Consider the following 71,419-nt stretch of genomic DNA (forward strand, 5'->3'; position numbering starts at 1 on the left):
GGACCTAAATTCACACGTTACGAAATACCGTTCCTTAGACCAATAATGCCAATTCCGAGACCGAGCTACCGCCCGGAGAATGAGGAGCTAGAAGGATACTACGGACCAATAGACGGGGTGGTGCCCACGGACCACCCCGACGCATACGAGAGCCTTCTGAGTCTCTACTGCGTGGTAGTATCACTCCAGCCACCCTCGTACGTGTACCACCCCCATCGACTGTGCCAGGCGTGCTATGACCGCCTGACACACGAAGAGCAGTGGCATTATAAACAGGGAGGCTAGCACGTTGTGTGCCGCTTAGACGTCGCCAGGCCATTGGCGAAGTGCCGAGACTGTGGCCTCCAACTTGGAACAATCCAACCAGCACATGAGTGCACAGAGTGCATCGAGGAATATTTTGAACTGTCGGCGGAGGGATAGTGGATGGTCCGCGCTGGCTATGTTGTAGAAGTCTTCACCCGGTGGTGACGAACCCCACCATCGCCACATATACATATACAGGGTGAGTCACCTAACGTTTGCACCTCGAATATCTTTGTTGTTTCTAAAGATACGTAAAATATCGTAAGGTCAAAGTTGAATGGTATAATGGGACTGACACGATGCCATAAAAAAATTTTGTTTTTATGTCATTTTTTAAGAGATATCAAGGTCACCTTGACTTTTTTTTAATGGAACCACCCTTTTTTAAACACCTACAATGATAGTCCCTTTCATTAGGAATGCAGTGACTATATTATTCCAAGGTCATTCAAGGTCAAGGACAGAAAAAACGTATGAAACTAAAATATGGGAGCAGAATACCTGTATTTTATAAATGTATAATTGGACCATCATTAGTGAATGTTGCTTCGTCCGTAAACAAGACATCAGAAAAAAATGAATTCTTGAAATTCCCGTGCAATTCTTGATGGAGCGATATGTGGAACGGATTAAATTTATGTCGGGCCAGAATTCGTATTACGCTACTTTGACTTATGCCTGCTTTCCGGGAAATTTTTCTCGTACTCACGTGAGGATCGACAGCTATAGCTGCTAAAATATTAATTTCATTGTCTCCATTAGTCGTGGGATTCTTCCGTTTGTGCCGACTTGCATGTACACTTCCAGTACTTCGAAACAACCTGAACGTATTAATGAAAGTCTGTCTAGAAGGAGTGTGTTACGAGCCAGGGCTGCGAGCAACGCGAGAGGCCGGCGAGGGGTTGTTACCCCAGGAATATGGTTTCAATTTGTTAGTTAGGTACGCGGACGCACCCAATGCGAAATCGGGGAGCCGCTAGGATAGTTGACGTCGAGGACGCACCTGATGCGAAATCAGGAAACCTCTGGGAGGTTGGAGTCAAACACAGACGCACCCGATGCGAAACCGAGGAGCTACTAGGAGGATGAAACTTCGCGAACGCACCCAATGTGAAATCGGGGAGTCACTAGGTTGGACACGCGGCGAACCCGATTTAAAAGGAAGGTGGATAACTCACAGACGCACCTGATGCGAGACCAGGGAGCTGCTAGGATACGGAAGAACCCAATGCGAAATCAGGGATCCGCTAGGATGGTATAGTTTTCGTGGACGCACCCAATTCGAGACCGGGGAGCCACTAGGTTGGAGAAATCTTCGTTGAATTGAATCTAAGATTAGTAAGCCTCGTAACTTATATATAATTTAATTGATACAATCCGAGCGGTAAGATTGTATCATGTGGGAACGTTCAATTATTAGATTAGGATATCAGGCAATAATTAAAGGTTGTAGATTCCGCGAGTTAACAAACAAGACAAATATATTCTGATTTGGAATAGTTACAAGTGTAATTGTTTGTGTCGCGAGTGGATGTAGTAAGTGTACAATTAGAGAAATTGTTACCTAATGATGCACGGTGTTGACGCACTGGCAATGCGGGGTTAGATAGCGATTGTTGAATGCCAAATAGAATATATACCGAACTAACGGAATCTATAAGGTTACGTTTGATTCGAAAGGGACTTTAACCCGATCTCACTAGACTTGACGCGACGTGACTGCACGAGTACTGAACCGCGTCTGAATCTTGACTGAACCGCTTATCGACTAACCAAAGAGGATGAAAATGCATGGGTTTATATACCCTAAAAATGAGAGGGGAATGTATCTGTTTTATTTTACGGTCGCATATTCGTATTTGTCGTTTCTAGTGAGTTTAAGGTTTGCAGCTGGATCTTTTGTTTATTGGGGTAAAACGAAGGGTTAGCCAGGATGTTTCCTATCAAAGACTATCTTGACAAAACATTCCAGAAGGGGATGTTTTTAAGATTTCCAATTTAGGAAATCGTACGGTCCTGTTACTGAATCATGCTTCGTGCCAGTTGCGTCCAGCCGGAGTACAATCATTAAACAAGGGGCCTGTTGGGACGCTTTTCGTTCTCAGAAAAGAGATTAGAACTTCTAATCGAAATGAACGTGGAGAAACGTCTCCCTACGTAACAATCAAATGGTCCGAGGCCCCCGAATCGAGCAGGAACGTTAATTCTTCCGATCCTTGGTTTTTCATGTTCCCTGCCATAAATGCGAACCCTGCAGCTTCCACCTGCGATTCGCTCGGTTCTGCAACTTGAGTTGCTTGTACCGTCCTTTTCTTTTCCTCATGGTACTGCTGATTCTTTTTGTAATGGAAACAGTCCCGAATTTTGTGTCCTCTTCTCCCACAGTGATGACATTTCACTTTTTCGATCCGATTAATATTAGGGAATTGATTCGGCGTATTTATTTTATTGATTCTTTTTTTGTTTCGAGAAACTCCTTTTGTTCCTGTACTATTTCTTTTAAAATAGTTCATACTTTTTGCTTGAAGAACTTTCGTGCTGGGGGGAATAGTTTCTGCTTTTAACTTAATTTCTTGGTCTAGCAAGCGCGTCTTAACAAAAGCTAACGTTAAATTATCCTCTGATAACGTCTCAATTGCGGTTATTACACCGTCATATGTGGAGGGTAAAGACAATAGTAAATGTGACACTTTGTCAGCCTCTTCCAATTTCGCACCCGCGGCTAATAGTTCAGTAATCAAATCATCGAATACGGTGAAATGATTCAGCAGCGGTGTATCACCTTCTAGTTTTAAGTTTAAAAGTTTCTTTCGCAACGCTAATCGCGTCGCGAGGCTTTTTCGCTCGTAAATAGCATCTAAGCTTTTAATTATTTCTTTCGCCGTGCTCTCAGCTTGTGCAAAGCCCAAAAAGGAATCGGATATGTTTAGTCGTGCACCGTTTGAGTGGTGCAGCTGGTGCAAGGAACACTCTTGTGCGTGTCGGTTTGCACTTTCGACTCTGACATTAACAGAACCGAAGAAATAAAAAGAAATACGCGGATTTGGTGGTGGACTACGACTCTACGGTTGCTCGGAGGAGTACTGGTTTATTCGAGGCTAGTTGGTTGACTGGTCTTGTCGTCTCTTGTCTCCTTGCAGCTAGTCTCGGTGTGGGTGGGGTCTAAGAATCTCTGTCTTCTAATTTGTTCGTGATTGGTCAATCATTGTCATTGCTCTTCGTTGACGCCTACCATTGCCAGAGGGAGGGTGACCTTGTGCCGAAGTGGCCGCGTGGTACCCTCACTTGATGGGTCCGGAAAGGCGTTATAAACCTGGGCCCGGTAAGGTGTTGTAAATTTTGTCCCGGGCCGCTACCATAAATGCTAGTGCATTACAAACGTGGTAGACTGGAGGTAGGCCGAAGTCTGCCACCCAGATGTTTGTTTCGTCTTGTGACGGAACAGGATAAGTACTCTATTATTGCATTTTTCGCAATTCTTTCCGCCTTAACCCACTCGGCAGTCAACTTTTCCGGTATGTTTTGGTCTATTACTTTTATAACGTCCAGTTCGTTCAGTAGTGCCCGAATTCTTAATTTCCAAATGCTGTATCGGTCACCATCAAAAGGTTTGATGTTCCTTTTCATTCTCAAGTTTTCCATTTTTCAAATGCACTCAACACAATATGTATTTACACGAAGAATTTTAAATTGTTAATTAAACGTCACTAAAATTAACGTCACTAAGTTAAACGTCACTGATTAAATATCACTTAGTTAAACGTCACTAGTCCTATATATGCTTATACGTATTAATTAAAAAAATAACTTAGGTATAATTTATAAACACAGTTCACTAAATTAAAATATTTAAATGTTAACTGGGCCCATAACCTATTGGGATATGGGTGTTTATAATGAAATCACACTCTTTATCTGTATACGAAATAGAATATATATTTCAATCGATTCTCTAAAAGCACGTCGTCAGACACGTCTTCACGGTTTGATGGAAACGTCGAGAATGAAACAAGGAAATGAAACAGAGAAGCAACAGTCCAATATGAACAACTGAGGATCGAGGGTCCCATGCCGGGGACAACATACAATGTATATTAACTGCAGATACAATGTATATCAAAAGCCGATTCAAACGATCCTTGCTTCTAAAGAAATAACAGATTCATTTTGTTCTATTTATGAAATAAAATCCAACACCTTGAAATAATTATTGTCACTGAATTCCTAATGAAAGGGACTATCATTGTAAGTGTTTGAAAAAGGGTGGTTCCATTTAAAAAAAGTGATGGTCACCTTGATATCTCTAAAAAAATGACATAAAAACAAAATTTTTTATGGCATCGTGTCAGCCCCATTGTGCCATTCAACTTTGTCCTTACCATATTTTACGTACCTTTAGAAAGAACAAAGATATTTGAGGTGCAAACGTTAGGTGACTCACCCAGTATATTTAGGATCGGCAAAGTTTAATAAAGATTTAGATCCTATATCTTCGACGATCGAATATGGTTGTAGATCCACAGTTATGAAATTTGAAATTAGTTCATCAATCTTTTTCTTTCTAACATCATTTTCTGAAAAATGAACAAATAATGACTGTTGTATCTCTATTGTGATGTTATCGGTATTTAGACGATAAGAAAGAGTGCAAATTATTACCTGCGTAAGGAGAATATTCTTCTGTAGTATTTTTTGCAACGAATTCTTCAGATATACTACGAGTCTGTAACGGGAGCGTTTTACGCGAGCGTTAATCGCGCAGGAAGGTTGGTTTGTGCTGCCCTCTCCTGGATGCTCGAGCACGCCAGCATCGTTGGAGAGGACAGCGGTTTGAAATAATCCGACAAGGTTTACGAAAAATAAACAAACTTTATTCTGTACTGGAGTCCTCCGTTGTTCCGGAGCGGGGCGGGGGTCCCCTGCTGGAAGTCTCCGACAGGACCGTTGGCTATAACGGCGGGAACGCGGGTGACGTTACGTCGCGAACGGCGGAAACGCGGAGCGACGCGAAGTCGCGAACGGTGGAAGCGCGTATTGACGCGAAGTCGCGACCGGTGGAGAACGCGGAGCAATCAGGATTCGCTTGTAACGGCGGAGAAGGTCTGGGATTCCGGGCCTGTAGATGGAAAGGCAGGAACCACCGCGGCTCAGCGAGATTCTTTAGTGAATGGTGTTCCTACGTTTATGCTGACCTCGCGGGGTCGCGATTCGGCCTCGTATCCGGACCGGCGGGACGCCTAGCTCGTCGCCCTCGGCCAGATCGCGGTGTGGTTCGTCCGCTGACGGACGTAACCCGTAGAGCGTGTTCCCCGACACCAGCGTCGTTGCTCGTTCGCCGACGGACCTACAGGACGAGCTCCGAACGCGGCTGTGTCTGGACGAAGACTAAACGTGCGTAGCGCGAGGCACGGTAGCGGGTCGGTGAGCGGAGATCGCAGGAATTTCGGGAATCGGAGTCGGATCGCGGGTAGAGGGGGAGGGCCGGAAGCGCGGTGCGTAGTAGTTCTCGGAAGCACTGCTCTCGCCCGACTAGCCACCTGGAGACTCGCTCGCGGGACTGGCTTCGCTCGCACACGGACGTAACCCGTAGTACGCGTTACACCAAAACCAGCGTGCTCGCCCGCAATCACGGACGTAACCCGTAGAGAACGCATTTGCACGCGGCTGCGAGTGGTCTGAAGCTCGGAGAAGGACCTCCGAGAGCTGCTTCAAGCCAACTCCGGTTCTGGCTCGATTCGGCCCGGTATTTATTGGTGACCGCGGACCACAAAGAGTGCCTCGCTTCGCGAAACGTTCGCGAGGTGTCGGCGCTCGCGGATTGGTTCGCGTAAGGGTCTGGTCGCGGATTGACTCGCGCTTGGGTCACATTCGCGAGCTCGCGACGGAACGCAAAACTTGTCGTTTCGTCGCAAGTCTGCGTGTTCAGAGACATTATTTTTTGAATTTTGAAAAGTGTATGTGAATTGGTCGAGTTCTCACAGAATACTACGGTATCGCAATTTGATGGTTGCTGGAGGAATGAATGTAAATACATTTTGCAAGTACTATTTACAAACATTCAAGACGACAGAAAAACGACGAAATTCTTAAGCAAACGTGCTTTGATACGTAATTTAAGATGTACATGTATAAGTGACAGCGAAAGAAAGACAGAAAAAACAAAAACATTTTGCTGCCATCTTGGAAACTGTGACAGAAGTGTATATACAGAATCACTGCTATATACAGAATTGTGAATGTATCGATACAAATTCCATCCAAGACGTACTTACAAAGGATTGACATTTCTGAGTAAGTATCATTTAGGTATCGATACCTTTTGATACCTACGTATTTATACGTACTTATGATACCATGATACTTTGAAACTAAGTATCGATATCGCAAAGCATAGGAGAAACGATATCAGAGCGAGGCAGAGGTTCAGATGCGCGCGAGCCGAAGACGTCAGGATCCGGGAAAATAATGCGAAAAACCTATAAAAAGGAAAATAAGTTAAATTAACTAAATAATTAAGGTAAAAGTTAGTAATAACATAAAAAATAGGTAATAGAAACGTGAGGTGACGAAAATAACCAAGGAAAATTAAATCAAACGGTAGATTGAAGCCAGAGAAGAAAACCAAAAATCACAACGAAAAGTTAAAAAGATATACAAATTAGAGTAATTGCCAGATTTCAGAAAGAAAACTACCCTTGGTAATTTTCGTTTAAATGCGTAGTTTTTAAGAAATAACTAAAATTAACAAATTAAGCGGCCAAGTACAAGAATAAAGAAAGGGCTAAGGCCATGCAAGTAACATAATAGCTAACGAAATTAAAAGCTCAATACTATACTAGACTAAACAAAAACCCATTCTGGAAAATTGTTGATTAAACGAGTAGTGTCCGAATAAAAAGAAAAAGAAATAGGAAATAGAAGTAAAATCAAAAACCTATGGAGAAAGCTAAAACAAAACGAAAGGAACTCAAGAGAATAAAAACACAAATATACTTGTAAATGATGGAATAAACGCTTAATTTGATAATTATAGATATATATAGGTATAAAATAACGAGAGCGGACGAAACATGAGCAGACCGACGTAACGGTATAAAGGCGAGTTAGGCGTAAAACGGGAAAGCGAGCGAGCGATAGGCATTTATTAGAAAACGCAATTATAATTAATGAAAGACGATTAATTAGTTAATTAATCAATTCATTAAAAACTATAAACTAGATAGTTCAATCCGGACAAGAGTAAGAAAGAAAGGGTGACTATTGGTAAAAGAAACATTCAAGGATAAAAAGCGTAAAAGCAAAACAAGGCAACGGAATAGAGTCCGAAAAATAGGAGATTAGAGTAACGACAAATTTCGAAAATATAACAAGGAGTAACCAAGGCCAAATCGAAATAGAACTATGGGGAGAGGTCGAAAAACAGAACTAAAGTCGCGGGGAGGGGGGTAACCCCACAGGTCGTATGTTCCTCAACGTACGAAATTGAAACCAGAGCAAAGTGAGCCTCCGAGGTGAACAGAGCTAGTCGGATTTTTTGCAAACAGAGTTAAATACATAGTAAAGTTCTTAACGGTTTCGGAAGTCTAATCTTAGAACAGTATAGCGCATTAGTGAACCGGGATTAAATAATTAATTAATAAATTAGTTAGTTAAAACCAAAACCAACTCGGTACACGTGCTATACCATTGTGAAGGACGGAAAGCGAGAAAGTGTTCGCATAAGACAATTAAAACGCGATATTAATTGACCAAAAAATTAATTAGTAGTCGCGGGATAAACAGTTGTGCGAACAGGTGAACAGTTTTTGTGCGAAGTACATGCAGTAAGAGGCGGAAAACTCCTACTTCCCGAAGAATAAAAGAGGCCACGCCGCAAAGGGGTCGGTCAAACTCGAGGGGTACAAGGTAGGAGAGATACCCTAGACTGTAGAAATCGCGAAATAACCCGATTATATAAGGAAAAAGGAAATTTGACCTTGAACACAAGAGGTAACTAAGGGTTTTAGTATAGTAAACCACCATTTATTTTTCGCGGAGTGTATAGCGGCTGACCTACCCAGCACTTGTCCTGTGGAACATTTTATCGAGAAACGTACCTATGTATGTGTAGGTGCCTCTATGTCGGTTGTGGCTGGGGGGCGCGAAAAATTTTTAGCCTCCGAAGCCCTGCTTCGGAGACCATCCACCTTAAACCCTCCCCCCCCCGAACCCCCCCCCACGGGCTCAGAAAAAATTTTTTCGCGGAAACGTTTTGGGACACCCGGTATAAGGGAAAACTTAAAGTTCATCCGATTGAGGCGTGCGACGGCTCGTTGGAAAGGGCTAGCCGAGCACATTACGACTACCGGGTTAGTTTTCGAAAATTAGCATAATTGAAAGAAATTTTGCTCAGATCTCGGAAACGGAGGGGCGAATCGAAAAACGGATCACAGGGGGGAGAATACGTCTCCATCCAGACCCCAAAAGACTCGCCATCCCTCAAAATAGACGCCCACCAAATTTCGTCAGGATAGGCCGAAATTGGCACACTGCCATAACCGCGAACTAGCATTGAAAAACGCCGGGTCCTTAAAAATCGAGTGACGGCTCGTTGGAAAGCCCGAGCGGAGCAAAAGCGATTCGCCAAAGTAGATTTTAGGTATTTACGCGTATAAGGGAATTAGGGTTATATTTAAGCTATAAGATAGAAAATAAGTAGCGTAGGATCGAGTTAGGCACAAATCTATACATTAAGATAGAACATAAGTAAGTTAAGCGTTAATAAAATAGAAATTAGAATATAAATGTATATAGGGTGACTTATTAATAGAGAGCACGTAGGAAGATAGAATATTTTCGAGGCTTTTCAAGAAATTGTAAGCAACGCTAGTTTTAAGAGTATTTTGTAGTCAAATGGCATGATGATTTATTTAATATAGAGACAAATACCAGTAAAAAAAAAGTATCGATATCGCTTGAATAGTATCATAAGATCATAACCCATCACTATGCTATGCAGATGACACGCTGGTGGTCACCGAGGGGGAGGCATGGGGTAGGACCTTGGGTCTGGCGCAGGCAGTGGTGGGATGCGTCGTCGGTGACATCCGGAGGCTGGGCATGAATATATCCGCCGGCAAAACGGGGGCGATGTGGCTTACGCATTGCCTCGAGACCGACGGACGTCCCGCATTTGAATACGGGTAGGTGATCCACTGTCGCTGACGCTTCGAGAGACATTTTGACTGTACGGCCCCCCGAGCCGAGAAGGTGGCGGTCACCCTTGAGGAACTACTGCCTAATATCAGGGGGCCCGATGTACGGATATGTCGCTTTTACGCGGGGGTGGTGCACTCCAAGATCCTATATGGGGCCCCGTGTGGTCCGAACAATTAATGGCACTTTTTTTTTAACAAAGCGTTTATTGTGCCAAAAATAACAAACAAAGAGAAACATATATACATATTTACAATGCGGAACAATAAACTTAAACGCTAAAAAAAAAGTATAACATTAAGGATAACTTTATATACTAAACTAAAGGACCGGCAGTCCGGTCACGCGCTGTTTATGGGGTTTGACATTTCTTTTGTTGCACTTATTGCACGTGTGATGCTTATTCCTTAGGTCCAAATTTTCTTACAGACTAGCGGCGTTGATTATGTACAGCAGGGCACAAGAACTGTACATAGGTCTTTGGTTTGTGGTTTGTGTGTATACGGGTTATTAAGGTACTGGATTGCACTTTTCTGTGTAGTTACTGAATTAATTAATACACTAGTTGTTGAACCTGAGCCAGGTCTGATCTTAAACTTAACTTAACTTAACTTATTCTTAGGGTTAATGCTATTAGGTACACGGTTGCTTATTCTACGGGGCTTTGGCTTAACTATTGCACTTAATTAATTATGTTGGGTCGTCCAGCCACCAGTATTTGTCTGTGTTTTTTCTGTGATCGTCTTCTGTATCGTATTGTGTAAGTTTGTGTCTGAATCGCATGTCTGGGTCGTCGACACTGCAGTTATTGTTGTATGTTATTGTTTTGTTCTAGTTTTTTCGGTTGTGGTGATATAATATTGGGTGGCCGAGTGTGTTTTGTATTAGTCCTGCTTTATCTAAGTGTATGAATGCTTCTGGCGGTATGTATCCTGTGTGTCTCGTGATTTCGTGGTATAGGGGGTTGGGATATGTTGAACTGAATATTAGACTGTTGTTTTGTATTCTGCGTGTATTCGCCCAATGGTTCCTGGCTAGTTTTATCATGTGTATGTCAATTCTTGGTATTTGAGCTCTGTGCAAAAGGTTGTGGTTGCTAATATATTTTGTATAATTAGATTCGGGTGTTCTGTAGGCATTAAGGCAGGCTCTCAAACATTTTCTCTCTAGGAGACGGATTTTCTCCATGGTACTGGCGCTTATATTAAACCAAATGGGGAAACCGTAAAAAATTATTGGTTTAATTAGCATTTTATAACAGAGAATTTTGACTGATGAATCGAGGTCTTTTGAGTGAAAAATCCTTTTGTTCGCCGCGAAGGCTTTTTGCGCTTTGCTAATTTGTATATTTACATGCTCGTTATAATTTAGCTTAAAATCTAGGTGTACGCCTAAATAACGCACAACCTTTTTGTGGGGGATTATGATATTGGCGTCCCTGTTGTCTCGTATGTGGAAGTGTCTGGCGTTTTTTCGTACGTCTCTGTTTGCGTCTGAGATTTGTGAAATATATGGTCTGAAAAGGATTGTCTCGCATTTGTGTGTGTTTATTTTTAGTTTCCAAGAGTCGAAGTAGTCCTGTATTTTGTCAAATAGGTTTTGTAGTTTAGTTTGTAGTTTGGAGGGTTTGTTGTCGCTAATATATATCAGTAGGTCGTCTGCGTATGCTATTGCTCCCCTTTGGTTGTCGTTATTTAGGTCGTACATATTTAGTAGGTCGCTCATGTATAGGCTAAACAGGATGGGGGAGTTGACCGCCCCTTGTTGAAGTCCGTTGCTGACCTCGAATTTCCTTGGGGAAGTGTTTGGGCCCTCTACTACCTGAAATTTCTTTCCGTGCACCATGTTCCATAAAATTTTTATTAGGTGTTTCGGGAAATGTTTCTTTAGAAGCTTGTAAAAGAGACCATCCAGCCATACCGTGTCAAACGCTTTCTCGAGGTCAATGAACACTGCTCCTACGCAATCGCCCGCGTTTCTCGCCCAGCAGATGTCAGATGTGAATTTTGTTACAGCATGCACCGTTGAGTGATTTCTTCTAAAACCGAATTGAGTTTCTGGGATCAGCTTTCTTTCTGCACAGACTGATTCTATTGCGTTGTTGATTGTGATTTCGAATATCTTGCTTATGTTCGGCAGGAGACTTATTGGGCGGTAGCTGGCGGGGATGCTTTCGTTTTTGTCTTTTTTTTTTAGGCAGATTGTTTTTGCAGTTTTCCAGGCTGCCGGGAAATGTGCTGTATTGAGGCAGTTGTTGAAGATTATGGTATAGTTGTATATGAACCGTGGGGGTAGATGTTTCAGAATAATGTTTGGAATGTTGTCGAAGCTTGAGGATTTTTTATTGTTAAGTTTTCTTAATATTATGTTGAGTTCGTATGTGAAGGTGAAGAAGTCTGTCGGAGTTTCGTCTGTGTTTGGGTTGTCTGCTTTGTTTGTGTCAGAGAAGTTGCACACCGTTATGTTGTTTCGTCTGTCCTCGTCCATTTCTGCTCTTAAGGTGTTTATTTTTTGCGTAATTATGTCTGATAGTTGTGGTTTACCCATGCTGTTGTTCTGTGTGTGTGTATTCTCGAAATGTGCCCCTAGTACGTTCAGTTTGTCTTTTATGTCCGTGATTAGTAAGTTGCCATCGTCGTCAGTTTGTGTGTTTACGCTGTCTATATTTGCTTTTGCTAATAAGTCTGAGTTGCTGTTGTGTATTTTTAGGGTGTTTATGGTGCTTTGTCTTTTTGCGCGGAATATCGTGTTTATTGATGGGAATAAATCATTTGTGTTGTGTTTCGAGATGTTTTCTATTTTTTTTCTCCAGTAATCACTTACAGATCTCTGGAATGCTTTTTTTATTTCTTTTCTGATTATTTTTAGAGTGTATTTGGTTAGTGCTATTCGTGTGTCGTTCACTGCTGTGTAATTGGTGATTGCTGTCATTCTGTTCAGTCTCGTGATTAGCGTACATTTTAGTTTTTTTAGGTTTTTTATGGTCGGTGTGATATATCTGTCTGTCGAGTTGTAGTCGTTTGAGATGCGCGGTATTGTGTTGTCTATGGCGGAGTTGATGCTTGTGTTTAGTTTGTCTATGTAGTTGTCAATTTCTTCTCTTGTTAGGTTTCTTGTGTTTGGTATTATTGTGTTGTCGATAGTTAATAGGTCTGTTTGGAAGTCGAGCCAGTTGACTTTGTTGAAGTTGTATTTCTTGGTATGGGTTGGTTCGTCTATTATTAATGGTTCGTCAGCGTCTAGAGTGATTGTCATTTCTGTAGCTCTGTGGTCACTGTCATAGTCACGTGTGTGAAGTCTTCCGGGTGCGGGGAGTCTGTGGAATTTGATTCTATTGTCTGTCAAGCAAATGTCTATGAATGATCCACTGGTTGGGAAGGATGGTAAAAGTGTGTTCAGAAGAGTTACTCTGTACTGAATTATGTTATGGTGCAGCCATTTGTTTAGGGTGGTGCCTCTGTTGTTGTTTGTGGTGTTGTGCCAGTCGGTGTGTTTTGCATTTAAGTCTCCTGCCAGTAGGTAACAGTTGTTTAATTTGTGTAGCTCTAATTTATCGAATATAGTATTAAGGTCTGATGTAAATTCTTTTTTATTGCTGCTGGGGGCGTATGCTGCTATTAGGAACAGGTTTTTCTGCTGGACTTTGATTTTTATTATTGTTGACTCGAGCGTTGTGTTGAGGTTAGTATCTGACTGGATGGTTTTGAATTTAATTTTGCGCTTGATCAGGATTGCGGTTCCCCCACCCTGTTTCGAGTTTGGCCTATCGTTTCTTATCATTACGTAGTCCTTAAAGCTAACGCGATGTCTGTCGTTCAATTTGGTTTCGCACAGAAGGACCGCATCCGGTTCGTGTGCGTTAAGATAGTCAGTGAGGGCTGCCCTTTTTTCATTGGAGATGAGTGAGTTTACGTTTATTTCTGTTATTTTTAGTGCTTGGAATGTGGTGGTGTTTGGGGTGGTTGTTGCGTCTGTAGAGTTAGATACCGTATTGTTAGCCATTTAGGACTCTAGGTCTAGAGCTTGCGCTATTATGTTGATTTTGTTGCTGTTATCCTGTATTAGTGATCGTAAACGTGCTGTTTGTGTGTTGACTGCTGCATCGATTATTGTTTTTATTGGTTCTAGTAATCTGTTTTGGGTTTGTTGGGTGAGAGCGGTGTCTGTGCTGTGTGTTTGCGCTTTGTGTGCTTGTGTGTGTGGTTTTTTCGGGGTGGTCTTCGCTGCTATAGCGCTGAATGAGATACCAGCTTCTACGAAATTTGATTTTATGATTTGCTTTTTTTCATTTGCTATTTTTGACGCCTCTTTTTTTGCCGCGATAGATTCTCTTATCCCTTTTAGCTTGGGGCAGCCTCTGTATGAGGCGGGGTGTCCGTGATTTTTGCAGTTAACGCAGTAAGGGGGTGTCTCTGCTTTTTCGGTGGGGGAAGCGGATGATCTCTGGCACTCGCCCGGGATGTGCGTTTTGTCGCATTTTACGCACCTGTAGTTGAGGTTGCAGTTTGATGCTGCATGCCCTATATGCTGGCATCTTTTGCATTGGATGCGGTCCTTCTTTACTAATTTCTCCCATTTTACACACGTGTGTAAAATGGTTTTAAGCTGGCTCAGGTTCGATAATATGCTATTCGCTGCTAGTTGTACTATGAAAATAGGAAGGGATCTGCCTTCGTCTGATGCTCTTTTGGTCGTGAATCTTTTTACTGAGAGGAATGTGACCTCCGGTATATTTCTATTAACTAAATCATCTAATATTTCGGCGGGCTCGAAATTGCCTTCAATGTTTTTTAATAGGATTGTGATGTTTTTGTTTGATTTGGGAGTGTAAGTGAAAAGCTGTATTTGTAGCTGTTTTAATGAATCGCATGCGATTTTGTGGTTGTCTAGAGTGTGAGTTTGTAGTGTATGTTTGTTGTTATTTATTCTTTTTACTGTGAAGTTTGTTATTTTTTGTGTTAGGGATGCTATTATGGGTTTTACTGTGTCTGTGAAAATTGTGATTGGGGGAGGTTTATGGCTACGCTCGCTGTCGTTTTTTGATGTGTTTACGGGTGTTGGCGGCGATTGTGTTTCGGTACCTGTGTTTGGTGCCGGTTGGGGTGGCCTGGGGTCGTGTTTGCCTGCTGTGTGCTGTTTCAGCCCTTGGTTCAGTTGTTGGGATGTTTGTTGATGCGCCTGTTTTTTATCGTTGGTGGTCCCTGCCGTCGTTGCCGTTTCCGCTGACCTTGGGACATCTGGAGGTTGCTTTCGCTCCTGGTTTTGTTCCTTCGTCGTGTGTTGTGTTTCCTTTTCTGATTTCTTTATGGTTTTATGCGCATCCGTGCTTGGGCAGGGTCTTTTATGTCCTGCGACGGTGCCGTCCTTTTGTCTCTTGGAGACGCTTGGCTCAGGTAAAGCCGGGTATGGGTTGGGTTCAATGTCGGTTTCTAATGCTGCAAATTTGTTCGCATCTGCGAATCTGCTGTGTGTTGCGGCATTGTTCTTGTTGCGCTCTTCCTCTAGCTGTTTCGTGAGGTTTGCGATTGTCGCATTTAGGTTTTCTATTAATTTTAGTAAGTGGTCCATTTGGCTGCTTTGGTGGTTTGATGCTGGTACTTCTGTTTTTTGTGTTTGCGTGGTGGTGAGCGACTTTTTTATTTTGCCCATTTCTGAGCTGACGAGTGTTGTCTTTAGCTGTGTTGTTTTTCTTTTTGGTATATTTGGAGCTGGGTTGAGGCGTCTCTGCGATCTGATGTTTTTATTGAGCTGTTTTAATAGTAATGTTGTTTGCGGGTCTTCTATTATGCTGTCTGGGAAGCAGCATTTTGATTTGCGTGTGTCTGCTCTGTCCTGGTGGGCTATCTTGATTGTGTCTAGTACAATTAATGGCACTAGGTTATACAGGGTGTCCCGGATTTTAATTGACAAACTTGGAGAGCATATCTTACAAGTGGAAATAAGAAAAAAATGTTATTTGAAGTTTGCTCAGGAACGCTTTATTACAAAGTTATAAACAAATAAAGTTAGAATTGATGACGGTGGATTTTACTTTACTGAACATTGAAAGGTCGAACGTGTTTCAACACAAATTTTTATGCATTTATTGTGTTTTATATATGACAATACGATATACCTTCAAACTAGTGTGTTATCAAATCATTTCAACGAAAAAATGATTTCATTAGTTTTTGTCACAAAAATCTATTTTTTGCAAAATCCTGAGGTTGTAGACAAATTTTAAGACCAGATTTGAAATCAGCGTGAAAAAATCTATGGGAAATGATGTATAGCATGTTAAAAAAAAATTTTTTCCACGCGTGGTATTGGAAAAACCACAATTTTCTTGAAATTGTGCAAGTTGTAACGGTAGAGCCCCGCTGGCGTGAAGCGCGAGCTTTGCTCGCGGATGCCCTCTCCTGGATTTGCTCAGCGCGCCAGGGTCTTTGGAGAGGGCAACGGGTTTCGGAATGAATCGACTACGGTTTATGAGAAAATAATACTGTCTTTATTTATTCCGGCGGTCCGGGTTGCCGGTGGTCCTGGCGCTGGTCGGTGCGGTCTCCCGGTCGGGAGCTCTTCCGCTCTGCGGACAGACGAGGGTGGACGACCCGATAATACAAAACTTATGTTCTAACTTAAATAACTAGCACGCACTTAATACTACCTAGTCTACGCGACGCGAACGGCGCGAATACGGAGCGAGTACGATGCACGGTAACGGCGGGAACGCGGAGCGTCGTTCGGCGGAGACGGGATCGGATTCTCGGGCTGCAGGTGGACTGCAGGAACCACCGCGGCTCAGCTACCTTATTAGTGAACTGTGTTTCCTATGTACTGCTGAGCTCGCGGGATCGGGATTCGTCGCCAACCGGACCGGCGGGACGCCGGGCTTGCCGTCCTCGCCCAGACCGAGGTGTGGGTCCGTATGTATAGGACGTATACCCTTTTTTTGGTATCAAAATTTCCACTTATATTTCGGTATTCAGATTTCAGAGTTTTCTGGTACTCTTGTATTTACACTTCGAAAATAAATAAAAAAATTTTTATTCTAATTCGCTTAACTCTTATCCTACTTACTCGCTCGCGTTTTAGACTTAACCTATATTCCCTTATATTTACGTTTTTTCCGCCTCAGTTTACTCTTATCTGAAGGAACTCGACCTAATCCGCTTGAAACTATCTCTATTTTGCTCGCACGCCTAATTTGTCCTTGAACAGCCCTTTTTTGGGGTTCGGAGCAGGAGGGAAGTGGGGGTTTTTTAATAGTAAAGCCCCACTTTTCTCTGCTGAATTGGTTACTCCTAGGGCTACCTAAAAAACGGCCTATCTTGAGTTTTTCTCTCAGTCGCTCGGTTCACCTAGTATATGTCGATATCTCGTGAACGGGGGGGGGGGGGGTAGAGGAGTGATTTTTTACGACGGGGAACCTCCTGGTTCCCCACCCCGAGCTGCCTGCCCAAAATACCCCACCTAACTCACCCACGCCCTCAGAATTCTTTTTCTCAAAAGCTACTTTTTTGACACCCGTTATATGGCTATCCTAAAAGTGCTCCGAATTACACGTGTGACGGCTCGTTGGAAAGCCCTTGCCGAACTCTATGAATTTCACTAGTCACTTTCTCGGATTCTATCAATCACAGCCTTCCTATCGTCAATATCTCGCAAGAGGGTGGGTATTTTCAAAATTTTCCACAGGGGGGAGAAGCATTCTCCCAATTCCCCCCTATTTGTTCCTCACCCTCGGAAATAGCCTAATCTAAATTTTTATCTCGATCGGAGAACTTTTCGCTTTTCTATGTCCTACCTTATTAAGTAATTATTCTACTTGTTAACGACAAATCGAGTTTGCCTCGTAGCTGAGGCAAATACTGTCTGAGTCGTAATATGAATAACTGGGAAAACGGAAAGGACGAAATCGACGGACAAACGGTGGATCGCAAGAAAGAAAACTCGATGCTCAACGTGTGTGGTCGTGATCGAACCGAGATCGATCAACCGTCGCGCGGCGCACGCGCCACACCCGCCCGCTCCCCTTGCACGCCGCGAGCTGCTCGATCCACCCTTGGCGCACGCGGGGGTTGAGGAGAGGTGCGACGAGGCAGGCCGCGCGCACGCGTTGTCGATCAGCCTTTGTCGTGCGTTTATTACCATTATGTACATAGGTCGATTTAACAATAAAATATAATGCCTTGCATGAAGTGGGTTTTTTATGCTATTCCCGAACATACCGCCCGCCTTGACGTCACCACGGGTGCGTCGAAATGGGACTCGCCTGATACACGCGGTCGTGTCCGCGTGGCGTATGGTGGGACGCTGGGAGGGGGAACGGTTGTCCATTCTGGAATGCGGCGTAGTACTGCGTAGAACACAGCCGTTGTCCGTCCGCCACGTGCTGTCTCCGCAGATACGTCGGACATTATCGGCTCGTGGTTAGTGTTCGCCAGTCGTCCCGTCTCGCGGCCCCGCTTCCTCACGGATAGGAAGCTCGACGAGCTTCGCGATCGTTCTGGAGAACGTGCGGGATCCGGAACGTAACGTGACGACCCGTACGAGTCCATCCTTGCCGGGCTGCGTGGATTCGACACGTGCGAGCGGCCAGCGGGTCGGCGGCGTGGAATCCTCTTTGACGAGTACCAGTGTACCCGGACGAAGATCCTCCCGCCGGTCTTGCCATTTGGTGCGCTGCTGCATTTGGTGCAAGTGCTCCTGCATCCACCTGTGCCAAAAATTATGGTGCATAGCGTGAATAAGTCGCCACCGTGATCCGAGTGACAGTGTGGAATATTCGGTGGGTGGTTCGGGAGGTGTACGAAGAGGCTCGCCCACCAGAAAATGTCCCGGCGTGAGCGGAGTCAGATCGGTCGGAACGTCGGAGAGGGGGCTTAGGGGGCGGGAGTTCAGGCAGGCTTCTACGCGGCACAGCAGTGTCGTCATCTCCTCGTAGGTAAGCGTAGTGTCGCCTATCACCCGTCGGAGATGAGCTTTCATTGACTTCACCGCTGCTTCCCAGAGGCCCCCCATGTGCGGTGAATAAGGTGGGATAAATTCCCACTGGGTTCCGTCCGTAGCGAGTGCCTCGGCGACGTGAGCGTAGAAGGCCGACGCTGCCCTGAACATGCGCTGCAGCTCCGCATCGGCTCCTCGGAAGGTGGTGCCATTATCACTATACAGGTGACTGCAACGTCCCCGTCGTGCCGTGAACCGTTGGAACGCTGCGATGAAGGCCGCCGCTGACAGGTCTGTAACTGCATCTAAATGCACGGCTTTGGTTACCATGCACACGAACACCGCCACGTACCCTTTCTGACTTTTATGTCCTCTCCCTTTACTGGTGCGCAGGTGCAGGGGTCCCGCGTAGTCCACACCGGTCCGCAGGAACGGTTTGGCTGGAAGCACCCTCGATGCCGGTAGACTGCCCATCCGCTGTTGTCCGGTCGAGGCTCGGAACCGTGTGCACATGACACAGTTGCGCAGGACCTGCTTCACCCGGGATCGTCCGCGTGGGATCCAGAAGGCCCTTAGGATCCAGGTCAGCGTGGCGTTGAGTCCTCCGTGGAGAGTCTGCCTATGTGCATCGCGTATCACCAGCAGCGCCAAGTGAGAGGTACGGTTGATTATTGCTGGGTGTCGTTGGGACTCCGACAGCGTGGTGTTCTGAAGACGACCTCCGACCCTTAGGATTCCGTCCTCACCTAAAAAGGGTGTCAGAGATTTGAGTGGAGATCCGGATGGCACTGCGTTACCTCGACTGAGTGCGTGCAGTTCCTGTGGGAAGTCACTACGCTGGCACGTGCGTATGACCGTGTGGAGAGCCTCCTGCAGCTCGGAAGACGTCAGCGGTCCTCGTCTGCCACGGACTTTCCGGCAGTTATCTGTAAACCGACGAAGGTAAGCAGTGACCCGCATCAGTCTCGTCAGGGAGGAGAACCTGGTAACGAACTGCTCCTTTTCAGGCTCCTCTTGCACCAGTGCGACAGACACGGTCCTCTGCTCCGGAAGGTCTCGAGGCAGATCGGCAGTCGAGGTGGCCGGCCAGCCTGCGTGTGGATCCGTCAGCCAGGCCGGGCCCTTCCACCAGAGTTTCGAGTCTCGTAACTCGTTCGCTGGGATGCCTCTGGTAGCCAGGTCGGCGGGGTTATCAGTCGTTCCCACGTGTCGCCACGTCACTCCGGGAAGGAGATTCTGGATTTCGGACACTCGGTGGGCGACGAAGGGCTTCCATTTTGACGGATGGGAGCGAAGCCACGCCAGCGCTACCGTCGAGTCGGTCCAGGCGCTGATCGGGCAGGAATCCAGGCTCAGCTCCCTCCTCATCGACGCCAGCAGCTGTGCCAGGAGGACTGCTCCGCAGAGTTCCAGCCGAGGGATGCTCAGGGTCTTGACCGGAGCTACCCTGGACTTCGCCACCAGGAGGTTCGTGTGATGCTGATCTCGGCGGACCACCAGGTATACGGCAGCTGCGTATGCGCGTTCCGAGGCGTCGCAGAAGCCATGCAGCTCGACCTCGAGGCTTCCCGATGAATGATGTATCCACCTTGGTACGTGGACTTCACTCAGTGCACTGAGGTCTCCTCGGAAGCTCCGCCAACGGCAGGTAAGGCCCTCGTCCAAGGGTTGGTCCCACGTGACCCCTGCCAACCACAGATCCTGTAATAAGATTTTGGCCCTTACTATTACAGGTGCCAGCCACCCTAGTGGGTCGAAGAGTCGTGCGATCTCGGATAGGATCGATCGCTTTGTCCACGTTGATTCCGACAGTCCGTCGTCGAATCTCGGGCCCCGCACCGCCAGAGTGTCGCGCTTGGTGTCCCAGAGCAGGCCCAAGGCTCCGTGCACTTCGCTCTCCTGGATCACCTTGGTCTGCGGCGTCGACGAGCGGAGTTCGGGAACGTTGCTTGCCCACTTGTCCAGGGGGAAGCCCCCGGACTCGAGTAGGCTCGTCAGTTGCTGGGCAGTATCCAAGGCCGCACCTAAGTCGTCGGCGCCCGACAGGATGTCGTCGACGTAAGCATGACGTCGGAGTGCCTCCGCTCCTAATGGATAGCGGGTCCCCTCGTCGACGGCTAGCTGTTGCAGGACCCGGTGCGCCAGGTAGGGAGCAGACGCTGTACCGTAGGTGACGGTGGTCATCCTGAAATCGATTAACTGATCAGTCGGGTGCTTTCTCCACAGAACTCGCAGCCAGTCTTGATCGTCCGGGTGTATTAATATCTGGCGAAACATCTTGACGATGTCCGCCGAAAACGCCACCCTGAAGAGACGCCATCGAGTCACGACGGCCCAAAGCTCTGACTGAAGCTTTGGTCCCGGCAGTAGCGCATCGTTGAGTGAGGAGTCCTTGGCTGAAGCGAAGGACGCGTTGAAGACAACCCGAATTTTCTGGAGTGTGCCACACTCCTTCCAGACCGCGTGGTGGGGTAGGTAATGGCCTGGTTCCTGATCCTTCAGGGGTCTGCTCACCGGGCTCATGTGTCCGAGTCGATGGTACTCCTCCATGAAGTCGACGTACTGACCACGCAAACTATGATCTCTCGACCAGGTTCGTTCGGCCTTGAGCAGCATGCGGATTGCCGCCGATCTCGACGAGCCCACCTGTGGATGTCTTCCCCCCTTAAACGGTAGACGAACTACATACCGCCCCGACGGGTCGCGACGTGTGGTGCTCCGGAACAGCTCCTCACAGCTTAGTTCGTCTGGTGACATGGGAGTTTCGTGTGAGAGCTCCTCCAATTCCCAAAACCGCTGGAGGTCGGGTAAGGGTTCTTGTCGCCTTACGCAATGGATCCTGGTGGACCGTGGCGGCCCCGACACCTCGATGGGTCCCAGTAGTGTCCATCCGAAAGGAGTTCGGATAGCTGCCGGGGTACCAGGAGGGCCCACCCGCTTCTCCAGCAGCAACATCCCGCAGACGTCGGCACCCAGTAGCACGTCCACCTGCGCAGGGTCCGAGAAGTGCGGATCGGCCAGCGGCAAGCCCTTCACGTGCGGCCAGTCTCCCAAGGTCACCGGTTGCGACGGGGTAGGAGAGACGAGGCTCTTGGTGACGAGTGCTTCTAAGGTAACCTGAAACTCATCATCCACCGGTGATCGGAGCGATACCTTTACCTCCGTCCGTGCAGTTCCCACGCTGGTTCCCTGATATCCGGTCAGCTCTACCCATACGGTCCGTCTCCTCAACCTTAACGACTGGGCGGCCCACTCGGAGAGGAAGGATGCCTCGGAGCCTGAGTCCAGTAAGGCTCGAACCGTCAGAGACCGACCATTGGGTGCCTCCAGAGTGACTCTAGCGGTGGCGAGGAGGGTGGCCTTGTTGCAGCCCACGGCGTAGTTGACAGCCGAAGATGACGTGGTGGATTCGGCCCTCGCGTCCTTCAGGAAGGCGTCATGGAGGGTGGTGTTGTGCTGCTTGTCGCAAACCCAGCATCGAAACGACGAGGAGCACTGCGGAAGCTGGTGGCTGCTCGCTAGGCACGAGAGGCAGAGACCCTTCTCGATCACGAACTGACGCCGTTTCGCTGCAGGTAACGCCTTATACTGCTTGCACGCATTGAGCGCATGATTCCCGGCACAGAGTGGGCACTGACGACCACCCTTCGTCGTTCCTTTAGGTTCAACCTTGACCGCCAGCGTGTTGCGGGAGACCACGGGAGTGTTTCGCACGACGGCGCCTCCACCCTTCGACGTCCCAGCTTGTTCCGGGATCCGTGCCGAGCCGAGTGCGTGGACCCTGTTCTCCAGGAACGACTCCAGCTCATCAAAGGTAGGAGTGGCGGTCGGATCCTTCAGGGAGACTTCCCAAGCCAGTCTCGTGGGTTGATCCAATTTCTCCGACGCCAGGAAAACGAACCACTCGTCCCACTCCTTGACGGGTTTCTTCAGGGCCTGGAAGGCCCGCTGCGTCTGTCTGAAGTCGTCCACTAAGCGCTTGATCTCATTCGGCTGCATCTTGGGTAGGGCCGGACGGGTTATCAGGCGCCGCATATGTGCCGCCGAGAGGATCCGCTGATTTCCGGACCGGCGCTCCAGCGCGGACCAGGCTCCTTCGTAGTTGGCGTCGGTGATGGGCGTGAGATCCAGCATGTTCGCCGCATCTCCGGTGAGGCAGGATTTTAAATACTGCATCTTTCTGACGTTCGCGATGCGGGTTGAGTGATGCACCAAGGAGCAGAATTGATCTTTGAAGCTCTCCCACTCGTACAGATCTCCGGAGAACGTCGGCAGCTTCATCGGCGGCAGGACGGGTTCCGGATCGGAAGACGGCGTGATCATCGTGGTCTCTGCCTTGTGGGGAGTCTGCATCGCTATCAGCTCCTCGACTGCGGCTCCGTTTATCACGAAGGCGTCCTCGACCGCAGCGAAGAAGTCGTCGATCAAGTACGGTAGATCGGCGGATGCCAGCCGGGTCAGCTCGACGTGGCGTTGATTGAATTGGCGCCAGTACGACACCAGCAGTTCTCGCCGTTTTCGGAGTACGGGTAGCGTCAGGTTATCTGCTCCGCTCTTTTTCAGGTTAATCAGGAACCGAGAAATTCGACCTCCGAGGTCCTTCTGTGCTGCGACGAGGTCGTCGACCGTAGAAGTCATCTTGATCGGAGATCAGCAACCCGCGATGAGCACGACGACCGTTGCGGTAGGTTGACACTTCCAAGTTCAAACGCGCGAACAACAAGCGGAGCGCGGAATGTTTGTTTGTCAAGCGGACGACCGCTGCGAGGAACGGGTCGCCGAAAAAAAAAGGCCGTTACCACGTTCAAAAGTCGAACTGGTTCAACGCCTCGATTTTCTCGTACGGATCGAGTTATTAACTCAAAAAGCACTGTGTTTATGCACGCACTACAATGATGTGAATGTTTCAGATGGGGAGAAACACCACTGAGATCCGAAATCGGAGTCGCGGGTCAGAGAAGCGCGAAAGCCGAAGTCGCGTGCTGCGTGCAGGACTGGATCGCGATCGATGCACAGAGAACTCCCGCAGAACTAAAAATCCGGCTCGAAGGACCAATGTTAACGACAAATCGAGTTTGCCTCGTAGCTGAGGCAAATACTGTCTGAGTCGTAATATGAATAACTGGGAAAACGGAAAGGACGAAATCGACGGACAAACGGTGGATCGCAAGAAAGAAAACTCGATACTCAACGTGTGTGGTCGTGATCGAACCGAGATCGATCAACCGTCGCGCGGCGCACGCGCCACACCCGCCCGCTCCCCTTGCACGCCGCGAGCTGCTCGATCCACCCTTGGCGCACGCGGGGGTTGAGGAGAGGTGCGACGAGGCAGGCCGCGCGCACGCGTTGATCAGCCTTTGTCGTGCGTTTATTACCATTATGTACATAGGTCGATTTAACAATAAAATATAATGCCTTGCATGAAGTGGGTTTTTTATGCTATTCCCGAACACTACTATTTAAAGCTTATTCTAACTTTTCTTAACTATTTTATTTGCTACTCTAATTTAATTTAATTTAATTTAATTGTCCTATTTTTCCTGTATTTAATTGCTTTATTTCTTATTTTTGCTAATTAATATGTAAACTACCCTAATTGGATATTCTAATTTTATTTATTTATTTATAACTGTTTTAACCTAGATTAATTGTCCTATACTACTGTAGCTAATTAGTTGTTTTATTTCCTATTTAATAGTATTTAACTAACCTATTTAATTAATTAATTTACTTAATTATTCTAATTTTATTTATTTATTTATGACTATATTATCCTAAATTACTTTCCTATCCTATTTTACTGATTTAAGGAGTCAAGGTGCTGTATACCCTTAACTAGAGTATTTTCCCCTTTATTTTAACCACTTCACTGTTCTATTAGTTTTTTCACTAATTAATTAATTAATTGTTCTACTAGTTTTTCACTTAGTTAATTAATTAATTGTTCTTGTATTTGTATTCTGCACTATCACCGTAGTCGTTTTAACTCTTCACTCTTACAAAAGACTGATAATAGCTACTTTTATAGAAAATCAGAAAATCACCACCGTATACCCTGAGGTTTCGAGTCGCTCTGATTTGAAATTTGTCGTTCCGCGGTACTCTGACCTTCCTTCTATTCCCCCTCCTACTTCTGCTCCCGTTACTCGTTTACCGTTGCGAGTTTTTACATGACCTCGTATGTACGAACTGGAGTAACCCCGGGGATTGTTATCCGCCACTGTTTTTGTATGCGACTTCCTCCTCTATGTGGTCGTAGGTCGCCTGCTCTTATTGTATTTCTGCTAGATAATTTCTTATGTGTTTTCACCTTCACCTTATCCCTGTCTTGAGGAATACCGTTACTTTTATACTGTGACCTACGCGTTCGTTTTTTCCTGTTTGGCCTCCACTTTTTCGTTGTTTAAATTTTTAGCCTCTGCTTCTTATATCTTTTGCCTTGAGCAAACGGTCGTGGCTGTTTCCTTGCCCGTCTTGTTTTTCTCCGCGTGACTTTAATAATTGAGTTTTTTGAAATCTGCTTTCGGATTTACATTATTTATTGCTACTATTAGCATTCTCACTTTTTGATTTTTAATTTTTTTCGGAGCCAGAAAAATATTCTAATCCCGGGCTTATTTCTGCGAAATTTTTATATAAGAATGTTTGCCAAACCGAAAAAACGCTACGTTTACATTTTGGTTCACAGATGTTGTCTAATTGTTGAATAATTAATGATAATGTGTGTTGCCACGTGCTCGTTTCCGCGCCGCCATCTTGTCGGTGTTCGCTCGCGTTATCGCCGTGCCCGGCGCACTGTGCCCCTTTTTACTCTAGGTTTTCGTCCCGTTGCGCCTGCTGGACCGCAGCCGGGTGAACATCTCGCTCTCGCTTTTCTTATTAGTAATTTATCTAACGGTATAACGGCCGTTGAGTGTAATCTACTCCTTGCTACTTGTTAGATTAAGCATTATTATACTATATTAGTCAGTAACTAACCTACTTGTGCGATTTATATATATTATTTTATCCGAACCGGTCTATCTTTTGTAGGTTGGTTCTACGTGTTAAATTATTCCTTTTACTTTCCTACACTGACTTCTATAGGGATTATTTTGAAGCCAGGATCTACACCCTCGCCTTCTCAGCCGAGCTTAAATCTGTTATCTTTGCTTTTCGATTGAATGATTGTTTGTTTGATTAGCTAATATTTATTTGATATTCACTTATTTATTTATTTTATAGGGGATGGAGGGGATTCAACAGTCAGGATTATCTCCAACTCCTACTAACTATATTTATTCGTTTTTAACATAAATTCAGGCGCGTGTGCGGATGCCGTGTTGATGGGTCGCCGGTTCGCTGGTAACTAACTACCACGATTCGCTTCTTAACACAACTAAAACAATTCACCTGGCAACGACAAAACACAACTAAAACAATTCTCTGGCAACGACAAAACACAACTTAAACAATTCACCCGGCAACGACAAAACACAACTTAAACAATTCACCTGGCAACGACAAAACACACGAGTCCTCTCGGTGTACTTTTGTCACCGAGCTGTTACAATCTTTGCCACGACGCGCGAGCACACACATACGCACATACATCTGAATGCTAACGCGCCCGCAGTCATTCCGAACAATCCTATTACCAATAATTTCCTATAGTTCGGCCATCCTGACCTGTTAGCCGTCCCGGCTAACCCGAATACAATATTTCGCTTCCTTAATTGCTACTTACTATGTACATATTTTTGATAAATACATTATAATATGAAATATAATATAAAATATACATTCTTATCGCTGTCCACATAACAAATTCTTAACGATCATATCGCTTTATAACGTCGCATATTGTCTGGGGACAAAACTCCATGGTACGGCATTTGCGTTACCTGGAATCCATCAATGTCGCTGATTACATAACGATCATGATATAAAACCTTTTTAACTACATAAGGTCCCTTGAATTTGGGTATCAATTTTTTATTAACCCCTGCTGATGTGTCAGTGTTTTTAATCATGACATAGTCCCCGACATTATAAACCAGTGCATCCTTATGCTTATCATTGTAATTCTTTTCGTTAGCCGCCTGTATTTTATTAATATTTTCCGCCGCTTTTTCCCGAATTATTGCTAAATTTCTGTCGTCGCACGAACGTGACTCTAACAATAAACGTAGGGAATCATTCCGTTTCTGTAATTGTTCGACTCCAAAAAGCAAACGACTAGGGGTTTCTTTTGTCGCTCGGCAAATTGTATTATTTAAAGTAAATTCTACCTGCTCTAAAACTCTGTCCCATTTACTCGGTTCTTCACACAGTTTGGCCATCATTGGTGTTATAACACGATTAAATCGTTCAATTTGACCGTTGGCTCTAGGGGTGCCAACTGCAATTAAAATGTGTTGGACATTTTCATTATCCAGAAATTCTTTAAAATTATTTGATGTGAAAGCAGTACCACGGTCTGTTATTATCCGTTTTGGCCTGCTATATACCCTAAAATATTCTTTTAAAAACTTTATCACTTCCTGAGAACTCGTTGATTTACAAGGGTATAGTCTGATGAATTTTGTAAAACCGTCTACCACCACCACACACCACCACCACACACACCACACCACACACCACCACACCACATCGCTAATAAATGTCTGTATCCCTTTCCTGTTTTTTCGAGCGGACCAAGGTGGTCTAAGTGCAAACTATTGTAACAGACCTGGCTGCGCCAGGCCTGTTCCTGACCGTACGCGCCCGAATCCGAGCCCCCGAACACGACCGACGGATACCGAGATCCGCCGGTACCCGCGAGCGCCCCCGCGAGCCCCGCAACACCGAACCGATCTTGGCGGGAACCGGAACCCGCCATGATGCGACACCGGCGCGCCGGATGCGGGACGACACCGGAAAAGCCGGCCGCGAACCGTACCGCACCGCACCCCCTCGCCCGGCAAGACGAGCGAGACGAACCGGAAAAAGCTCTCTTCGGTTTTCCGCCGTCATCGCGACCAGACGTACTCTCGAACCGTATTTTCCTGCCGCCGATACCGACCGCACGGATACGCTCGAACCCGCGCTGTTCAGACGCCGAGAAACCGCCCGCCGATTTTCGGAGAGTATTGTTCTACCCGCGGATCCTATAACCGCGAGTGTGACGAGCTGCCTCGCGACCCGCGAACACCGATCTACGCCGCTGCGTACCAGACCACCTGGAGAGCCGCCCCGAACGCCGAGCGATCGAGGACCGGACCCAGGGTAAGTACCTTTCTTTCCCGTTAACCCGATACCTCCGCATCCGCCCACGCACCCACGGAGAGCGAACCACCCGCGACCGGCCCCACGCCGGCCGTCCTGGGGCACGGGCTCTCCGCCCGCCGAAATTACCCTGGTCCGGATACGCCGCCGCGTACGGCCCCGACCCCGCCGTAACCCGAGTCACGAACCGCGACCGCCGACCGCCGAAACGCGAAGCCGGGACAGTGACGAACATTTTGACTACTCGTGTCGTTAATCACCCGTGCCCGACCGTCCGCGTCCCGCCGAACCCCTCGCGTTATCCTGCGCGAACCCTGGCACGGCGAGCCAAATGCGGCCGCGAGGAATCCGTTGTGACGAGATCCGCCGGGTAACGGACTCGTTACACTATGAAACGGTACTTTTCCCTTCTCGATGCTATGCAGGTATCCTTCTTGTTTTCCACTAAGCGGTGAAAATTCGATGCATCGTAAACAATTGGAAATATTGTAGGAGGCAGACGCGGAAAGGAGAGTTCGCGACCGCGGAGGAACACCTAAACAGGCATAAAAACGCCCAAACGAGGCCGTCGAACTCTCCTGCGATCGAAGGACGCGCGCGAGCATGTGTGTGCGCGTCTGCGTGAGCGTCGACGATGTTGTGACCGCGGCGTAACACAACAAACGGTAGCGACCGCGGGAACGAGCGGCGGGCGTTAGGCCGTTACCCTAACGTCCAAATCATATAAGAAAAGATCGCGAATGTTCGATGAAGGCGCGGATAAAAGGACGCGTCCGCGCCGGGACGGGGGATTCGCGAAAGAACGATTATACGGTAAAGGCGAACGTCACGATACGATACGATCCGATACGATAATTACGATTACGACAAACGGCTACGAACACGGATTACGAACACGGATTACGAATACGGCTTTGTTTCGCCGTCGACCGACGGTCGGAGCAGCCTGCTGCCGGGACCACTCAGATTTGAGCGCGCAAATGAATCCACAGGATGGGTCAATGAGAGGTTGAGACAGAGAGAGAGAGAGAGAGAGAGAGCGAGGATTAAAGGTGTAACTGCACTTTTAATAGAGTACTCGCACGTACAATGCGCCGTGAGAGGCGCGAGCCGGCGGACGAGCGGAGATCTTGAGCGAGCCAACTTCTGCCGTCGGATCGCGAAGCGGAGATCTTGAACGACACGAAACACGTGCCGTCGCGAGGCGGAAATCTTCGACGCGAACGACGGAGATCTTGGCGCGAAGCAGAAGGCTCGTAACGCGGCGCGAAAGAGCGCGAGAAAAATACAAACGAGTATTTTGAAAGCGCGAGAGATCAGCGAACGGGCGCGAGAACTATTACCGTACGATTAGAATACACCGTGACGACTGACGAAAGTTACAAGAGCGATGCGAGAGGCGAACATGAAGAGAGCGAGAAGGCACACGCAGGTGCCTTAAATAACAAGGACCATCGAATGTGGAGCACCGTGATTGGTGCTCCCGAATCGGATAATCCTTGTTTGTCTCGATTTGAAGGATTCAAGCGTTGAAATCCGGTCAATGAGAGCGACACGCGTTCTTGCCGCGTGTTGACATACGAGACAAAAACCGTATGAAACAGCGGTCGCCCGCCAAGACAATAGCCGCCGAATTCCAACGCTTGAATCCTGAACATACCGCCCGCCTCGAAATATTAATTTCGAAATGCAGTGGAGGCGCACGGAAGCGCGTTAGAGCGAAAGAGCGGTCAAGTTTGGCCTAGCGAACTTAAACGATAAAGAGACAGCGTTGTACAATGCCCGAGCGCCTGTCCCCATGAGCGAGTGACGGACCGCCCGCCGTGCGAGTACCGGCTAAGAACTAAACGCGAACGTTTTCCAATACGGAACAGAGACATGAAAGTTACGAAAGGGCCGCCCGCCTTGTCGGCTCGGGGGCGCGAGTTGTACACACGTTGAGCGGTGTGACGGAAAATAGCGAGAGACGCTTAAAACACAAAAAGAGAGATACATTATAAAGTAGAGTAGAGATAATCGCAATGGTACATGAGTCACGAATAACATTGAGTTTGACACGTAGAGCACGGTGCGTGTACTGAACACTTTCGGAATCGACGCACTTATGAATTAGAGTCGGGACCGCACGCAACGGGTAGAGGACACACTTTTACGAGCGGACGTTTGAACGTGGACGTAGCAGTGCGTACAGTCACGACGCGAATGTGGCCGTCGTCGCCGGGATGCAGCTCGATGACGCGACCGAGATCCCACTTGCACGGGGGGATGGTAGGATTCCGAATTAAGACTAACTGCCCTATTGCTATAGCGGGGCGCGCTGTACGCCACTTCCCGCGTTGCTGGAGAGAGTTGACGTAGTCATCCTGCCACAGCTTCCAGAAGCGTTGAGCAGCGTGACGAATGAGCTGCCAGCGTGAGAGGCGATTTTCTCCGAGATCCAGAAATGAAGGTTGAGGAGGGACGGTTAGCACGGAACCTACCAGGAAGTGCCCCGGAGTAAGGGGTTCGTAGTCGTCGAGAGTGTCCGATAGCGCGGAGAGCGGTCGCGAGTTGAGACACGCTTCTATCGCACAGAGGAGTGTGCTGAACTCCTCGAACGTGAGCGTGCGGTCACCGAGGACGCGGCGGAGGTGATATTTCACGCTTTTCACCCCAGCTTCCCACAGGCCACCGAAGTGTGGCGCGGAAGGGGGGATGAAGTGCCACGCGGTGCCGTCGCCAGCCGTTTTGTTCTGGAACTCAGGGTTTCGGAGCGCCGAGCGATAGGCGGTTGTCAATTCGCGATCCCCACCGACGAACGTGGTGCCGTTATCAGAGTAAACGGCTTCAGGAAGGCCACGGCGAGAGCAGAATCGCAAGTATGCGTTGAGGAAAGCCGGGGTGGAATAGTCCACAACCAGCTCCAGATGAATGGCCTTGGTGGCCATGCAGACGAACAGCGCTATGTATGACTTACGCGAGGTGATCCCGCGACCGGCGGAGGCGCGGACATTGAAGGGACCGGCGTAGTCGACACCGCAATGAGCGAAACAGCGGGTCGGAGGGGAGACTCGCGAGGCGGGTAAATTTCCCATTAACTGCTCGGGAACAGCGGCTTTTTCCCGAACACAGGTGATGCAACGATAGATCACCTGTTTTACGAGGCTCCGTGCGCGAAGGAGCCAATAGTCCTGGCGAAGGGTTAGGAGAGTGAGTTGCACTCCGCCGTGCAATGTTCGAACGTGAGCTTGTTCCGCCAGAAGTCCCACCAAGCGATGAGGAGCGAGCACGATGGGATGTTTTGTCCTTTGAGGGAGAGGTGAGTGATGTAAGCGTCCCCCTACCCGAATGATACCGTCGGGGTCAAGGAACGCGTTGAGTGAAAGGAGTGAACTTTTTGTGGAGAGGGGCAAACGCCGGTTGAGAGCGCGGATTTCGTCGGAGAACGCGATGGACTGGAGGTGCTTTATCCAGAAGTTTCGAGCCGAGGAGATATCGGCCGAAGTGAGCGCGCGGTCGGAGGGTTGCTCCGGAGGGTCGGAGCGATCCCTACGACAATGCCGGATGAAGCGGAGGACATATGCTGTAACTCGCAGGAGTTTGGGCCAGCTCGAAAATCGAGAGGCTAAGTCCCATTCGGGAACAGGGGCTTCCGAACAGTGGAGTGACATTTTGGCTTCTGGTGGGTCAGTGTCCTCGTGAAGGAGCACTTGAGATGGCCAGGCGGAGACGTCATGGTGCAGCCAGCCTGGGCCCTGCCACCAGAGGGGAAAATTGAGAAGGTCGTCGCTGAGGAGACCCCGCGAGCCGCAATCGGCGGGATTATCCGCGGTCGTAACATGACTCCACCTCGCGTGCGGCAAGCGTGTTTGGGTATCGGCAACGCGATGAGCCACAAAGGTCTTCCACCGAGATGGGTGCGACTGGAGCCACGCGAGGACGACCGTTGAATCGGTCCAGCAGAAACAAGGAATGTCCCGATTGTCGAAGGAGGAGAGCACGAAGGTCACGAGGCGTGAGAGCAGTACCGCAGCCTGCAGTTCGAGTCGCGGTATGGTCACAGGGGAGAGTGGAGCGACCTTGGACTTGCCAGCGAGCAGAGAGACGGTAACGCGACCATCGGCTGAAATGCAGCGAGCATAGACGACGGCAGCGTAAGCGACCGTCGACGCGTCCGCGAAGCCATGGATCTCCATTTGGGAATCGGCAGGAGAATGACCGGTCCAACGAGAGAGTTGAACGCCGCTTAGTAACGGGAGACGCGTATAGATCGCGTTCCAGCGGTCGAGCAGAGGAGGTGAGATCGGGTCGTCCCAACTCAGACGGAGACGCCAGAGATCCTGAATTAGGATTTTTGCGCGAATAATGGCAGGCGTGACCCATCCGAGAGGGTCGTATAATTTAGCAATAGTTGAAAGAATAGAACGCTTGGTTGAGGGGAGCGATTCGGAAAACGAAGCATTGAATTGGAAAGAATCGCGAGAAGGATTCCAACTGATGCCAAGCACCTTGACGTGATCGTCAGGAGCGAGAATTTTTGAGCAGGCAAGGCCATGATCCGACGGATCGATGTCCTCAAGGAGACCACAATGGTTGCTAGCCCATTTCCGCAGGGTCATATGAGCGCATTGCAGCAGATTATTTAGCTGACCGCGAGATTGCAGAAGAGAAGAGACGTCATTGGCGCCAAAGAGAACGTCGTCGACATAAATGTTCGAGCGCAGGATCGGAACCGCGAGCGGAAAACGCGAGCCCTCGTCCTCGACGAGGCGCTGGAGAACTCGAAGCGCGAGGAAAGGGGCGCACGTCATCCCATATGTAACCGTCAAAAGTTGAAACGGAATTGGCGCGTCTGCTGGTGCCTCTTGCCAAAGGATCCTTTGATAATCAATGTCGCGCGGGTCGATAAGTATCTGACGGTACATCTTGGCGATATCCGCTGTATAAACGTACCGAAAATGCCGCCACCGTAAAATGACGGAGGGAAGATCAGCCTGCAATTTCGGGCCTGGAAACAGGTGGTCATTCAGCGACGTGCCGTCTGAGGTTCTGCTCGAGGCATTGAAAACTACGCGGAGGTGCGTCGTCGAGCTACCTTCGCGAAGGACAGGATGATGTGGTATGTAGACACACTGCGGAGAGGTTAGAGCAGACGAGAGAGCGCGTCGCATGTGGCCCATTTCTTCGTATTCACGAAGGAAGGTCCGATACTCCAGAGCGAGAGAGGGCTTTAAGGAAAGCTTACGATGGAGCGATTGACTGACCTTCGCGGCGACAGAGTAAGAGTGGCCAATTTTGATCGGAGGACCGTCGCGAAAAGGAAGACGGACCACGTAGCGGCCGTCGGCCGTTCTGGTAGTATTGGCGCGGAAATGAGCCTCGCATTGCTCCTCGTCCGTCGTGAGGAGAGTCCGACGCGGGATTTCCTCGATTTCCCAGAATCGAGTTAATTCGTGGGAGAGAGGGTCCTCCTGAATGCAGTGATGCATTGAAAGGCTAGATGCAGCATGCGGAGAGGCGCGTGAGCGGACAGCGTCACGAGACGGACGCGAGCAGGGTCCGGAAACGATCCAGCCAAAAATACTATTCTGAGCGATCGGATGTCCTCGGGAGCCCTTACGCACACCGTCGAGGATGATGTCAGCGTAGACGTCCGCGCCGAGGATGAGATGGATCGCAGAGGAGCTGAACGGATCTGGATCAGCCCAATTTAGCGAAGAGAGATGCGCGAGAGAGCGCGAGTCGAGAAGGCGCTTCGGAGTGTACGTCGAGAGCGACGGAAGGACGAGAGCGACCGTAGAGATCGCGGGAGTCGCGGACGACCGTGGTGACACGCGGAGGCGAACAGCGTGACGCACGCGACCGGCATGCACGCCGCCAACAGCCGAGATCGAGGTCTCGACCCGGATGCGTTTCGCACGCAGTAGGGACACCATAGCTTCGGTAAGAAAGCTCGCTTCCGATCCTTGATCGATTAACGCGCGAACAGGGATGGAATGGCCCGACGGAGCGTGAATTCGGACCCACGCGGTAGCGAGCAAGACGGCGGAGCCCGGTTCGGTCGGAGTGGACGCGAGGTGAGACTTCACCTCTGGAAGGGGCGTCGGTGCCGGAGAAGGTGACGCGGGGAGAGCTTCAGTGTCGTGGAGGAGTGAATGGTGACGTTGATGACACACGCGGCACGTATATTTGCTCGGGCAATCCCGCACAAGATGCTTTAAACTCAAGCAATTTACGCACCTCGAGAAACGGTGAACGAGATCCCGTCGATCACGAGGGCTACGTGCGTTAAATTTCGGACAGGAGCTGAGCATATGCGAGGCTCGACAGACGGGGCACGGAGACTTCGAATTTTTGTCGGACTGCGACGCTGTGGCGACATGTACACGAGATCGACCGGCGGAGGTTTGACTCGATGCGACGGGAAATGCAGAAGAGCTCGCTGGTGCACTGGGAGCGAATTCCTCGAGGGCGCGAACGCGAGAGTCGATGAATTTCGTGAGTGCATCGAACGTGGGAGGCTCTACATCGTCACCCGTCTTGATCTTCCACGCTTTGCGAGTCGGCGCGTCCAACTTTTGCGACACGATATGTACAAGGAAATCGTTCCAGAGATCGGCAGGTGCCCGCCCGAGATTTTTGAGTGAAGCAACAATTACAGAAACTCGATCGCGTAGGTTTTGGAGATCGGACGCGGATTCACGAGACAGCGCTGGTAAATCAAGCATCGACGTCAGATGTGAGCTAATGAGGCGCCGAGGGTTTTCGTAACGCGCGGTTAACGCCTTCCACGCGATATCGAAGTTGTCGGCAGTTACAGGGAGATTCCCGAGGCATTCGAGGGCACGGCCCGAGAGCGATGACATGAGATAGTGGAGACGCGTGACATCCGCGAGCGATTTATTCGCGATAATGAGCGCGGTGAAGCGATCGCGGAACGCCTCCCATGCCTCATAACGGCCGTCGAATTCCGGCAAATGGATGCTCGGAAGGAGCGGAGCGGCGGACGTGGGACTCGCTTGTCCGTCGGAAGTATGTTCAAGCTGACTTACAGAAGTGCTGGGGAGCTCGTCGAGTTTTGCTTGCATGGAGGCCAGAGCGTCGAGGTACGTTTCCTCCGTCGTCGAGAAAGGGTCGTCGGAGAAGTACGGGTGTGCAGCCTTCGCGTCCGGTGAGGTGGAGGCGAGGAGTCGAGCGTGCCCGGCCTCGAACCGCGTCCAGTTGGCCTTCAGATGAGCCATCCTCGTCATTAATGTCGAGCGAGTCCACTTCGCTTTCCCCAATTTGTTGAGGTTGACGAGCGCGCGCTCGATCGCGCGCTGCGTCAACAGCTGAACTTCGATCGCGTCTTCCATGATGCACGATCTCTCCCTCGTTTCTCACTGACCTCGTGGATTATTCGCGATCCGGCTCGAAGGACCAGAATGTTTCGGCGTCGACCGACGGTCGGAGCAGCCTGCTGCCGGGACCACTCAGCGCGACCATTTGAGCGCGCAAACGAATCCACAGGATGGGTCAATGAGAGGTTGAGACAGAGAGAGAGAGAGAGCGAGGATTAAAGGTGGAACTGCACTTTTAATCGAGTACTCGCAATTACAATGCGCCGTGAGAGGCGCGAGCCGGCGGACGAGCGGAGATCTTGCGCGAGCCAACTTCTGCCGTCGGATCGCGAAGCGGAGATCTTGAACGACACGAAACACGTGCCGTCGCGAGGCGGAAATCTTCGACGCGGACGACGGAAATCTTGGCGCGAAGCAGAAGGCTCGTAACGCGGCGCGAAAGAGCGCGAGAAAAATACGAACGAGTATTTTGAGAGCGCGAGAGATCAGCGAACGGGCGCGAGAACTAATACCGTACGATTAGAATACACCGTGACGACTGACGAAAGTTACAAGAGCGATGCGAGAGGCGAACATGAAGAGAGCGAGAAGGCACGCGCAGGTGCCTTAAATAACAAGGACCATCGAATGTGGAGCACCGTGATTGGTGCTCCCGAATCGGATAATCCTTGTTTGTCTCGATTTGAAGGATTCAAGCGTTGAAATCCGGTCAATGAGAGCGACACGCGTTCTTGCCGCGTGTTGATATACGAGACAAAAACCGTATGAAACAGCGGTCGCCCGCCAAGACAATAGCCGCCGAATTCCAACGCTTGAATCCTGAACAGAGGGGAAACCCGCAGAGTCTCCCTCTGCATACCGGCCGGTATGTTTACTCGACGAGGCGGGCAAGCTATTCGAAAGAATAATTGCCGCCCGCCTCGTCGGGCACCTGTCGCGGGGTGGTCCCGACCTGAGCGACAGCCAGTATGGATTCCGGAGGGGGCGCTCTACAATAGACGCATTAGAGCGTCTGCGCCTCCTCCGGGAAAGGGCTGTCGCTCGGGGCAGGGTGTTGATGGCTGTTTCGTTGGACATATCTAACGCTTTCAACGCCCTGCCCTGGTCGGAGATAATGGGGGCCCTGGACCATTTCCAGGTGCCCCCTTATCTCCGGGAGGTGGTCGGCGACTATCTCCGCGACAGGGAGGTGGTGTTCACCGGCCGGTATGGCATGGTTTATACGAGGGAAACGCACCGCGGGGTTCCGCAGGGGTCGGTCCTTGGGCCACTCCTGTGGAACCTAGCGTATGACGCGGTGCTGCGGGTTGTCCTCCCCCCGGATACGGGTGTCATCTGTTATGCAGATGACACCCTGGTTTATGCCGAGGGGGAGGACTGGAGGAGGACCAGGCACCTTGCTGAGGCCGCCCTGGACTGCGTGGTCGGGCGAATCCGCAGAATGGGCCTGACGGTGGCCGCCGCAAAGACCGAGGCGATCTGGTTATACGGATCGTCTCGGTCGCCGCGGCCACCCCGTGGTCGGGACCTGTGGATTCGCGTCGCTGAAACCTCCGTCGCGATCGGGCCCAGGATGAGGTACCTGGGCCTGATCATAGACGGCCGCTGGCGATTCGATGGACACTTCGAGCTCGTCGCCCCCCGACTAGAGAAGACGGCAGCCGCATTGGCGCGGCTGCTGCCGAATGTCGGGGGGCCGGATTTGAACGTACGCCGCCTATATGTGGAGGTGGTGCGGTCTATAGCCCTGTATGGGGCCCCCGTATGGCACCGCTCGCTCGAGGCCAGCACGCCCAGCCGCAAACTCTTAGAAAGAGTGCGGCAGCGGCTGGCCTTGCGGGTCATACGGGGGTACCGCACCATCTCCACCGAGGCGGCGGGACTCCTCGCCGTGATTCCACCCTTCACTGTGGTGGCGGCGGAGCGGGCGAAGCTATACCACATCGCCCGCTCCTTCCGCCGCCCGCCGGGGGTGGAACTCACGCGCGAGGAGGAGGAGGAGCTCGAGGGCCAGAATCGCCAGGCCCGGACGGAAGCTTTTTCGGAGTGGAGGGCGATGTTGGCGCCCTCCACACGTCCGATTGTCCGGGCCCTCCTGCCCATATTTTACATATGGTGCGGGAGGCGGGGAAGGTTGACCTTCCGCCTCACGCAGGTGCTCTCCGGCCACGGTTGCTTCAGAGAGTACCTGCATAGAATGGGGCGGGAGCCGACGGCGCAGTGCCACCACTGCGGCGAAGATGTCGACACGGCGCGGCACACTCTGGAGGAGTGCCCTGCTTGGGCCGGGCCGCGCCGTGTCCTGCGAGCCGCAGTGGGCGGGTGGGACCTCGCGCTGCCGACCGTGGTCGACCACATGGTCGACAGCGTGGGGTCGTGGAATGCGGTGGCCTCCTTCTGCGAGGACGTTATCAAGCAGAAGGAGGCCGCCGAGCGGGCCCGGGAACGGGACCCGGGCTCCGCGAGGAGGGTGTGGGCGCGGGGACGACCCCCGCGCCGGCGTGTGCCCCCCACGAGGGGGGCGGTGAGGGATGGGAGGGCGCGGGGGTCTCCCCCGCGTCCACCATTGCCCCCGGGTGTGGGGGGCGGAGAGGGTTTGGCGCGGGGAGTATCCCCGCGCCCTGTTTCGCCCCCACCTGTGGGGGCGCTGAATTTGGGGGCCCGGGGTGCGAGCTGACCCGGGCCCCGGGGGGGAGCGTAGCTCCCCCCGTGATTGGCCGACACCCCCCGGGATAGTTTCCCGGTTAGTGGGGGGTGTCGGTCCACCCTCCCCCCGATAGGGGAGGGGGACCGTGGGGGGTTTTTGGGGAAAGGAAGGGTCGGGGCGTGCCGGATCGCGCCTCCGACGGCCCTTCCTTCCGGTGGCGGCGTCCTCTTGCTCTGGCCGGGGCTGGTTCCTTCGGGACACCGGCCCCGAGCGGGGCACGAGGACTCCGGGAGCTGTGGGTGGACCGAGCTGGGGCTCGGGAAGCCCAAATCCGAAGGCTCCAGGCATGGGGACACCGGGCGGGTCCCTCCGCCCGGGGTCTTATAGAGTAGGCAGTGGGGGAGGCTAACCCCCTCCCCCGGGGTGGCATGTATTAGCTGGGAGGTGTCCTGTTGAGTACTCGCGTGATCCAGGCACCTCCCCTGTAGCTTAGGTGGGCGTGAGGTTTTAGTGGGTAGTCTCCGGGGGCTTCGCCCCCCGGAGAGAATCCCACATAACCCCGGCTTCCCCCAGGGAGTCGGGGTATGTATAAAACATTTCCTCACGATAAAAAAAAAAAAAAAAAGTTGGAGTTGGAGTTGGAGTTGGAGTTGGAGTTGGAGTTGGAGTTGGAGTTGGAGTTGGAGTTGGAGTTGGAGTTGGAGTTGGAGTTGGAGTTGGAGTTGGAGTTGGAGTTGGAGTTGGAGTTGGAGTTGGAGTTGGAGTTGGAGTTGGAGTTGGAGTTGGAGTTGGAGTTGGAGTTGGAGTTGGAGTTGGAGTTGGAGTTGGAGTTGGAGTTGGAGTTGGAGTTGGAGTTGGAGTTGGAGTTGGAGTTGGAGTTGGAGTTGGAGTTGGAGTTGGAGTTGGAGTTGGAGTTCAGCATGGTGTCCTTACGTTGTCTCTTGGGTTCAGGAGGTAATTGATTGCGGGTTGAATGCTCTTCCAGGAAGTGAGTCGTTAAATTCGAAGATTTTGTTTTTTCGCCGGCAATGCGGCTAACATGGCCGGAGGGGCCAGGCTCCGCCGTTTTGGAGAGACGGGTCTATCACTTGGTTGTAAATAATGACTGGATAGGATGCGTTTAGACAAGGAACTGGGTAATCTTGATAATTTTATTCATAAATCAGAACAAAGAACGATTTTTAAGATCACTAATAAGATGAACAAAAGTAACCTCGATGTTCACTCAGTAGAGACTCAAGAGAAACTTGTGTCGAATGACGAGCTCCTAATTGAACCTTCAAACCTTTTTTTTTTTTTATCGTGAGGAAATGTTTTATACATATCCCGACTCCCTGGGGGAAGCCGGGGTTATGTGGGATTCTCCCCGGGGGGCGAGCCCCGGGGGGCGAGCCCCCGGGGACTACCCACTAAAACCTCACGCCCACCTAAGCTAAATGGGAGGTGCCTGGATCACGCGAGTACTCAACAGGACACCTCCCAGCTATCATCATACCCAGGGGGAGGGGTTAACCTCCCCCACTGCCTACGCTATAAGACCCCGGGCGGAGGGACCCGCCCGGTGTCCCCATCCCTGGAGCCTTCGGATTGGGCTTCCCGAGCCCCAGCTCGGTCCACCCACAGCTCCCGGAGTCTTCATGCCCCGCTCGGAGCCGGTATCCCGAAGGAACCAGCCCCGGCCGAGGCAGGAAGACGCCGCCACCGGAAGGAAGGGCCGTCGGAGGCGTGATCCGGCACGCCCCGACCCTTCCTCACCCAATATCCCCCACGGATCCCCCTCCCCAATCGGGGAGGGACGGACCGACACCCCCCTACACCGGGAAAATAACCCGGGGGTGTCGGCCTATCACGGGGGGAGCTATGCTCCCCCCCGGGGGCCCGGGTCAGCTCACACCCCGGGCCCCCAAGTTCACCGCCCCCAGTTGTGGGGGCCTAACAGGGCGCGGGCAAACTCCCCGCGCCAGACCCACTCCGCCCCCCACCACCGGGGGCACACGTTGGCGCGGGAGAGACCCCCGCGCCCTCCCTACCCTCTCCGCCCCCCTCCTGGGGGGCACACGTCGGCGCGGGGGTCGTCCCCGCGCCCACACCCTCCTCGCGGAGCCCGGGTCCCGTTCCCGGGCCCGCTCGGCGGCCTCCTTCTGGGTCATTACTACCTCACAGAAGGAGGCCACCGCATTCCACGACCCCACGCTGCCGACCATGTGGTCGACCACGGTCGACAGCGCGAGGTCCCACCCGCCCACTGCGGCTCTCAGGACACGGCGCGGCCCGGCCCAAGCAGGGCACTCCTCCAGAGTGTGCCGCGCCGTGTCGACATCTTCGCCGCAGTGGTGGCACTGCGTAGTCGGCTCCCGCCCCATTCTATGCAGGTACTCTCCGAAGCAACCGTGGCCGGAGAGCACCTGCGTGAGGCGGAAGGTCAACCTTCCCCGCCTCCTGCACCATATATAAAATATGGGTAGGAGGGCCCGGACAATCGGACGTGTGGAGGGCGTTAACATCGCCCTCCACTCCGAAAGACTTTCCGTCCGGGCCTGGCGATTCTGGCCCTCGAGCTCCAACTCCTCCTCGCGCGTGAATTCCACCCCCGGCGGGCGGCGGAAGGAGCGGGCGATCTGGTATAACTTCGCCCGCTCCGCCGCCACCACAGTGAAGGGTGGAATCACGGCGAGGAGTCCCGCCGCCTCGGTGGAGATGGTGCGGTACCCCCGTATGACCCGCAAGGCCAGCCGCCGCCGCACTCTTTCTAAGAGTTTGCGGCTGGGCGTGCTGGCCTCGAGCGAGCGGTGCCATACGGGGGCCCCATACAGGGCTATAGACCGCACCACCTCCACATAGAGGCGGCGTACTTTCAAATCCGGCCCCCGACATTCGGCAGCAGCCGCGCCAATGCGGCTGCCGTCCTCTCTAGTCGGGGGGCGAGGAGCTCGAAGTGTCCATCAAATCGCCAGCGGCCGTCTATGATCAGGCCCAGGTACCTCATCCTGGGCCCGATCGCGACGGAGGTTTCAGCGACGCGAATCCGGAGATCCTGACCGCGGGGTAGCCGCCACACCCGAGGCGAATACAACCAAATCGCCTCGGTTTTTGTGGCGGCCACGGTCAACCCCATTCTCCGGATTCGCCCGACCACGCAGTCCAGGGCGGCCTCTCCGAGGTGCCTGGTCCTCCTCCAATCCTCCCCCTCGGCATAAACCAGGGTGTCATCTGCATAGCAGATGACACCCGTATCCGGGGGGAGGACAACCCGCAGCACCGCGTCATATGCCAAGTTCCACAGGAGCGGTCCGAGGACCGACCCCTGCGGAACGCCGCGGTGCGTCTCCCTCTTGTAAACGGTGTTATACCGGCCGGTGTAAACCACCTCTCTGTCGCGGAGGTAATCGCCGACCACCTCCCGGAGATAAGGGGGCACCTGGAAATGGTCCAGCGCCCCCATTGTCTCCGACCAGGGCAGGGTGTTGAACGCATTGGAAATGTCCAATGACACTGCTATCAACACCCTGCCCCGAGCGACAGCCTGCTCCCGGAGGAGGCGCAGGCGCTCCAATGCGTCTACAGTGGAGCGCCCCCTCCGGAACCCAAACTGGCTGTCGCTCAGGTCGGGACCACCCCGCGACAGATGCTCAACGAGGCGGGCAGCAATAATTCTCTCGAACAGCTTGCCCGCCTCGTCGAGCAGACACACCGGCCGGTAGGCAGAGGGAGACTCTGCGGGTTTCCCCTCCTTTTGGAGGAGAACCAGGCACGCTTCTTTCCATACAGTGGGGAAGACTCTCCGGCGCAGGCTCGCGTCCATGACGCTCCTGAACGCCGGGGCGAGGACCTCTATAGCTAAGGCCATTATACCACCGGGAACCCCATCGGGGCCAGGGGCCTTCTTGCCCCTGGCCCGGAGTTCCCGGACGGCCCGGTACAGCTCCCACTCGGTGACCCGGAATTCGTCCGACCATTCAATGGCCGGACCCGGGGCGCGTTCCCCCCCCCCCTCACTCAGGGGGAAGAGGGTATCCACTACGCGCCCCAGAAGTTCCGGGTCTAACCGCTCCGTGACCGGGGACGCCCAGGGGCAAGCACCGCCTTATACGGGCGTCCCCACGGATCCTCACGGAGGGTGAGCAGGAGCTCATCCCAGGCCTTGGCCTTAGCAGCGGCAATCGCACGCTTGAGGGCCACGGCCGCCGATCTGTACTCCCTGTACAGCTCGGCGACCCTCGGCTCCGCGTCGCCGCCCAGAAAATGGCGGCGACGGGCGCGGGCATACTGGCGGCGGGCTCGGCCGGCCGAACTGCGGAGTTTGGCCAGCTCCCCCGACCACCAGTAAACTGACTTTCGCGGGGGCTGAGCTCGGACCCGGGGCATCGCCACGTCACAGATCATCTGCAACGTGCCCCGGATCGAAGCCGCCCCCTCATCTGCCTCGCGCTCCCTGGCCGAAGGCCAGGCGGAGCCGATAATCACGGCCCTCAGGAGGTCCCCGTCCAGTCGTTTCAGCGCCCATCTGGGCGCTGACGGGGTGCCACGTCGGAGGGGCGTGTCCAATGGCGAGTCCGAGACCACAGCCACGTCCATCAGGACGTAGCTGTGGTCCGACAAGGTCTCTCCACTCCAGACCCGCCAATTGGACACACGGCGTGAGGCGGCGGCCGTCGCGAACGATACGTCCACAATCGACCAGCCGTTCCACCTCACGCACGTAGGCACGGAGCCCCGGTTTAACAACCGGAGCTCCATCCCCTCCGCCCAGTCTTCCAGGACTCCGCCTCGGGCGTTGGTCCCGGGGTTACCCCAGGTGGAGGACCTCGCGTTGAGGTCCCCCAGGACCAACACTGGACCGGCTATATACGGGGCTATCATAAGCCCCAGCCGTTCCAGGAACATCCCTAATTCGGCGGAGTCATAACTGGGTGAGCTGTAGCACCCCACGACCAGAAATCTTCCCCACTTTACCATCACCATCCCCCTGCCCCGTTCGACCACGGAGCAGGGGGGCACAGTCGCCGAGTGGCGACGCCACCATATCATCGTCCCCGGACCAGTGTGGGTGGTCCGGGACTCTGTACGGCTCCGTGGCGACGGCCAGGCCAAACCCCCACTCCTCCAGGCACTGGACCATTAGGTCCTGCGCCTGGCGGCAGTGGTTGAGGTTGGCCTGGAGTACCGGGAGAGGGGACCAGCGCGGTATATGAGCCATTAATTGGCCTTCACGCTGGTCCCCTCCTTAGTCGCCGGTGCGGGTGGCGGGGGGTCATTACCCCCCGTCCCGCTGGGGACTGCCTCCACCTCCATTTCCACTGTCTCAGTGGAGGTGTGGGGGGCGGCTACTGCCTCCCCGGCAGTCCCCTTCTTCGCGCTTTGGGGGGGCGCCACACCGCCCACCCCCTTTGCGCCCTTCTTCTGTTTGGGAGGCGGGGAGCACGCTTTGCTCCCCGCCTTGTGTCCCGCCGGTCTCCCCAAAGCCGCGCACACCACGCAGTGCGGAAGGGCCTTGCAGTCCACCGCCCGGTGGGATGCATCCCCGCAGCGGTAACAATGACCGCTGCGGTCGACCGCCGCCGTGCATCGCTGCCGTACGTGGCCTAGGGCCAGGCAGCGAAAGCACTGGAGCGGCCGTGGAGCAAGAACCACCACCTGGGCGGTGGACCACCCAACCCGCACCTTGCCGGCCTTCTCGATGGCCACCGCAGCCAGGGCCGGGCACTGCACCCAAACAGTGCCGAGTCCGTTGGGCGGAGCCTTCAGCTCACCCACCCTGACGGACTCGGCGGCGCAGCCCCCGGCCTTCGCCACCGCCTCCGTTACCTCCTGGGGGGTAACCGACACCTCCAGGCCCGTGAGGCGGAATTCCGCCTTCTTCACGGGCCTGGAGACCCTTACCTCCATCCCCCCCAGGACGGCAGCCATCTTGGCCGCCAAGGCGTCGGCCTTGGGGCCCCCGTCGGCACCAGGGACCTCGATGATGAGGCCCCCGGTGACCGCACGCTTCCAATTTAGAGTCCCAATGCCCAGGGCGTCGAGGTCGACGCCCTGGCGAGCCCTCCTAATGGCCTCCTCATAGGAGGCCTTGCTCCCCTCCGGGACGGTGATCGTCACCGCCGCTGATCGTGGGGGAGCCTTTACCTTGGCCGCCGCCTTCGCGGGGGCAGTAGCCTTCCCTTTCCTTTGGGCGCCCGCCGGCGCCTTGGCCGCTGCGGCCGCGGCGGCCACTGCGGCGACAGCCTTGGCCGCAGCCTTGGCCTTCCTCCCCAGGACCTCGACCCAGGTCTCCTCTTTCGGGAGACCTGGCTTCGGTGCGCGGGGCGGCGCCGGACGGGTGACCGAAGGCTGGGGGATCTCCCCAGCCTTCTTACCCTTCTTCTTCTTTTTCTTTTTCTTCCCCGTCACCGGGGAAGGGGCAGGGGCCGGCGTCGGCGGCGCAGGTGCCGGCGGCGCAGGCGCAGGCGCAGGCCTCGGCGGGTCCAGCGGCACGTGAGGTGACGGGCGGGGTGGCTTACTCGCCCCCGCAGCCGGGACAACGGCCGCGATCGCAAGCCGGAGCTCCACCCGCATCTCTTGGCGGATGGAGCTAAGACCCGCCTCCATCAGCGCCCGCATCTGGGCCATGAGGTCCGATGGAGGCGCCGCGGTGTCCTCGACGACAGCCGGCGCCGGCAGGGGAGGGGCGTCCCGCAACCGCTTTACGGCCATTAGCTCTCCCCTGATGGCCTCCAGCGTGTCGCGGGTCTCCGCCAACTCCCTCTTCAGCGCCGCGCAACGCCCCCGCAGGAAGGCGGCCTCGGGGTCCGCGAGGGGCCAATCGTCCGAGCCGGCCGCAGGGCATCCCCCCGGGAAGCCCCTGCGGTCGATTTCGTTCGTTACCTCCTCGATGAGCTCGGAGGAGTCCCGGAAACCCTTCACGATCGTGCCCTTGAGGTTCCGACTCTTGTCGGCCATGTCGCGGTTTTCCCTGGCGAGCTCTACTAGGAGGGCGGTCAGCTCGCCGGGGAGTAGGACCCTCACCTCCGGACGCGGGAGCTGGTAGGACCTCACGTCCCCGTCCAGCTTATCCCTCTTATCCGGTGTCGGCGACCCCCTCCCCAGAATCGGGGTGAGTGGGCGTTTCATGCCCGCGCCGCTGGTGGAGGGGGTCGATCTGGCCGACATGGCCGACCTGGTCGACCTAACCGACAAGACCGACACGCGGTCCTCCTCCACGTCGGGCCCGCCGCGTCCCGCCAATCCCCTCACCGGTTTGGCCTTGGGCCGGTCCCCATCCACTGGGGCCGGTGGCCCCATAACCTGTGGTGACACTGGTGCCACCACAGCTCCCCCCTCAACCACTTCCGGGTGTGGTTCCCCCTCCTTAAACTCTTCATTTTTATTATTAAAGCAATCCATAATTGATCCCACGAGTATGGCGGGAAAAGCAACGTCCACCTGGGCAGAGCCCCCACTACCCAGGCAAGCCTATTTACAACGGGAGGTCGGCAGGTATCCCGAGGTGTACAAACGCTAATGAGCGGTGCATCCACCGCCCACCCCCGGTGCTTAGTCCGGGAGTTTCCCCTCGCCACGTTTACGATAGCTTGGGAATAGAGACTTTTTTATAGAGGTTTGTCCTCCTCGCAGGCCGGCCGATTAAGGCAAGCCCCCCGTTCCGGTAAAACATGACCACCGGTTTACGGTATGGGGCCCTGCGGCGACCTCCCCGGTCGTTACCCGCAGGACACAGAGCCCGCGGTTTTCATCCCTCCGTGTGAGCCTTACCGGCATGGGAGGCCCTGCCAGGATCCGAAGATCCGGCCGGCATCGCCTCACACATCATTGGGACTACTTCCCGCGGAATGCCCCTCGCTCCGTTAGCAACACACAACTATGTGTGTTCCCAGGGTCCACCACGAGGAGGTGGAGCCAGAGGACTTTAGACCTGTGACATCCCTCAAATAGAGAGAACGGCTCGACAGTGGGACAGCTGGTCCCACTGTAGAGGCCACAGGTCCTCGGACCCCAATTGAACCTTCAAACCTTCTGTGGAGCCAACTCCGATTTGATCGCGTTTCGCCCCGGTATTTATCCACGAAGCGCGGACTACGGAGAGCGCGCCGCCTCGCGAAAAGTTCGCGAAGCGATGGTGCTCGCGGATTGGTCCGCGCTTGGGTATCTTCGCGGATTGGTTTGCATAAGGGGCCGGTCGCGGATTGGCTCGCACTCGGGTCAGTTTTGCGAGCTCGCGACGGAACGCGAGTTTCGCCGTTTCGTCGCAACTTCCTTGGGCAATCTAGTGTTAAAGGACTACCTACTAAACCTAATCCAGCGTCCAGGGTAAAGCCTTATTCTCAGTTGTACTGCTATGACACCATTCGGTACTGTTCTTTTACTTTACTTCGAATGATGTCATTTTTTAGCAGTTCTTTATTGAATATATCAGTATATCTTTTAATTTATTTAATAATATTTCATTATTTTTATGAATTATCTTGTTCTATAAGTTTTTCATATCTTTCTTTTTCTTCCATAATCTTCTTTATGTATGTGTTTAATTTTTGCCAATAATTTTTATTTTTACTCATAATATGTATAAAGTTATTCTTTGTGATTATCCCAGTTAGCCAAATACCCTCTCAACCAAAGGGCCTAGCCGATTAAGATGGTCAAAACTGCCCTTAGAGGTTTTTCAATGATTAATGAACCATTCGAAAGCTGACCCAGAAAAACCCGTCTGAGAAAAATTTCAACCCTCTATCTTGCCCGTGAGGGTAGTTACAGGGTAAATTAGATTTCGCGCTTGTCCACGCATTTTCCACACTCTGATGCTTCCTAAAATTCTGAAACAAATGTGGCATATTTTGGATCCTAAGACAGATTTTTGAGAATTTTTTCAGATTTTTTTCTTGCAAACTGTGGTCGCAAAAAATGAAAAACCTCAAAAAATCGGAAAAATGTACATTTCTCAAAAATATTAAAACATGCTATTTTGCTGTTTAGTGCCCCGATAAAGTACCATAACAGGCAGTGTCCTCAATTTTTTTAGATTTTTTGTTGTGGGCACTTTTTGTCAAAACAAGAAAAACCGAATTTTTTCGCCGTTTCTGCTATTAGGAGGAAAGTTACACTTGTTGGTTTTATCGCAGGTATATATTAAGTCATTTTAAACATTATTACATTGAAACAAGTAAGTGTTTGACCTAAAAAATGTTTTAAGAGAAAAATGGATTGTATTTTGTGCGGTATATACCAGAATGTTCGGAACGTTTACAACATCGCCGGTTGGCACAGCGGTTAGGGCGTCGGACTACGGAGCGGATACGCTGGTGTTCGAATCCCGTCGGTGGGAAAGTTTTTTTTCCATACGTCATCTTTATTTTTTCAATTTCTTATATGGTTTATTCATGTGATTTTAACAATATTTTTTTAATGTTTTAAAAATATTGAGATAACATTTTTAACTAAAATACATACAAAAATAGTTTCGCAGTATCTATTATTTCCTCGATTCTCTAATTGTATATGTTCATCATTGCAGTCCTGTTTAACATTGTTAATATTAAAATTCATTAATCTAGTTTCTAAGCCTTGCGTCTTCAGAAATTAGGGAGGAAATAAGAAGAACTCTGAATAAATAACACGTAGCAAAGTATTGGTTTTTGTCAAATTGAGAGAAAAGGGCTACATACTACCACTATTTTGAAAGTGAGGTATCAGGTCCAAATAAGCCTAAGCCATTCCAGTTTATTGTAAGGTACATGAGGAAGTAATTCCCGTTTATAGTTACTTGAATGAAAGATTTGTTCTGTGCACATTTATGATACGGATCAGGAAGTTCATTATTTTCGGTGGGATGCAGAAGCAATTCATAGTATACTAGGTCAAAAGTACCAGCTCCTACACAAACAAGTAGACAACAAAACCTTTCCAAAAATTGGAAACAATTGGAACTGCAAAAAGACTCCATTTCAAACAGTATCCTCGGTAGATACTCTTGATTTTCCGGAAATGACAGAAGTAGATTTAAAAATTCTTTTCACGGAATCTTAACAATTTTCACAAGCTATTTCATTCTGGCAGAAATCGTGGACGAACAAAATAATATAAATATTAATTTATTGCCTAATCCAAGAAAATAATATCATTAAATTCGAAGTAAAATCGGAGTGATATAAATAAAAGTTAGTTAAAAATGTTACCTCAATATTTTTAAAACATTAAAAAAATATTGTTAAAATCACATGAATAAACCATATAAGAAATTGAAAAAATAAAGATGACGTATGGAAAAAAAACTTTCCCACCGACGGGATTCGAACACCAGCGTATCCGCTCCGTAGTCCGACGCCCTAACCGCTGTGCCAACCGGCGATGTTGTAAACGTTCCGAACATTCTGGTATATACCGCACAAAATACAATCCATTTTTCTCTTAAAACATTTTTTAGGTCAAACACTTACTTGTTTCAATGTAATAATGTTTAAAATGACTTAATATATACCTGCGATAAAACCAACAAGTGTAACTTTCCTCCTAATAGCAGAAACGGCGAAAAAATTCGGTTTTTCTTGTTTTGACAAAAAGTGCCCACAACAAAAAATCTAAAAAAAATTGAGGACACTGCCTGTTATGGTACTTTATCGGGGCACTAAACAGCAAAATAGCATATTTTCATATTTTTGAGAAATGTACATTTTTCCGATTTTTTTGAGGTTTTTCATTTTTTGCGACCACAGTTTGCAAGAAAAAAATCTGAAAAAATTCTCAAAAATCTGTCTTAGGATCCAAAATATGCCACATTTTTTTCGGAATTTTAGGAAGCATCAGAGTGTGGAAAATGCGTGGAAAAGCGCGAAATCTAATTTACCCTGTAACTACCCTCACGGGCAAGATAGAGGGTTGAAATTTTGCTCAGAGGGGGTCAGCTTTCGAATTTTTTCTGGGTCAGCTTTCGAATGGTTCATTAATCATTGAAAAACCTCTAAGGGCAGTTTTGACCATCTTAATCGGCTAGGCCTTTTAAATAATTTCTTTATGTGGACTAACCTGAAGCCCCTTTGTGCTACGCTCATTTTTTATTTATGGAGGAATACAAAAAATCCTTTGAATAGCTTCGATCTGGAACTAATCGTTTTGGCAAGTTATAATATTGATCTAGGTTTGTGCAAAATTTCATGAGATACTTCGAGATGCTTTCGCCGCAATTTAAGTTTAAGGCGGTGGCCGCGGCCGCAAGATTGTGTGCGTGCACCCCCTCCCTTGTTCCGCACACGTACGCCGCGGCTCAAGATTGTGTGCGTGCATCCCCTCCCTAGTTCCGCACACGTACACGAGATTTGCAAGGGTACGGGATTCCCACTTCCATTTGTTAATAATGCAAAGATAGTACTGTTCTGTAGTCAAAAGCGTTAGATAAAAGTTCAATCTAGGCGGCAAAGGTCCTCAGAAGTCCTACTTTTGCGTTCTTTAGCCGTAATTTGCAATATTCAGCAGCATGCTGCTTTTCGAGTGACATTATCGTAAATATCGAGAGATTTAGAGCTCGTATGGAGTTCGTAGAACCTTTCCCGCCTAGCGGGAACATATAGGATCTCAATGCAACGCCAATCACGTGGTATGCTTACGTATTAATCGAATAAATGCGGGAACCCAGAAAAATTGGATCATTGAGTATTTCATCAAAATATAGTTCCGGCATTTTTCGCTACGAGCGCTGTACTCTGTTCCCGATCTCTCTCATCGTCAGCAGTCACTGTATCGGTAAAACAGAGGCCTATAGGAGCATGCGCGGCGCGACAGCGTGGATGGCGTGTACGTGTGCCTACGCCGATCGCAAGGGTCCGGGATGCCTGGAAATATTTCCCAATAATGCAGAGACGGGACTTTTCCGTAGTAAAAAGAGCTAGATAAAAGTTCAATCTAGGCGGGAAAGTTCCTCAGCAGTCCTACTTTTCCATCATCGAGAAATGATTAGCAATATTCGGCTGCATATTGTCCGCCAGAGAGGCCTGTAGGAGCATGAGCGTCTCGTGACGCCACGCTTGTTTCGAACGCCTCGCGAAATTCACATTTTGGCCTCTGAACCAAAATAACCAGAGAGTTATGAAATCATTTCAACGGAAAAATTGTGATTTCATTAGTTTCTTTTCCCATAAATCGATTTTTTTCAAAATCCTGAGGTGACAGACAAATTTTTTGATCGCATTTGAAGTCAGCGTGACAAAATCTACGACAAAAGATGTACAGAATGTCAAGAAAAATCTAACCGTGCATGGCATTGGATAAATCACAATTTTGTTTAAATATTCCAAGTTTATTTTCAAAGTTAAAACATGTTTGTATCATAGTCTCTGTATTTTTCCCTTCTTTTGCAATATTTTATCTTCTAAAAAAAAATCATACCTCTATCTCATTTCTATCGAAAGTTCTTTGATTTTGACAGAAACTTCGTCACTTTGTCAAATATAGTGTTACGAGTATCGAAATGTTACGATATCGATGTGTGGGATCAGGACCCCCAGACCAAAAGTATGTAGGAGATCGGGAAGAACGGGAGGGTTCCGTGGGTGAGCGCGTTAGTCGATCGGCTACCACCAGTGAGGCCGTGGGTTCGATTCCCGCGGCGGCGGTGCCCTCATTTTTCCCGAGATCCTACGGCGGTGCCCTCATTTTCCCCGAGATCCTACAGATGCAATGAACCGAAATGTCAATTTGAATGCATCTGGAATGTTTAAGGCCGTTGTACACTAGACCGCACCGCCGCCTGACCAGCACCGCACCGCCGCCGACGTTTTGACATTCTTCTATGTAATTTAAATGGGAGTGCGCACATACGATCCGGTGCTGTTCTGTTGCCGTTATATGTGCGCACTCCCATTTAAATTACATAGAAGAATGTCAAAACGTCGGCGGCGGTGCGGTGTAGTGTGCAACGGCCTTTACTCACCGGTCCCAGGCGCTGCCAGACTACTTTTCTTTGTGGCGCCGCTTCCACGCTGGCCGCCTGCAACGCCGCTTTCGTGGCCGCCTCCGCCTCCTTAGCCCTGGCCAAAGCCAGCCTGACTTCGACGACGGCCTTGGAGGCCGCCGCCACCGCCGTCTCAGGCTGTACCACGACCGCTTCTTCCGCTTGCTTTTCAATCTCCATGATGCACGTGCACTGTCTTGCGTGGTCACATTCAATCTCCCGGAAAACCCACGAACGATGTTTCCTCGATTTTCTTTTTTCCGTTCTTCCCACTCCTCACTCATTCTATCTATCTCTCATACTATTCTCAATTATTTCTTCTAGATTCTTCCATACATACATACACAGGCACACACACACACAATAAAAACAATTACACACACAGTGCAAAATTATATAAAAATTGCGATTAACAGCACGCCAAGGCCGCAATCGCGACAGCAATGTTGCACTGTGAAATGTTCAGGTCTGTACGAGCCTTTAGCTGCCAGATTTTGCGGTGGTGGGGGTGGATGCTGGCGAGAAATCTGCCAACATTGGTGTCGTCGTTCTTCAGTTTACTCATGACCAGGAACGCGTTAGTTCGTAGATTCGCGTTCGTTCCTGCGTCATAAGAATATCTACTATTGACCAATCGAATTGACCAATCGGTCGATATTGGGAAAGTGTATTGTGAAAGTGTATTGTGAAAGTGTATTGTGAAAGAGTATTGTGAAAGTGTATTGTGTATTGAAAATGAAGCCAACCATTTCGTTGGTGGATACGGGACGAATGGAGAAGAAGCGTTCGGCCAAAGGAGCCACAGGAATCAAGAGACTTCGAACTTCTGCGAGACGCTATAGCAGAAGGAGAGCTCAGCTGAAGAGGTATATTTTAATTATAATTCAGTATAGTTCAATTACGTATTGTAAAGTTGGGCCTTTCCGCCGCGTAGTGAGACGGGAACGGGGCCAACTCCGGGAATTTATGGGCACTGAGGCCGGGCCGTATACGGCCGCGAATACGCGGTCCTCCCGGTACTAACGTGTTCTCGAAGATTTTCTTAAGCCGAAAAAGAGCCTTCTGTTCGGGCGCCAGGCACCGGAAGGGTGCCACGCGAAACACGGAAGAAGTTCGCCCTCGGCCAAGGCTGAGGGCGAGAGTCGAACCTTCGAAAACCGCGAGAAGAACGAGAGGCGCGAAAGGGGTCGGAGGTTCGGACACGGAAATAGCGAAGACAGCCCTCACGGCAGGGCGGATTGCGCAGGTTGAAAATATCGGAAAACGAAATGGGGTCTACTACATTTATTGGCGTCAAGGTGTTACAATTTCGCGGCCACGTGGCCGTACCCGAGAGCCCGCGCTCTTTATACAATTTTGGCGAAAGGGTGAAGTGTTCGCAGCGCGTGGTTGTCGATTGATAAAATAATCCGCGTGGGTGCGGTAAATCGGCACGGGAATTCATTCTCGCAGGAGCGAGAGTTTCGCGGCACGCTGGTGGTCGGCGCGATTACGGTAAGACTGTCGTGGCGCAGTTTCGCAGGAAAATTCGCGGTACGCTACGCGACGCACAGTGGGCCAAAAGCGCCAAAATGTGGCCAAAATAGGAAGGAGTACTTCAATTTAGTTCAAAATTGATACTCATAGGTTTCTCGGGTCGCTGATTATAAATCTGATGTCAAAATTGCAAAAAACAAAATGGCGGATTCAATATCGCGGGTGCGTAACCAAAAAAATTATAGGACTTTCTTGAAAATTAGTATTCGCATGTTTTTCGGGCCGACGAATATGAATCTGATGTCAAAATTACAATAAACAAAAAAAAAATTTTTTTAACATGTTCCCGCCGGCATGTACCATCACTGGTACATAGAGGGCTGTCCCATGGGACGGCTTGTACCATTGATGGTACATACACAATTGTGCCCATAATTATGAAAGTGGTCTAAGTCAATATTTAAAAAAAAATGAAAGTATTGATAATTTATTAATAAATGTTTCAAAACCTTCACAAAACGTAATATCCAAAATTTTTTAAAAATTGACTTAGACCACTTTCATAATTATGGGCACAATTGTCCCATTGGGCGGCATGTTTAGAGCCGTCAGATGCCGAGGACTACAAATAAGACCGCCGGCGGGAACGTGTTAAACAATAAAAAATTGTTGTACAGAAAATTCTATAAGTGGAATCATACAATGCTTATACAAATTTTATTATAACTTCTGTTGGATTATTAGCAATAATAATGCAACTGCCAAAAGAGCAAAAATAAATTACGTTGTCCATGAGAAACACTGTAGCTTTCTCTTCCTTAGAATAACAGACCAGATGTCATCGGGCCCATAGGCCTGGTATTTGTCGTACCCGAGGGCCAGGGCAATAAACGATGCAGGCCTGGGTTTTTCCCTTATTTCAAGTGGACGAAAGATTTCTCTTTCGCCCCTGCTTTTTCTTTTCTTCACTTCGAGTCCGTTAGCCGAACTGGTTACATCGTCCTTCCGCGCTGTTTAATAAAACAGTTATAGAAAGAATTCTCCAGTGAAGTCGATTATTTAAATACCCATTCCTAATAACTTCTAAATTTATCGAGAAAACATGCTTGTAAGTAGTACCCTGTCTACCTCTGCGTCACAAAAATGGATCGCATTACGAAAGGGGCAGTTTTGAGCAGCTACTTTTTCAAAATAATGTTGAATAATAGTATCTACTACAAGACTCTCCACAAGAGTCTCTCTCTCTCTCTCGACAAGAATCTCCATGGAATATTGTGGAATATACAACTTCTAGTATACATTTGTAAAATCTGTGCACTAAATTTTATCATTCACTTCATACATTCCAAACATTAATTAATATAAATCCAATGTTATTATTATGTATAGCAGTTACTTCCAGGAACAGCATCCATCGTACACGCACAAAAAATTCAATTTCCGTAAAATTGTAAGCTTGACACCTTTTTTTTCACGACGTAGTTCACTGCACGAAAACTGCGAGACGACTGTATGGGATATTTGTACTCACACCATTTAGCAGGTATAGGTAGTAGGCTTGCAGCCAAGCTCGCATATGCGAGCCGAGCTCGGGTCGAGTCGAGTCGGGAATTAATTAATTAATTATATTAATTTTACTTTTGCTGATTGTTGGACCGAAGGCCCAACGACTGCAGAAATTCACAGGCGAATGGGCTATAAAAGTCGGTACCCTTACTCCGCCGCGGTAATTAGCACCGCGTCACGCTGCTACCTGCGCCACCTTCTTTAGCTACTAATAAAACAATAAACGACACATAACCCAGTGGTATTGTTTAAAATACTATACACTTTTATACTAAATGCTTATATTTCGATGAAACAAGCCAGAATTCCTTCCTACGCACGCCAGGTGCAAGACTATCTTCCATTATGCATAATTATTGTTAAATGATAAAAAAAAGAAAATCCTGAAACATGTATCCCCTATTTTGGATCAAAGATCACACACCCAAGATTACATTAAAATGAACTAACAATAGATAAGAGAAACTGCAAGAAAAATCAAATTTTTAATATATTGTTTAAACAAAAAGCTTTTGTTAAAATTTTCTTGCGCGACTACATTTCCCATTGAAAAACACACAATTTAAAAAAAATTCAAATTTTTTTCGACCTCTGGTTTCCGAGATATCTCAAAAAATATGGTTTTGACCCCCAACTTTGAGGGCTGTTTTCACCCCTTCAAAGTGGATGACTGCCGATAAAAAAAACACGTGTCAAATATTTTTCAAAGAACTATAAGCTCCCATAAGTTTCATCAAAATCGGATTTTCGCATCTGAATATGTTCCCTTGTAAGCTCGGCTCTCATTTTCGGGTACTCGCACAGCTCTAATAGGTAGTAAGATCTTTTTACCTTCGGCTTCTTATACAGTCATTACCTGAGTATCCAGTACGGCAAGAGTCATACCCCTAACGTGAAATTCATTTTTTGCATTTTGGCCACGTTTTGGCGCTTGTGGCCCACTGTGCGTCGTTCTATTCGCGATAGCGTTGTTTTGGGCAGTCCGGTCCCTTCGCTCCGTTGCTCTGAGCGATAAAGTGGCAATGCAAAATTTACAACGTCACAGTATTCAAATCTCTGTAGATGTGGTGGAATAATAATCTCCTACACATTCAAAACAGTAGATTTTTTTCTATTATGTTTTCAGACTGCAGCGGTTGGCGGAGCTTGCGCAGGAGGAAACTTCACGTCCTCTCCTCGTACATGAAGATACAGGGGCAGCAGACAATGTAGTGCCGTCAACGATTGGATTAGCAGAGTAAATGTTTTGCGACCCTCCCCACAGTATCACGGAACACGCTGAAGAAATGGAAGAGGATGAACAAATGCCAGAACATGAAGAAATGGCAGACGAAGCCGAAGAAAAACAACAAGGAGCCGAAGAACAAGTACAAGAGGCCGAGGACAGAATTGTGCGAGAAGTTCTACAGAAGAGACTTCGGGATGAAAAGAGAAGAATAGAAGAGGCGGGAAAAACCGGCGAAAATGGGAAGCTTGTCGTGGAAACAGAAACGACAGTCGAGGAAATATTGTGCCTCTCCGACGGTTTGAGCATCGTGGACATGCACCACGCGTTTCAGCAAATGAAGCTGATAGGCGAACATTCGGGAACATTCGAGTGTTCGACCAGACATTTGGAAATAAAAAATCTCAAGAGATTCGGTTTGAAGACCACACTGGTCATAGGATGCAAGATGTGCAATTACACAACCGAAGTCCATAGTCAGCCTGGAGATGCTGAGACCATGGACATCAACCGAAGCGCGGTCGCCGGAACAATAATAACCGGAGGCGGATACGGGAAAATGGAAGAATTTCTCGCAGCCATAAACGTTCCGTACATGTCGAAGAGACAGTACCGCAAATATCACGATTCCATCGTCAACGGATTCGGCGCTGCTGCGGAAGAGGAGATGAAGAGCGGCTGAAGAGGAGAAGAGGCTAGCCATTGAAAGAGGCGACGTCATTGCAAAACGTATTGGCGGAAAGAGATTACATTTCGGCCAAAGAGGATCGTACTTCGCACGATGTGCCGCTGCTGTGGTACAATACAATACAGGCGAAGCATTGTCTCGCTTATGCAAAGCTATGGGAAAAGAGTCGCCACAAGTTTTGAAAAATATGGAAGAACGACGTAAAAAGAAAGTCTCAGAAAATGCCGAAATGAAGAGGACCACGAAGAGCACGAAGAAGCAGTTCCGCGCAGTCCAAGATTCGGATTATGGACCAAACGCGCAGAAAGAAGACATGGACAAATGCATGTTTGATCTGCAGACAGAAAAGCATATGGAAATGCTAAACAATTGGCAGAAGGACCGAGAAAACATCGAGCAGGATACTATTGGACAGAGCGCAAACACAAATTGGATGACGTACAGTTCGAAGCTTTTGACTGCGTCCCACTTCCGCGCCGTGTGCCACCGGAAAAAAACCACGTTGTGTTCGAAGCTGGTGAAGACGTTGCTGTACCCACGCCTGTTAACCGTTCCCGCTCTAGAATATGGAAGGGAGAATGAAGATGTTGCTCGTGAAGAATTAGCGAGAGAAGAAAACATTCAAATTCGACGATGTGGCCTTTTCATCGATCCATCGATTCCCTATTTGGGAGCATCGCCAGACGGTGTGATAGATGACGACGGTATTGTGGAAATAAAATGCCCAGAAACCGCAGAGAATTTAACGCCAGAAGAGGCAATAAGCACAGTGCCAGCTGTCAAGAAAATATTTACAGACAGTGCAGGTACTGCATTGAGTAAAACCCACGAGTACTTCTACCACGTACAAGGGCAGCTACACGCAACTGGTAGAAATACTGCCCGTTTTGCCTGGGGACGAAAAAAGGAATCAAGACAATTAAAGTTGAGCGAGACGACGAATTTTGGCAACGTAACATGGAGCCAAAATTATCGCGTTTTTATATCGATTGTATGCTGCCGGAAATAGTCGACAGCAGACATACAAGAGGCATGCCCATTCGGGAACCTCAATATATTCTCGAAGCCAGAGAAAGTACAAACAATTAGAAAAGAGAAAAGAAAGTGAAATAAATAAAAGTATTATTCTACGTCGGGTTGCAGCTACTGGTGCAACGCCACTGACTCGATCAGTTGGAAAAGGGAAATTGCTGTCCGACGTTGGCTGCACACATGCAGATAAGTGTGCAGGATCGCTGATGTATATCAGCGATTGAATATAATGAAAAATATAAAAAATATTCCGAGACAACAATGGATGGGGCATCAGCCACCAATGTAAGTACGGCAATGAAATTTTAGATTTTATATTCTCAAGAAGTATAAATACTAAATAATTTTTGTCAAATTTTGTTTATTTTCATGTTTCTCGAACCATGTGGGCTGTTTGTTCGTCGACACGATGATGGACGATACTGGCCGAGAGTTGTCCTACACCATGCAGATTCTAAGGCGAAAATGGACGGAGCATCACCAATGTAAGCAGAGCAATGCAATTTTACATTTTACATTATCGAGTAAATTCCAATTTTTTTCGCATTTTGTCTATTTTGTTTTTGTGTCACTTCTAGCAACGAATCATGTGGACTGAAGGAAGGAGACTGTCCTCAAACCTCCCTCACATCCGTAACAACAACAACAAAGAAAAGCAACAGCCAAGCGAGTACGACCAAGCTCTATCTTTACGTTGTCCACCACGAGGAGGACGCTCCTTCGCCACCCATCGACGCCGCACCGCGGAAGTAAAACATAATCCCAACTCACGCGCCCCAAATATGCGCCCCCTCCTCCACACACACACACACTTTGTAAAAAAACACGCTTTTCCCATATATTTGCCACTGTATTAGTTTCTGCTTATGAATAAATGCAACATTGAAAAAGAAAAATCGTTGAAACCTCAATATTTTTAAAACATTGTAACCGTGTCGGTTACATACACATATACCGCACGTATCGGTCGGCGATACGACCCCACCACCGTACCATATTACGTTGTTCGCGAGTCCGGAGATAGTGAGGGATCGCGAGATATCGCGATCCTTGTCGAGTTGCGCACGCATCGATCCCCACTCGATAATGATCGAAGGAGGTCGATGCGAGCCAGCGATCGAGCACTCTACGTCTGGAAGCGGTCCGAGAAACACGCGTTTAAGAATTGTGTCTGTTCGACGAAACACGGTATCCGTTCGAGGAGTCAAACCGACTCGGCAGAGCAAGGCAAACCGTCCTTCCTGCTCTCAACGCGTACGCGCCTCAAACCGAGGAGTCACGAGTGCAAACCGCGCCCTGGCACTGTCGAAACGTTTTATGTAAAGCTCCGTGACTCTCGGACGTGACCGCGTAGTAGTCAAACGAAATTACATAATCTTCACTCGCCTAAAGATTGATCGAGAAATGTTTAATTATCAATTCCGAGGTGAAGAATTACTAGTGTCAGTGTAGATTACTTGCAGCGAGCAAGTCGCGAGTACCATTTAGGAGCGACGGCGTATGGAAGGCGCCGTGTGTCGGTACGACACGATTTTGTAAAATTTAGAGAACTGCGTCGCGCAGAGATAGAAACGCGTCGCGAAGCGTGCGATTATTGCGTCGAACAGACACAGTAGATTCACTTCGTCCTTCAAATATAAATATTAGTATAGGGTACGTATAAGTATCATTTCAAAGATACGGTACGTACTATACGGGTCGAAGCGAGACAGTCAATCATCGCATGATCGCGGTGGTTCTTCCGAAACCTCAACAGAGCGTACTCTGAAGCTACGAAACGTACCAAAGGGTAAACTCCTGGGTTCCGAGGGACTGCCGAGGTTTTCTGTGAGTCTCGTCTGGATCGAGACTATTTCACTTCGCACAATCAGGGTTTTTCTGCCGTGACCTTAATCGAGGGTACTCCGAGGCCACGCACCGTGCCAGAGGGTACTCTTCTGGGTCCCGTGGAATTACCGAGGTTTGGTGTGGGTCTCGACCAGATTCGAGGCGATTGTACTTCGTACGATCGCGGCTACTCTGTCGTGACCTTATCAGAGCTTGCTCCGAGGCCACGTATCGTGCCGAAGGGTAGACTCCTGGGTCCCGTCGAGCGACCGAGGTTTAGTGCGAGTCTCCCCCGAATCGGTACGAAAGAGCATCGCACGATCCCGAGTATTCTGTCGTGACCTTTGTCCGAGATCACTCTGAGGCCACGTATCGTGCCAAAGGGTGAACTTATAGGTCCCGTGGAATAATCGAGGTTTAGTGCACGTCTCTACAGAATCGAGACGATCGCGCCTTGCACGATCGAGGACACTCTGCCGTGACCAATATCCGAGAACACTCCGAGGCCATGTATCATGCCAAAGGGTAGACTCGTGCGTCCCGTGGAGTGACCAAGGTTTAGTGTGCGCCTCCACTCAGGCCACTTGTCCGAACATCGTCCAGGTGCCTGGTTGGTCTGACGGGTACGACGTCGTTCGATCGCGGATTTCGGGTCAGATAGGAGCGATCGGACTTTCCACGGTCACTGACACTCTGCCGCCGCCTCGCCCGAGACTGCTTAGAGGCCACGATTACGTGCCGAAGAGCAGAATCATTGGAAGCGTGGAGTGACGGCGATTTCGTGTTTGTCTCCATCCCGATCACTCGTACGATTATCCGGCCGAGTGTAGGGACGGTCAGACGGGTCACGAACTGCTTGTCGCGGGGCGCGATCCGTGCTGAGTGATTTTCTAAACCGATTCCGAAAACCGGGCGTAGAGTCGAGCGAGCGTACCGCGAGCGTTTTTCACGCGTTCATAATACTTTGTTTATGTGTCGCGAGCCGTCGGCACGGGAGGCCGACCTATTGTTCCACACGGTACCTGGAATTAACTGTATCCAAACATACACGACGGTTCTTACGAGAATATATCATCTTTTGTTACCTTATCTGGGCTACTAATATCTCATTTAACTCGTCCATACCTCGCCGCTTTCCAGTGCCTGGAGGCACGAATCCATTCCTGCTCGCAAACGTGCAGGCTTCGAGAAATTAGGGTAGTAACCGGCCCTGCGAGACGGTTAGGGATAGTCTCGAGACGCGAAGTAGAGATACGAGTAACAGCGTACGCGAATCGGTCGAAACGGTAGGAAAGAACGGTTACAACATTAAAAAAATGTAATTAAAATCACATGAATAAACCATATAAGAAATTGAAAAAATAAAGATGACGTACGTATGGAAAAAAAACTTTCCCACCGACGGGATTCGAACCCCAGTGTATCCGCTCCGTAGTCCGACGCCCTAACCGCTGTACCAACCGGCGATGTTGTAAACGTTACAAACATTCTTTCGAGTTGGGCATTATTTAGATAACGATTCGAATAAAAGATTTTTCGTATCTTTCCCTGCTTGGAAAGATTCGCGAGAAACTATGAAGAATGCAACTAAACTCGCGAGGAAAATTAAAGGATTGTGGATGAGTGTGTATCTGGAATGGTATGAAAGTATGCTGAGTGAAAGTGGAGAAAGCGGACTGTATGAATGAATTGAATGGAAGGCAGATTTGCAATAAATTAACTGTATTTTCTCACTGTAAAGTTTCAGTGTGTCAGACAACGGTTGAAGAAATATAATAAATGAATGATAAGCAAACGATCTCGAAATTTGTCTCTTGTTACGTAACGCACAGCTGACTGGGGTCTTCAGAAAGAGAAAGAGTAACGGTTCTCTCTCGGTTTTATTACCTCGATCCTTCGGGAAGTTCGTCACGCACAGATGTTTCCGGTTTTGCTTCGAGAACATTCCAGAAGGATCGAGCCTGTTTTCCGCGAATCACGCTTGAGGGTTTTCGCCCGCGCGAGCCTTGACAACAGACGCTGTTTGTCAGTGTTCTAGCGCGTGTCGCGGGAGTATCGAATAAATAATTTTATTCGACGAGAATTTATCCGACGAATAAAGCTACTTTTTTTTATTGGAAGCGGATTTATTCGAACTTCGAATAATGTTTTCATTTTTTATCTGTATCTTTTATTTGAAGTCTTCGAATAAATATTCGAATAACTCGGCGAGCGCCGAGATTCAACGACCCGGCGACTGCCAAACGGCATACAATGTAAGCGGATGGAGAATCGCGCACGAATGAAAGTTTAAATTTTTAGATTTTTCAATATATCCTCATAAAATTGTGACGAGCGAATGGAGGGGATTTTCCTGATGAAAATGAGGTCAAATTCGAGAGTAATCGAACAAGTTTCACTGATACGTAATGTTACGATAAAAATTACAAAGACAGTCCAAATGATGTCGTGTTTGGACTCATTTTGATCGAGATAAGCTCTACAACTCATTCGTATTAACAATATTGTTCTGATGAAAAACATAAAAGCATAAATTGCCAATAATGCACCATTCTCCATCCGCTTACATTGTATGCCGTTTGGCAGTCGCTGGGTCTTCGACGTTCGGCGCTCGTCGGTCCTCGTCGGGCGTCGTCGCCGTTCATTCGTCGAGCTGGCAAAATACTAAATACAGTCCAATGTGTACCGCGTTTAGTGTCATTTTAATCAGAAGAATGCCACGAATTAGTTGGCGCAAGTCCCATAAAAAAATAATGAAAAATAAAGAAGTTTTGCAATTGGATTGGTAGTTGTTTCACACCGATATCTCGCGAATCTACGAGCTCGGAACTTCAAAGACCAGCGACCTACTAACAGCCTACAATGCAGATGGAGAACCGTGCATTATTGGCAATTTACGCTTTTATGTTGTAACAGACCTGGCTGCGCCAGGCCTGTTCCTAGCCGTACGCGCCCCGAACTGGAACCGCCCCGAACAAGACCGACGGATACCGAGATTCGTCGGTACCCGCGAGCGCCCCCCCCCCCCCCCCGCAACCCCCGCACCGCCGAACCGATCTTGGCGGGAACCGGAACCCGCCATGATGCGATACCGTCGCGCCGGGTGCGTGACGACACCGGAAAAGCCGGCCGCGAACCGCACCGCACCGCACCCCCTCGCCTAGCAAGACGAGAGAGACGAGCCGGAAAACGCTCTCTTTGGCTTTCCGCCGCGTTCGCGTACAGACGTGCTTTTCCCGATACGATCACTAGCCGCCTATACCGACCGCCCGATCACGACCGGAACCGTCTCCGCCACGCCGAGAAGCCGCCCGATAAACCCGACCCGCGAGAGTATATTTTACCCGCGGAATTGTAACCGCGAGTGGTGCCGAAATATCCGCGCGACCCGCGTCCCGCGAACCCCGAACACGCCGCTGCGTGCTGGAACACCTAGAGCGCCGACCCGAACGCCGAGCGATCGAGGACCGGAACCAGGGTAAGTAACCTTCTTTTCCGTTAACCCAGACACCTCCGCCTCCGCCCTACACCCTCGGGGAGCGAACCACCCGCGACCGGCGGAACGCCGGTCGTCCTGGGGCACGGGCTCTCCGTCCACCGAGGTTGCCCTGGTCCGGATACGCCGCTGCGTTCGGCCATGACCCCGCCGTGATACGACCCGCGCGCGAGACTCGAATCGCGACCGCCGAAAACCGAGACGCGAAGCCGGGACAGTGACGAACACTTGAATGACTCGTGCCGTTAATCACCCGTGCCCGACCGCCCGTACCCCGCCGTAACCCTCGCGTTATCCCGCCGCCAACCTTGGCACGGCGAGCCAAATCCGGCCGCGAGGAACCGTTGACGAGATCCGCCGGGAAACGGACTCGTTACACTGTTTTTCATCAGAACAATATTGTTAATACGAATGAGTTGTAGAGCTTATTCCGATCAAAATGAGTCCAAACACGACATCATTTGGAATTGTAATTTTTATCGCAACATTACGTATCAGTGAAACTTGTTCGATTATACTCGAATTTGACCTCATTTTCACCAGGAAAATCAATTGTGACTTGTTTTTTTTTCTTTTTCCTTTTTTTCAGTTTTCAGTAGAGAAACGAAAATTGAGAGAGAAAGCTAGCGACTAGACATGGTTGCCACATATCATCCTTCGCCTCACTGTTGCCGTGTCATCAAACCCGTAAATGTACAAGCGTTTCGTGAAATTGATTTCAGGACTGTTCGCGACGTACTTTCGCGTTCGTTGCCCGCCAACTTAATATTGGGCAACTATTTCAACGGAGACGGAAGACTTTGGATTAGAATCGAAAGGAATCGCGTTTCGTCCCGAACCTGTCGGAGGACTCGTCAGTAAGGCTATTCCGACAGGTCCTGCCTTAGACGCGCGCGGATCTGTGTGTGATCCGTATTATATTCGCCTTGCCGATTGTGATTGCAAGGCGATTCGGCGCTCGGTATGATTGACTGATTAGTGTCACGGGTTCGAAGATCGTGAATGAACTATATGCAAAAGCTCGACTTCCAGACTCAACGCGAAGATGTAACGTTCGGTTGAGACCTGGTTAGTGTTGCTAGTCCAAAGATCTTGTATGAACTGTTTTTGAAGCTCGACGACTTTCAGAATCAACTCGAGGTCATAGGCTCCTCGTGGTTGAGAAGTTGGCCTTAGGTGTAGGTATATGTCGCTCGTTGCGATGAGAGAGGAAGCTCTCCGGATTGGTTCGTGAAAACTTGCATTTTCCAATCAGCATGCCCTTAATTGTTCAAACTCCATTCCACAGGCTCTGGCGGAGGCCTGGTTGGAAGGAAGAGTGGGGCGATACATGACTTGAGAAAACGAAGCGTTTCGGTAATTCGACGCTGTCGAAAGGTCGATTGTCATAGACCCTTGAACTGTGTCATGAATTTATGGCCTGACCGTACTTAGTGGCCGCGAGCGAAGGATATACATCCTTGGGCCGTATCTAAAGAACGCGGAGGTTCTTCAGACCCATGTCTTGTGAATACAAACATCGTTAGGTCGGTCCGATGGTAAACAGCTTCGAAATTATGAGAGGCCAAAGTTGCTATTTGGTTACGTCTTTAAATCACGAATGTTTTGAAAGGAAAAAGATACGAACAAGGACCCTGTTACGTATGGAGATGTTTTTCCACGATTAGACGTTCTAATCTCTTTTCTGAGAACGAAAAAGCGTCCCAACAGACCCCTTGTTTAATGTTTGTACTCCGGCTGAACGCAGCTGACACGAAGCATGATTCAGTAACAGCACCGTACGATTTCTTAATATGGAAATCTTCAAAACATCCCCTTCTGGAATGTTTTTGTCAAGATAGTCTTTGATAGGAAACATCCTGGCTAACCCTTCGTTTTATCCCTTTAAACAAAAGATCCAGCTGCAAACCTTAAACTCACTAGAAACGACAAATACGAGTATGCGACCGTAGAATAAAACAGACACACTTCCCTCTCATTTTTAGGGTATATAAACCCATCCATTTTCATCCTCTTCGGTTAGTCGAGAAACGGTTCAGAAGTGATTAGGTCGCGGTATAGCAATCGTGCAGTCTCGTCGCGTTACACGCGTAAGAGTCAGTTCTAGTGAGATCGGGTAAAAGTCCCTTTCTATTTGGCTTTCAACAATCGCTCTCCGACCCCGCATTGCCAGTGCGTCAACACCGTGCATCACTAGGTAACAATTTCTCCAATTGTATACTTACTAAATTCATTCGCGACACAGACAATTACACTTGTAACTATTCCAATTCAGAATAAATTGTCTTGTTTGTTAACTCGCGTAATCTACAACCCTTAATTATTGCCTAATATCCTAATCTAATAATTGAACGTTGCCACACGATACAATCTTAACGCTCGGATTGTATCAGTTAAGATATACAGGGTCATCCGTTTTTAAACGGCCAAACGTCAACCAGCTGTAGAGGACCCCAAATGAAACAACTTTCACCCCTAACACTTTTTTTGATTCGGTCTTGATTTTTAGATAATTGCAAAAACCCGTCATTTTTTGCGTTCATGCTAAGGTGGAGAGACAAAAAAAAAGGAACTACCTCGTGTGAATGCCGTAGGAAAACTATATACAGAGAAAGGTGGATAACAAAAGAAGAAGCTCTACGTGAAGTGAGGCGCGCTTGCCCCACTCTCTCGCACGTTGCGCGCACACGCACTCCAGCGCCACACAATATAAATGTACTATTTCTAAGACGCCTCCTTACACTTATATTGCACGATTTACTTAATATTCATTAACATTCTAAACTTTTCAAATTTTTCTTTACATAGCGTTTTCGTGAATATATCGGCAATGTTATCTTCAGAGTTCACTTTAATTACTTCAATTAAGTTTTCCACTACACTCTCATGAACATAATGATAGTGGATTTCTATATGTTTTGAATTCTTTGTAAAATTTCCAAAGTTAGCTATATTTATCGCGCCTGAATTATCTTCATAAATTTTTATTGGTTCAACAAATATTTTTAATAATTCTCTTATGTACTTTAGTTCACTTACTACTTCTGAAAGCGCTATGTATTCGGCATACGTTGAAGCCTTAGTTACACATTTTTGTTTTCGCGATTTCCAGTCAATTACATTTCCATATAGACTAATTACATATCCTGATGTAGATTTTCGATCCATATGATCGCCTGCCCAATCAGCATCGAGAGGCCTTCAGTTGCGCACAATACGATTGCGCACGTACACATTGCGCACATATCTTTTGGACACAGTATGATTGGACACAAGAAGAATTGGTCACGGTTCAATTGCGCACACGAAGAATCGGACACATCTCAATTGCGCATAAATAGAATTGGAAACATATTTATTGCGTACAGATAAAACTGGACACAAGCGAATTGCGAACAAATAACCGTAACAACTAACCCTAACCCTAACCCTAACATTTACTACAGACTCTAAAAACCATTCATTTTAACACTTCAAATATTAATTAGTTTCGGTTAATTTTACAGATTCATCACAGGAAATCCTAAACATGGATTTGACACTTTACATTAAGCGCACATAATCCGAAATTAATCACGACATGGCCGCATTTCCATCACTGTCTAATATTAGTGTGCGCATTTCTATTTGTTCGCGATTCGCTTGCGTCCAGGTTTATCTGTGCGCAATAAATATGTTTCCAATTCTATTTGTGCGCAATTGAGATGTGTCCGATTTTTCGTGTGCGCAATTGAAACGTTTCCGATTCTTCTTGTGTCCAATCATACTGTGTCCAAAAGATATGTGCGCAATGTGTACGTGCGCAATCGTATTGTGCGCAACTGAGCGCCTCCCGAGAAGATTAACACCGAAAGTAACCTTCGAAATCAAGGATGTTGACCCCACCTTGGAAAAGGAAGAAATTATCACAGAACTGGCGAGGGAAATAAAACTGGAACTACATGAAGTAAAAATCAAAACGTCAAGGTTTGGCTTCGGCGGGACAAAAACGGTAATTGTCAATTTTCCGGCGAAGGCTCTAGAAAAACTAAAGGGTACTAGTAAAATAAAAATCGGGTTCACCAACTGCAGAGTCAACAGGACACAAAGTTTGGTAAGGTGTTTTAAATGCCATGAATACGGTCATATGTCCTACAATTGTAATATAGATACCCAAGGCCAGGAGCTTTGCAGAAGGTGTGCAGTAATCGGCCACCAGATCAACGGCTGTCAGGCGATCCGATGCTGTGTCCTCTGTACCAGAAAGGGGGTACCAGCAGCCAAGGCCGAACACGTAGCCGGAGCGGCCAACTGTCCGCAGTATAAAAAATATTTGCAGCAATTAGCTGGGAGTTCAAAACAAAATTCAATCTAAAAATTTTACAGATAAATCTGAACCATTGCAGGCTGGCCCACTACTTACTTCCCCAGGCTGCTCTGGACCTGATTTTAATCTCGGAACCCTTGTATAACCCCGGAAACTGGTTGTATTCCACGAAGGGAACAGCGGCCATCTGGGTAACGGAAAATAACGGAATCATCAGACAAGAAGACGGAGACAAAATAGGAGAAGACTTCGTGGCAGTAAGGATCAGGAATATAATTTTTGTCAGCATTTATTTATCTCCTAGCACCACGGAAGATGCATACGCTCTCAAAATAGATAGAATTTTAGAGTTCGTTAAGCAGGAAAAGAGCAAGGGAAGGAGTATCATTCTCGGAGGAGACTTCAATGCAAGATCACCAGCATGGGGCTCTGAAGAGCAGAATACAAAGGGCACGATACTTCTTGATTCCCTGCTAAGCTGCGAAATAGCTCCGGTGTGGCCACTGGGGGGTCCTACCTTCGAAAAAGGAAGATCGGTCTCATACCTGGATTTTGTGGCTACGACGCCCGACCTTGCTAGAAACGATGGTTTGATATCTAGAGTACTGAGCAAGGAAATTGCTTCAGACCACAAATATATATTATCAGAACTGAAAATGACGGGTAAAAATCGAACGGAAACTAATTCAAATATTTGCAGATGGAGAATTAACCGACAGGGCCTCACCAAGCTTAAAGAAGCTCTGGATAGGTCACTGGCCGAAGAGGAAATCAACGAGGGAAATCAATGGTCAATGGAGCAAGAAGGAAAGTTCCTAACTTTAATCAAAAAGGTCTGCGAGGAATCTTTAGAAAAAATCGGCCAAGGAAAGGGATGCAGGAGGAGAAATAACCCATGGTGGAACCAAGAGATCAAAGAGGATAGGGCAAAAGTTCAAAAATTAAGAAGGAAAATACAGAGAGCTAGAAAGAGGAAAAGAAATGAAGAAAGAGAAATCCTAACCTTCCTTGACGAGAAGGGAAAAAAGAGGCTGCAGATAATGATAAGTAAAGAAAAGAATAGAACTTGGAACGAACTTTGTGAATCCATAGAGAAGGATCCTTGGGGAAAGCCGTATAAAACAATTATTAGGAGAGCAAAAAAGGGATCACCTCCTGCATCCCTTTCCCCGGAATTTGCCGAGACTGTAATGCGAGGACTCTTTCCCCATCTCTCTGAGAATGGGAAGGCACAAGACTCCGAGGGTACAGGCGAGGACCCAGTAAACAGAGAACCCGAAGAGGAAGATAACCAAGAAAACGATTTCCCCGAAATAACGCAGGAAGAAATTAAAGTGGCCGCCAAACTTCTGAAAACAGGAAAAGTGGCGGGTTTGGACGCCATCCCTCCAGAATTGATTAAAGCGATGGTTCAGTTCAGGCGAGACAGATTTTTGACTCTCTATAATAGCATAATTAGAAGGAGGAAAATACCCCAGGCATGGAAGGAGGCGAAGACGATTCTGCTCAGAAAGGAGGGAAAAGACCCGGCAGAACCGTCAGCCTACAGGCCAATCTGCATTATCGATGCGATGGCAAAACTGTTAGAATACATCCTGAAAATAAGAATGCTAAAAGAACTGGGCGAAGAACCCTTCAACCAGAACCAGTTTGGTTTCTGTAAGGGGAAGTCAACCCTACAGCCAATGGAGAAAATCAGGGAAGCGGCCAACGAAGCATCGACTAAACAACGCTATGCAGCCATAATTGCGCTCGACGTTAGAAACGCGTTTAACACCCTTAGCTGGGAAGCCATAATCGCTGAAATGAAAAGGAGGAATCTACCAGAGTACATGGTAAGCGTAACAAAAAATTATTTGAGGGGAAGGATAGTAACCTACCAGGCGGAAGAAGTGCCGATAAGTATCGACATGCAGATGAGGGTTCCTCAGGGTTCTGTGTTAGGCCCGTTCCTATGGAACCTAGTCTACGACGGACTCCTGAAACGACCCCTACCACCGATGTCAATGAGACTGGCATTTGTTGACGACGTGGTCATTATAGCCCAGGCGGCCACCATCCATAGATTAAAGCTAAGAGCAGAATCTTTCATCGAGGACTCTAAAAACTGGATGCAAACAGCCGGACTCACGTTAGCCGGAAACAAAACGGAGGTGATCATGCTGAACCGTAAAAGGGTCGGGGAAGACTTTTCCCTTAAAATTGGTAACACAGACGTAAAACCAAACTCCCACCTGAAGTACCTGGGAGTCATTTTCGATGACAGGAGGAGTTTCAGGAAACATATTGAGACGGCAACTAACAAGGCGATAAGGACCCTGGCAGCCCTAAGCAGCCTAATGACTAATGCAACGAAAGCAAGACAGTCCATAAGGAAACTGTACTACATGACGATAGAATCCATCGTTCTTTATGGAGCTCCTATATGGGCTGATGCAATAAAAAATAACACTAACTGGAGGTTACTGAAAAGAACCCAGAGAATAGGCCTGTCCAGGGTTGTCTCATCGTACAGGACAGTGCCAACAGAAACGCTGTGCGTTCTATCGGGAATTACGCCGTGGAACCTTAAAATACAGGAAAGAAGGAAATTATTTAAATGGGAGGAAAAAATAAATACAGACGTAAGAGATATCAGAGAAAGGCTAAGGAGAGGGGAATCCATAGGAAATGACTATCCTGAATTGGTAGAAATAGAAGCGGGAAAGGGATCAGAAGAAGAACTCCAAGAGATAAAGACAATCATGAAAAGATGGACCAGAAGAATAATGAAGGAGGAATCAGACATTGAATGGCAGAAGACTTGGGAAACAGCTAACGTCGGTAGATGGACCTACAAACTGATCCCGAATATAAAGATCTGGAAGGAGAGGAAACACGGCGAATTAGATTTTTATTTAACTCAAGCCTTAACGGGCCACGGCGTTTTTAACGCTTTCAGGAGAAGAATCGGGAAGGCCGAGTCAAGGGATTGCTGGTTCTACCAGGGAACGCTAGACACCCCGGAGCACACACTTTTCATCTGCCAGGAGTGGGGAGAGGAAAGGAAGGAGCTAGAGTACGAGCTAGGACTAAGGGAAGAAGACATCAGCCCTAGATCGGTCATGGAAGCCATCTGTAAAAAGCAGCCAGCATGGATGGCCTTTTCTGCCTTCTGCAGGAAAATCCTGAAAAAAGGAGGCTGAACAAAGGAGAAGGGAACGTCTAGGACTGGACAACCCGGAACTAAGGGGAACGGTGGCTGACCTCGAATCGGGAGATCCAGACCGAATGGCGGACCTCTAACCGAAGATCAATAAGTTAAGTAGTTGTAAATGAAATAAAAATATAGAGGTAAAATAGTAGTTAGAAAATTACACAAGGATACTCGGTAATAGTTTCTCTCTCCCCTCTCTCTCGCTCTCAGGGACCTGGTAAATAACGGATACTGAAACGTCCGATGCGGGGACCAAGGATCAAGGCGAATGTAACGACTCTGGTGAGGTGACCATGACGAGGAAAAATTCGGGGTAACTGCAGACCGATGTCTGTGCAAGAAGCTGAAAAAGTGGGACCAGGCTAAGGAAAACCAGCACCTCGGACGTCCACTGGGCCAGAACCACGGTGCCTTCTCACTGAAGCCGACGACCCATGCATCTGGACCCTCATCTCCTTAACACCACCCCTGCATACTCAAGCATCCCTCCCCCCACCAAGCGGAGGCTGACAAGTAAGAAGACAGAAAGATACGTCTGGATAGGAGCGAGAGAGAGAGAAACGTACGATTTCGTAGGGAAGAGAGAGAGAAACTTGAATAACAGGTAGATAGAATAGGAAAGGCAAGCGAAAAAATTGTAAATAGTAGTAGCATAAAAACATAGATATAAGTTAGCAGATGGAAAATTAGAATAGAGTAGTTTAATTAGTAGGAACTCGACCTAACAGATGGAAACCATCCAGATAATGAAAAGTTAGGAGCTAACGTCAGGAGCACCGAGTATATACTAAATAGGGAAAACGAATTAAAGTATAGAAGTAGGAATTAAAATCAACAACAGACCGTAACTAGACAACTAGGGGCTTGTGAAATGTATAAACACCGAAGTAGACTCTATTTTAGCAAAAACTAGAGCTAGAGATAAATAGGAAAATAAAATTAAAAGAGAAGAGCTGTAACTTACCCGGTAGAATCCAAGGAAAGGGAACCGAGGGATAGCAAAATTGTAAACGATAAATGATTGATATACATGGTCAAACATGCATAGACGGTGTGATGAGCGACGGGGCATGCGCGCCCTACGAGTGTGTGTGGTGGGGGGTGTGCGCTGAAACGCTCTCGGATGATGTACGCGCGCTTGAATGAGAGAGTCGGATTTTATGTATCAGTTAACAGTATTTTTCCTTTATAAAATATGTGCAATTATCAGCAAGTGTCTCGTACCTTTGCCTCACCGCATCCATGATCCCAACATTTGGTAGCAGAGCGTGGTTACGGTAAAATAGAAAACGGAAGGTATGAGGTTATAGACGATACGTGGTGTAACAGAGGTTAGGAAGAGCACGTGGCGACAATATAGAAAGAAGAAAGTGCCAGAAGTAATTATCGTTAAGAACATCAGCGGCGAAAAATAGAAGGGAAAAAATGGCAGAATCAATGGGGATACCGCTGAGCAGAGTAGAATTACTAACCGGCAAAAATTACCACGTGTGGGCATTAAAGGTGGCGGCGATACTCAGAACGCGGAAGTTGTTCCGAGATGTATGTACGTCGCGGCGTCGACAATTAATTTAGCGACGATCAAACGACGCGGAGGAAATTTCTGCGGTAGAAATCCTATCGAATTGTATGTTAAGTGGACTGTAAGAACTTGAATGGAACGAGTCGATGGACGGTTGATTGATGTATTTTTACAGAAGCAGCGAGATACAGTTTCGTTGTTTTCAGCGTCGCGGTTAGTATGTTTCTCTAGTCTTTAAGGAAAGTGGAGGCAAATATATAGGGTTGGAAAGGAGAAGCGGGGTGTATAGGGGTAGTCAGCAGGTAAAGGAAATATGGTTTGCACATGTTGGCCTTCGGAGAGTTCTAGGGACGGTTCGAAATATGATTTTGCAGGCCTTAACTATAACTTACAATTACCCCAATTCGGCCCGTAGCGGCGGTTTATTGCGGTACCCCTCGGACATGCGGAAGCAGTAAAACTCTGTACGGTGCCCCATGCACCCTCACAGGGAACCCCCAAGTACGGTGT

The 71,419-nt window shown here is 49.1% G+C and overlaps 3 protein-coding genes across 3 annotated transcripts; all 3 read right to left on the bottom strand.

The window, feature by feature from the left end:
- Positions 1-10,396: 10,396 nt before the first annotated feature.
- On the bottom strand, positions 10,397-13,503 carry LOC143363503 (uncharacterized). The gene is made up of 2 exons (XM_076804074.1): positions 10,906-13,503; positions 10,397-10,531 (listed from the first exon to the last, which is right to left on the bottom strand). The coding sequence occupies exons 1-2, from the start codon at positions 13,501-13,503 to the stop codon at positions 10,397-10,399; spliced, it is 2,733 nt and encodes a 910-aa protein (XP_076660189.1).
- LOC143363504 (uncharacterized) lies at positions 13,504-23,067 on the bottom strand. Its single transcript, XM_076804075.1, has 3 exons — positions 17,958-23,067; positions 14,583-15,356; positions 13,504-14,207 (listed from the first exon to the last, which is right to left on the bottom strand). The coding sequence occupies exons 1-3, from the start codon at positions 23,065-23,067 to the stop codon at positions 13,504-13,506; spliced, it is 6,588 nt and encodes a 2,195-aa protein (XP_076660190.1).
- Positions 23,068-29,777: 6,710 nt separating this feature from the next.
- On the bottom strand, positions 29,778-50,755 carry LOC143363505 (uncharacterized). The gene is made up of 5 exons (XM_076804076.1): positions 50,555-50,755; positions 44,503-44,922; positions 34,707-34,973; positions 32,919-33,125; positions 29,778-32,786 (listed from the first exon to the last, which is right to left on the bottom strand). The coding sequence occupies exons 1-5, from the start codon at positions 50,753-50,755 to the stop codon at positions 29,778-29,780; spliced, it is 4,104 nt and encodes a 1,367-aa protein (XP_076660191.1).
- Positions 50,756-71,419: the final 20,664 nt, after the last annotated feature.

Source organism: Halictus rubicundus, unplaced genomic scaffold (assembly GCF_050948215.1).
Source record: "Halictus rubicundus isolate RS-2024b unplaced genomic scaffold, iyHalRubi1_principal scaffold0052, whole genome shotgun sequence".
NCBI lineage: Eukaryota > Metazoa > Arthropoda > Insecta > Hymenoptera > Halictidae > Halictus > Halictus rubicundus.

Bases quoted from the DNA above. Each gene is read 5' to 3' on its own strand.
- LOC143363503 (XM_076804074.1), bottom strand. From the start codon at position 13,503: ATGGCTAACAATACGGTATCTAACTCTACAGACGCAACAACCACCCCA. The intron at 10,532-10,905 runs GTGCGTTATTTA...AAAACTAGCCAG, and splicing joins TAATCCCCCACAAAAAGGTT to GAACCATTGGGCGAATACAC.
- LOC143363505 (XM_076804076.1), bottom strand. From the start codon at position 50,755: ATGGAGATTGAAAAGCAAGCGGAAGAAGCGGTCGTGGTACAGCCTGAG. The intron at 34,974-44,502 runs GTAACGAACGAA...CTGTTGACGCAG, and splicing joins CCTCCGAGCTCATCGAGGAG to CGCGCGATCGAGCGCGCGCT. The intron at 33,126-34,706 runs GTAAGTCAGCTT...CACTGCATTCAG, and splicing joins ACGAGCTCCCCAGCACTTCT to GAGGACCCTCTCTCCCACGA.
- LOC143363504 (XM_076804075.1), bottom strand. From the start codon at position 23,067: ATGACTTCTACGGTCGACGACCTCGTCGCAGCACAGAAGGACCTCGGA. The intron at 15,357-17,957 runs GTGAGGAAGCGG...TAATTGTACTAG, and splicing joins GCTCGTCGAGCTTCCTATCC to ACACAATCAAGATAGCCCAC. The intron at 14,208-14,582 runs GTACCGAAACAC...CATTCCTCTCAG, and splicing joins CCAACCGGCACCAAACACAG to TAAAAAGATTCACGACCAAA.